Source organism: Typopeltis vanoorti, chromosome 25, assembly GCF_054136105.1.
Source record: "Typopeltis vanoorti isolate ZY-2024b chromosome 25, IOZ_Tvanoo_1.0, whole genome shotgun sequence".
NCBI classification, from domain to species: Eukaryota; Metazoa; Arthropoda; class Arachnida; order Uropygi; family Thelyphonidae; genus Typopeltis; species Typopeltis vanoorti.
The window spans coordinates 33,093,236-33,165,324 of record NC_143573.1 but is presented as its reverse complement, the minus strand read 5'-3'; the positions used below and the strand labels follow the sequence as shown (position 1 = coordinate 33,165,324).

Sequence of the window (72,089 nt, the reverse complement as noted above, 5' to 3'; positions counted from 1 at the left end):
CAAGACAAAGAGGAAGACTGAGAAGAAGGTGGAGAGATGAACTGGAACAAACTGCAGGAGTGAGATGGATGGGAGAAGCAGAAAACCGAGTGATCCGGAAAATCATGGGGGAGACCTTCGTCCAGCAGTGGACAGAACCAGAAGGTTGAAGAAGAAGAAATATATATATATATATATATATATGTGTGCCAAGGTTGGTCGATTGGTAAAGTCTCTGCTACTAATGGTTCACGCAAAAAGTTAAACAAGTTTGAGTGCCATTAGTAGTTGGAAGGGATTCAATCATTCAATGCTGTTGGCACACTCTCCCTTGATGAGTCTATGGACTCCCTGGAGGTGTCACATAATAATAATATCATGAGTGTGCATATTCAGAGTGTGATAGGTGTGTTGCCTCACAACCAGGAAATGCATGAAAAAATAATTTATCAGCAGTTATTTATTTTAAATAAATAGTCATGAGCTACTACAAATATCAAGACATTCACAGTGTGACTGAAAATCTGATAAGGCGAGCGTTACTGTTGAAGCACACATTGATCACATAGCAAGTAAGAAAAATATGGTTCGGTATGTGGAGTCTGTCATGAGGCCCTGATAGGTATTTTTAATGAGTAGAGGTGAGCACAAAGTAAGTAGCACCCAGGCAGGTGCAAGGGCTGTCGGTCCTTAGCACAGATAGCTAAGTTTTACTTAGTATATTACCATCAGCTTAGAAGAGAAATGTGCATTCCTTGTGCTTTCCTGTTAGATAACTTTTTTTTAAAAATTTACATTTATTTTACAGGCATACCCTGACTTACAACAACACTTCGACTTAAGATGCTTTGAACTTACGATGCTTTTCAATTACCATCATACCTTGAACTTGCTTCACAGTTATGAAACTTCATGCTACTGCTTGCATCGTGTTCCATCACTGGCATCACTCTCAGTTGACCTACAAACACGTTTTGCTTTGCATCTGTGATTAAGTGAATATTATTAAACTCTTTTTGTTGTGATTAAAATTTAAAATAACATAATAATGACCAATAAAGGTGTAAGAAAAGTTGCAAGACTATTACTTTAAATACAAAGATCAAAATTATTAAACTTAGTGAGGATGCTGTTTTAAACAGTGAGATAGGCTATAGGCTAGACAGTGTGCACTATTGTCATTACTGTGATTAAAAACAAAAAGAAAATTCTAGACAAAGTGAAAAATGCAACTACAGTGAACACTGCTCTGATTAGGAACATATATGAGTTTAAGACTTTTAAACTGTTCATATACAGTTAAGTGCAGTATATGCTTTCATAAGTGAAAAAAAATGCATTGCTTCAGGTTGCAACAATTTTCAAGTTATGACAGTGGTCTGGAACCTATCCTGTTGTTGTAAATGCGAGGTATGCCTGTATCCTTCTCAACAATGGAAAATGATGTTGAAGATATTTTGTCTACATCTTTTCAAACTGAAAATGAGGCTGTGAAATTGTTTTTCAGAGAGATTAGTGCACAGAATAAATTAAATGATTGGAATCAGGTGTGCTGATTCCAATCATTTAATAGCAGTACAACAAAAACACGAGGGATCTCAGTCACATGTTCAATAATTTTTTTTTCTCTAAAAATATTTGGTAAACAAAGATTAGATACATTAATTAGCCAAAGCAAAGTTGAGGTAAGCTGATATAATGAGCAAGTAAAATAGAACAGAAAAGTGTTGAATTTCATAACTGCTGTTGTGTGCTCTTGCCAAACAAGAGCTTCCTCTGCAAGGTCATGATGTGTCTTGTAATTCAATAAACAGCTGTAATTATGTTGAATTTCTAAATATGCTTAGAAATTATGATTTTGTTTATAATACTCATTTGAATAGTAACTGTGCTGCAAGTTATTTCTCCATCCATACAAAATGATATCATCCAAGCTACTACTTATACTGTTAAAGCCATACTTAAAAAAAAAAGAGGTGAACTTGGCAACTTTTGTTGCTGTTATTCTTGATGAAACCTCTAATATAATGTCAAAGTTGCAGCTTTCAACAGTTTTGCGTTTTATTTATGAAAGCAAATACACAAAAGATTTGTTGGGTTTACTGATGGTAGTACATAGAACATCTGATTGTGTATTCTATCATGCTGTGAATATAGCTGAATAGTTACAAATTCAAGACAAATTCAAGATATAAGTCTGACTAATTGGCAGACTTATGATGGGGCAACTGTAATGAGTGAGCACATAAATTGTTTGTAATGAAATTGCAAACAATCTCAATGTCCTTTGGCTCTGTTTACATACTGCTTTGTTCAAATTTTGAATTTAGTACTGCAACAAGGTCTTTCTAATATCAAAGAGTGCAGACTATTTTTCCAAACTTTCAATGAGACAAGCAAGTGTGAGAATGAACAAAAGATGCAGAATTCAGTTCCATGTAAAAAATCAGAATGGGACAGTTAATACACTGTAGATAGCCAATCAGAGATAGCTGGCCCAAGACTAACAGTGGACTTATAGAAAATTTATAATGATGGGACACTGATGTAGTTGTAAACGAACAAGGATTTTTTAGTTTTTTTTTTTTTTAGATTTTCAAAGATGTATGCATCTTTATATTTTTTTTCAAAATGGTTTGGTTACACAATGTACTACAAAGTAAACCATATAATCATAGGTCTTTTACTGTGCACACAGCTTTTCTAGGTATGTTACAATTTTTTCCTCCCAGCTTTCTCTGTTTCTTTCTGATTTCTTTTTCTGCTGCCACTTCACTCTATTCCATATAAAAGAAGCACACAAGAAATCTTGTGCCAAAAACAATTTAACAGTGCATATCAAGTATAAAAAGTATCAAGTATATCATGTAGATTTTTCAAAAAGTTTTGGCAGTGCACCATATAACACTGTATATACTAAAAAAAAACATTAATCAATCAGGTACAACCAGAAATCATTAAGATGAATGATTCTGAATAAAAATGTTACATCCACTTAAATCAAAATGTAGTCTATTTCATAAAAGGAGAATAACTGATTTGAGATACAAATGTTCAACACTACAATGATCACTATATACATTTCACTGCACAATTCCTATAATACATGAAGACTAGAGAAATAAACACAATATATATATATTAACTTGGAGCATAAAAAAAAAGTGAATCAACTTCTTGCACGTTAAATAGTAAACAACAGCCACTTTATGTGTTAAATCACAAACAATGGGCACTTTATAGTATATTCATGACGTATATAATAAATACTACCATGATATTGCAATTAATAATATGTATGGAGCATTAACCAAACAACTGCAAGTTCACTTTTGTTATATACACTATCATACCAAAAGTAATACAGCATGCTGATATAAACAAAATATGTCTTCCCCAACAAATTAATAATATGATGTTCACAGTTTTGGCAGTAATGACTACTTCAATGCACTAAGGAAGACTTTAATTCTGGTAGAAAGGTGGTGGTGGTATTGTACTCTGCTCCATTAAGTATTAGTGAAGTCACTGAAGAAGAGTACAGCCTTCTTCGGCATTCCAGTTCATCCGAAAAATGTTCCCTCTTGTTCAGATAGGTACTCTGTTGGCCACTGATATTATTCTTTTAGAACCATGTATTTTCAAACATTGCTTTATTACACAGAATAAAACTTACTACATTGGAAGATGTAGTAAGTTGCATCCAAACAGATATAATTTCATGCATTAACCAGTGGAATTAATCTCCTGCTTCGAAAAGCAACCTCATATCATTACATTGCCATTCAGGAATCTGCCTTATCTCAACACGCCCATCAATCTGAAAGAGTATACAGCGTGATCTGTTATGCAGGACTGATTTCACTACTCCATGATTAAGGTTCCATGTGCCTTAGCCCATGCAAATCAAAAATGTATATTTGCTATTCTGAACTAAGACTATTCTGAGCTTAGACTCTCCCGTGTATGTAGCTCTTTGTATGTGTCATGGAAGTACATGCGTTTGCTTGTAGCCTTTTCAAGGAATGTTGGTTGCTTTCAGTCTGCTTTCCTCAGAATGACATCCAATTATTATCTCCTCTGAAGCACTGCTAACTTTATCTATGCTCTTATCATGCCACATATTCTACATACAAGAACAAAATGAAACAAATCTCTGATAAAATTTGTATACTGTATTGTAACCATTTTCCTGCACCTGAAGGAAGAATGTTTCACGACTTTTGGTATGCAGGAAATATAACAGTATATTTCCTGCATGTTATATAATTCAAGGTTGAAATAAGGTAATTCTTTCAAATAAAGATGAATGATTTGAATGGCAAACTAAGTTGGCCAGAAGGTTATCTAAATTTATCTGTGGCTGGTTATATCCACCGTGTTCTGAAAAGCCATTCTTTAGATATGGCATCATACATAAACAATTGTATGTGTTGCACAGCATACCTCAGGCATTTGTTTCATGCAGCTGTTCTGCTGACAGCACTGTAAAAGGTTGTAATAAAAGCAGTTTCTTAATGTGTTTTAAATTCGAGTGTGAATCATTGATCAACACAACACCAAGCAAATTACAATGATCCTTACAAATCTGAAAAAAACTTCAAAAATTTAAATTGACAAGGATAAATAATAAATTACAGAGTATTTTGAAACATTTTGAAAGTCAGCTATTTTATGTGCTTAACTATTGATGCATTTACAGGTGCACATATGCTTTTTTTGACAATAATCAGTGGTATCATATACATATTATCTGATATTTCTTTTTCTTTTAAATAACTTTTTCTAAATGTAAATATATTCATTAAACTATTATCCTTACACATTTGGTATAGTGAGAGATAATCATGATCAAGCACTTTATTTTATAATATACACTAAAAATACTTAAATATCCATAGTCATGAATGCATTATGTGTCACTTAATACCAGTGATGCACTTGAATTTTTTTATAATGAAAAATAATTTTTTATACTGTTTTAGTTATAAATATAATGTTGATATTGTTTGATAATTATTAAATAAAAATCATTATACATTAACATCATATCTGAATCTAGCAGCAAAAGTGTCAAACTTTAAGGTGCTAAATATGTATGGATTTATTCCGAATGTGAGAAAAAGAAGGACTTAGACAAAGTTAGCTTCATATGCTTTGTAAGAAATCAGTTATACTATTCATACTTGAGAAGGATACTTTCAATTGAAAGGTGACACTTCGTTATAAGCAATTTTTATATAAACATGTCAACTTCTTGAGAGATTACAGCACTAAATTTTTATTACAGAAAGTGAGGAGCAGAAATCTTACAAGGATAACATGAATAAGAGAAAACATTCACATGAGATAAATTCTTATTTTTTTTAGATAATGCTTTGTTTCTTAGGAGAAAATGGTAAAGGTTTGTAGATTTGAGACATTCCTGAGAAAAACTATTATAATATCGATTTATAATATAAAATCCTTGTGGGAAGAGAAGAAAGACTGGATCACTCCCATAAAGAGTTTTGTAACTGACAGTTGCTTATTAGGTATGTTTGAAGTTTCTGGGCTCACTGTATTTTATGTATGAGTTTCATTTCATTAAAAAACCATTAACGAAAAAAAAAAAAAAAAATATATATATATATATATATACTGGGTGATTATAAAATAATGTCAAGTGTTCAGAGCCCTCTAGCGAGTAATGTATTGGGCGAAACACACCAATATTCGGTAGACGTACACAGTGTAACATGGGGATTCGATTTAACAAAAAAAAATAGTACCAAAAGTCGCCAACAGGGGAAATTTTGGCGCTGTTTACTGAGTAAAATGCATTAATTTGCATTATCACATTTCTTGTAAGCAATCATGCAATAAAAGGAAAGCCTGTGAGATTTCTTATCATTCGTAGACGATCTGCTTTTCGATGCCTCTTACCTTACGTGAGCGTGCTTTGTTAGTCAAACTCTATTATCAGCGGAACAATAATGCCGAAAATTACAAAGACTGCTTGTCTTTGTAATTTTCGGCGTATGAAAAATTTACGAAAAGGACCGATTAGTGTGACAAACTTACGAAAACTGATTTGGTAATTTGAAACTACTGGAACTCTAGCAGTGCAGGTAGGCAGGGGACGCAAACCAATCAATCACCAACAAGTTGAACAAGTTGCAACTGCTATTGTGGAACAGGAGATGACGAATGTGCAGGGTACCAGCAGTGCATGAGCAATATCTCAGCAAACGGATATTGCATACACAATGGTGTGGAAAATCCTACATTAGATGTTGAAGTTTTACCCCTATAAAATCAGTCATGTTCAAGAATTGTACCCTGGTGATGTGACCACACGAATCGATCTTTGAGACTCTTAGTGTGCATGGAAGTGGATGATGCATGGCTGTGGCAGATTTTATGGAGTGACAAAGTGCACTTTTATTTGAACGGCAATATTAACACATGCAACTGCCACATTTGGACTGCAACTAATCCGCATGTGTGTCTGCAGATGCCTATCCACTTGCCCAAAGTCAGTGTGGTGCAGATTTATAGCATCTTTTATCATCGGTCCATACTTTTACGAGGAAAATCGCCAAAATGGACCAGTGACCTGTTCCATCAATGCTAACAGGTATGCCAATATGCTACAGAACTTTATGGTTCCACAACTGCAGCAAAGAGGATGTCTCGATTCGACCATCTTCATGCAGGATGGTGCACCACTCCACATCAGACTTCAGGTATAGCGTATTTTGCGACAACATTTCTCTGACAGAAGAATCATTAGTCGTGCTTCCCACTCAACAAAATGTCATGCACCATATGCAGCTCCTGGAACATCAGAATGGTGGTCATATTGAACCTCATTTGTAATTAACAATAAACGTCATGAAATTGATGTGTGCTGTCTCTCATTTGCCATTTAGTCATTCATTAGTCACACCTACTAAAATTAATTTGGCAGCGCCAAAATTTCCCCCTATTGGCGACTTTTGATACTATTTTTTTTCGTTAAATCGAATCCCCATGTTCCACTGTGTATGTCTACTGAATATTGGTGTGTTTCGTCCAATACATTATTCGCTAAAGGGCTCTGAACACTTGACGTTATTTTATAATCACCCGGAATATATATTTCAGAGTTTCGAAATATATATTTCGGAACTGTACAAACAATTTGCTGAGAACAACAACAGAATCACTAAGAAATTTACGCCTTTTCCTCTGTTCTCTCCATCTTCTAATTCCTTGGCTATATGGTCTTCCAAAAATTCACAAGGAGAATATCCAGCTTTGTCCTACAGTCGAAAGTATTGATTCTCCGATGTATAAGCTTTCTAAATATCTCGCTTCTTCTCTAAAATGTTTCACCGGGATATCTACATCCTTTATGAAAAACTCCACAGATTTTGTATCCAAGCTCAAAGATATTACAATTAAAGACACAGATATCATGGCCAGCTTTGACGTGGTTTCATTATTTACAAATGTTCCCACTGAAGAAGTACTTTTCCTTTTAAATGACAAAGTATCTAAGAAGATCATGGCCTTATTGACACACTATGTCAACTTCAGTTGCTTCAAATTCGAAGACACAATTTACAAGCAAAATTCAGGCCTAGCTTTTGGGAAACCATTTGTCTCCAAGTTCTAGCTAACATTTACCTGGAAGATTTCAAAGAAAAGGACATTTCATCCTTTCCTTTAAAACCTAAAGTGTGGAAAGCTACGTTGACAACATCTTTTTAATTTGGGAACTTGGCCTTGATACCCTCTGGAACTTTCAAGAACACCTAAATAATATACATCCTAACATTAAGTATACAGCTGAATTGGAGGATAAAGGCTTTCTTTCTTTCTTAGATGTAAAACTGTACCATTTAAATTAAAAATTCAAAATCACTATTTTTAGGAAACCGACCCATACAGTCAGATATCTCCATGCTGATTCTCAGCATTACCCTCCACAGAAATTCGGCATCATATCAACTCTTGGACACCAGGCTCACTGACTTCTTTTGGATGAACAGGATCTTAGCAACGAACTTAATCTACTTCAAAGTACATTTCAGTGAAATGGCTATTCAAAGAAAATTATCAACAAACTCCTTTTCAATCCTTCCCCACGTCATAATGAAGATACTACAGTTTCTAATGGCAGCATTTCTATTCCTTACATCTGCTCTCCAAAATTAGCAAAAATCGTAAGAAAATTTAACATTCGGACCTTCTTCACAACACTGCCTAAGCTACGTTCCCTTCTCAGTTGACCAAAGACTACTCATAATGGTCTCAAATATCCCGGCATTTATCAAATTTTCTGCAAATGTGGCAAACCCTACTTTGGACAGACAGAAAAATCAATCAAACTCCGTATTGAAGAACACCAAAGCGACATCAACTACAAGAGAACTCGAGCCAGCACCTTATCTAGCCATGTCCTGTTTTCAGCAAATTCGAATGAGGAGGGCCTCCCACATCCAGTACTCTGAGAAAAGTCTAAGAATCTTCACCGTTGTTATGACGAGATAGGAAGAAAAATTTTAGAGAGTCAAAAGAAATAATCCTAAACCCTGTTCATATGAATAGTAATTTAAGCAACAACTTATCAGACTGACACAGCTCTGCTATCCTATATTGGCGTGCACGAGATCATGAATGTAAACATGTGCCTAATAATACAGTTGGAGACTGTTCTTCTTTTTAAACTCATCTAGGCTTTAGCCCCTACAGTGTCTTTGCTGAGTTTTTTAATACTATTCAGATCCAGTTTCTTTACAGTTTTTTACTGGAATTCTTATATGTTTTTTAGCACCTGAAGAAGTCTATGTTAGACAAAACTAGTTGTGCAATTAAAACCTTTTATGTTAATCTCAGTCTTTAGTCATTTAATACTTTTAACACACACACACACATATATACATATATGCATTTTTTTCCTTTTTTTATACTTTCCATAAAGCTTTTGTTCATCCTTGTTTGATTTCTGTCCACATTTCTTTAATTACAACTTCAGTTGATCTTAAAGAATTTCATATAGAAATCCCTAAGTAGTGGAAAACTTGCTAATATTAAGGGAGAAGGAATATTATAAATTTTACATACATCATGGATGTGTAATTGTCCATATGCAAAGACAGAGAACTGGCAGAATAAGGCAAATGCAAAAAAAAGTCAGAAGGACTTGAAATTCTTCAGTTTTTCACCTGTAGAGAAATTAAAAGTTATTAATTGTATAATGGCAAAACACACTTAAATTCTTTTAGAATCACAATTATGTTTCTATCTTTTCACTATTAAGATTAAGGCAAATTTCTCATCTTATTATGGAGATAGCTACTGTGTTAAAGAAATAACTAAAATAAAATAATTTCTTTCTTTGAGTTCCAGTATAAAATTTCATGTACTTTTGTTTATGTTTTTATATCAACCACACACACATACGATGAGCTCAAGATCTATAACACAAAACAGTGCACTAAATGAGCAGAGCAAGCAATATAACAGAAGAAAAGAATCTGTTAATGCATTTTAAAGATTTGGAAGTTGTATGTATTAGGAAAAATGGTATGGAGAAGATTGTTCTACAGGACAGAATATTAAATTATTATTATTATTATTATATCCAGTGGAGAGCGGATATGCTAACCGCTCGACCAACCAGGCCAGCTTTGGCAAATTGTATACCTAAGGTAAGGAGGGTTAATCAGATAGGAGTTAGATGGATAAGTAATATCATTAAGCATAAGTTGCAGAAATAAGGAGAAATGTGACCAGTATGATAAGAAAGGCAAAATCAGATTATGAGAAGAAACTCTAGTCAAGCAGGCCAAAGGAAGTTCCAAACAGTTCTTTCGGTTTGTGACAAGTAAGAGGAAGAATGACTATGGAAGAATAACCATAATGAGGGCTGATGGTCATGAGGTGACAGAAGCAGATAAAACAGTTGAGTTGCAGAGTGACCATCTTGCAAGGGTATAACATCCAAATGAGGTTAATGTCGGGACATGTGACAGACTTATGTGGACAAATTGGAGGTTCTTAGGATATTGTGGAATCTCAATATAAATACAGCTGTGGGATTAGATGGAATATCAGCACACATTCTGCAGGAACTGACAATGCCCCCTGACCATGCTCTTTAAGTCTTAGTTCTGGTAGAGTTCCAAGGGAGTGAAAAGAAGGCAAAATGATTTCCTTGCATAAGGGAGGTAAGACTGCAGATTATAGACCAATCAGTATCTCAGGAGTGGTGGTAAAAGTACTGGAAAAATTGGTCAAAAGCAAATTTCAAGAATGGGTAGATAAGAATGTGATACTCTATGAGGGGCAACTTGGCTTTGTGAAGGGTTGGTCATGCCTTAGTAATTTACTAACTTTTTATAACAGAGTGATAGCTGAGTAGGATAAAGAAAATGGCTACACAATGATTCTGTTGGATCTTGCAAAGCATTTGAAGGAATACCACAAAGAATTCTGTTATGCAAATTAGAACAAATGGGGATGGATATGACACTGGTTATGTGAGTAACAGGGTGGTTGCTAGACAGATATCAAAAAGTGGTATACAGAGGAGCAGAGTCCAGGTGACTGGTGGTATGCCACAAGGTTCAGTGCTAGGATCATTACTGTTGATTTGTACATAAATGATATAGGAAATAACCTGAAAGGAAATATTCAGTTATTTGCTGCTGATGCAAAATTGGGGGAGTAATTCTGACAGCTTGTTTAAATCAGGAGGATTTAAATAAGCTGTCAATATGGGCAAAAGATAATGGATATCAGTTTTATGTGGAGAAATGTAAAGTTGTGCATTTTGAGATAAATTACAAGCTATGTACCACATTGATACGACTATAAGAAAGAAAGAATTCTCCTTAAAAGAACTTCACTACTTATCGAAAGAGCACCTCTGATTGAACAAGCTGGCTTCAGACCATGAAGAAGATGCTGTGACCAGGTCCTAGCCCTGACAACACAGATTGAAACAGGCTTCCAGAAAAAACTTAAATCTGGAGTCACTTTCAGTGACTTTATATTAGCTTATTACACAGTCTGAATCAGAGGTCTCCTCCTAAAACTAGGCAATATTGGTACAAAAAAAACTTTCCAGCTTTTCGAATCCATTCTCTTTAACAGAAAGATCAAGGTCCATATTGCTGGAAAAAAAGAGCAGGCCCAAATTCCCCCCACAACGGTCTCCCATAGGGCTTTGTGTTAATCCCTATACTCTTCAACATCTAGATGTCTGACATATCACATACCAGCTCAAGCAAATACATCTACGCCGATGACCTAGTGATCCTACACCAGTCTACCTCCTTTGCCAACCTGGAAACAACCTTGAACACAGAACCAAAACCAATAGTACATCGCCAACCTGTCCAACAAAATTAAAATGAGAAATAATATCATTTCAAGGCTTGCTGGAACAACCTGGGTTGTTGAGCAGAAGTCCTAAGGTTGTCTGCACTAGCCCTCACATTCTCTGCAGCAGAATACTGTGCCTCCATTTGGGAAAGAAGTGTACACACACACACACATCATAGATATCCAGCTAAAATCTATCATGTATACAATTATTGGAACACTGAGAAGCACCCCTCTCCCCTGGCAGCCTGTTCTATCCAACATTGTTCCACTAAATATACAGAGAAGACAAGCCTCGATTAAAGAATTACCTGTTCCTGCACCAGACTCTCAAAAATTCACCTATTCTTTCCCTAAAATCAAGAAACCCCTTCTAGTCCATGGACGAACTATCTTCAGATGCCTGACACGTAGAGAGAACACAGGTCCAACAATCTCCAAATAAATGGCTTCCTGGTTGAAGATCCCCATGCTCCACAGCCAGATTTTGTTCTTCCCAGGAAGATTTGGTCATCTGTCAACAGGATCAGAACTGGGGAAGATGTGGCTACACAAATGGAACCTGTCAGACCACCCTTATTGTGACTATTTCCCCATAGTACAGAAGATCACTCATATTGTGAACGACTGCCCAAGACACCAATTTCATGGTAACCTCCAAGACATCCACGAGGTGATGGATGAGGCCCTGGATTAGCTTTCTGGACTAGACATTAACCTATAACTGCATTGTATTCTTTTTGCCATAACAATAAATAAATGGAACTGTACTCCAGAAAATAAATGAAGCCAGAGATTTTGGAGTGGTGGTAGACAGAGTTGAAGTTTAGAGGACATATTGGTAAAGTTGCTAGGGAAGCTCATAAGATTACTTGGCTATTGATGAACACACTAACAAGTGGAGGTTGTTATTCCTTTTTGTAAGGACTCGATTCATCCACATCTGAACCCCTGTACTCAGATCTGGTCTCCTGGGTTTGTTGAGGGTAAGGAAGTTGAGAGGGTTCAGAGGTGGGTAGGTGACCAAGATGGTGTGGTCTGTGGAACATGTATAGATTGAGGATGTGTAGACTGCAGAATTTGGTTGACAGGCAAAAAAAGAGGGGGATATGACAGAAACATTTAAGTCACTTAAAGGTTTATAGGATTGATCCAGCTGAAATGATTCAGCACATGGCTAGAGGGGTTATCCTTGGAAGTTGAGTAAAAGTGAATTTTTTGTTAAGAGAGTTGTGAATGAATGGAATGGGTTGCCAGAGTCAGTTGTTAGCACTTTATCTTTTGATAGGTTCAAGGAGAGGTATTACTGATTATGTGGATAGTTTGGGTCTCCCACAATGAGTCTTAGGACTTCATGGAGGCAGCCATACAATAATAACAATAATAATTAGGCAGTGTTTTGTGCTGGCTGTGGGGAAAAAGAGGCAGTACTTGCTAGTGTTGTGGTGAGAGGAATTCCTTCTGTATCAGTGGTGATAAAGCAGATGTCGGATTGTCTCTAATCCCCATCTTCCAGATTTGCTTGTGCTGGATTCTTTCCTGGTTTTGGGATAGCAATAACAATTGACTTATTATTATTATTATTACTGACACCTCCAGGGAGTCCAAAGACTCATCGAGGGAGGGCACCTACTCTTCAGCTCTCTGTCTCCACCACTGAAATCCACCAACTACACCCAACACTATCTACCGCCCACCACCACTACTAGTATTTTTCACAGACAATCACAAACATCCATGCCCACAAGAGGATTCAAGCTTGCAGCCTTCTGGCTGGAGAGCGGATACGCTAGTCACTCGGCCAACTTGGACTTATGCCAAGAATCAATCCAGAAACTCTTCCTCTGCAAGTATTCTGTTGTATATCAAGAAAAGGAAATCTATAGAAGATGATGGAAGATGTTTTATCATTTCATAATGGATGTCATCAGGACCTACTGCACCAGGGTGAGACAGTAAAATAACTAATTTTAGTTCCTCCTTAACAAATGGCCAACTGTATGGATTAAGTCCATTGGTAGAAAAATATAACTCTTTCTCTTCTTGCTCTTTCAATATAAAAAATTCATGAGGATATGAAGTAGTAGTTGCTGAGATTCTTGCAATTTTTTTCCCCCAAAGTAACTACAATAGCTTTGGGATCTCTACCTTTCATTTTCTAGATTTTATACCATACAATTTTTGCCCTGGATTATTTGTTAATTGATGTTAATAGGTAAGTTGGATCCAAGATTATTTTTGAATCTTACATCTCACATAACATACTTTGGCCTAAGCATGCTTAAAGGCTATTAAGTTTCACATGGTGTAGTATCTATGAAATATTCCACACTGTGTAGATCTTTTTTGCTGGCTGTATGGCATTCTGGTTTACACTAAGGCTTTGGATAGAGTGGAAATCAAGATGACATTTTTGGAATTGAGGCTCTTGCTGCCTGGACAATGCAATCTGTTACATACTTTACATGCTTCAATGACAGACATTTGATTGACTCACTATCAGCATTAAATTCTGCAAGATGGGAAAAAGTATTCCAACCAGCCTGGTCCATTTTCCATATATGCATCCGTGTAGGAGAATGCACATATGAAAAATGATGGTTTGTGTGGGATGTCAAAGACATCTTCACTCCTGAAGATGTCTTTGACATCCCAACACAAACAGTGGAAAAATGGCAAGAGAATGGATTGTAAGGTCGAATGAGAATATGAGTAGAATGAAGAATATGTAAGAAAGTATTGAGTAGTATTCAAAAGAGATAGAGGTCATTATTGACAAGGATTCATTCAATGATATGACCTCACCCAAATGTGTTAGCACTAATCATAGTGTTGCCCATTAAAGTCATCCATATGAAGTATTGGTTCAGACAGTTGCAAGATAAAGTTATCAAAATTGATTTCATATAACTCAGCACATGATGGTAATTAAATAGATCATCCTGTAATAAGAAATCTCACTGATAAGTGAATCATTATTGCTTCCAGAGCTATATTAAGCTGGGCAGGATGGAAAGGAGTATGAGCTACCAGTCTACCATAAAATCACTAGGATTTTATGGTAGACAGAAACAGAAAAATCTGTTTCTGCAGTAAATTTTGATATCATCGATATTCTGGCAAAATTTACGACAGTTAACGTTTTTGAGAAGTTAAGGGCTTAACTTTGTTAGGTTTATATTTATCAACCGATTTTTTGGAAGTATGAACAGTCAGTGTCCATCTCTTCCTTTGATAAAATATTCAACACATCAGATGTGTCATGGTCAGTTGGCAAGTTTAATTTGCTTTCGGTAGATATCAAAGTATCCATTATTTCTGTGTGTGTGTGTGTGGGGGGGTATCTTTAAGTGATATCCTTGCCATAATTTTTTCAACAAGTAGGGTTTCATGGAATGGAACCATTTTTGGAGTTGTTTCTGGAGTGAGACTGTAGCTCATGCAATTTGTGTGCTAAAACTCACAATTGTAAAGTTTAGATATGGTGAAACTGTCAAATGGTAGTGTTTGAAATGCTGTTGACATTTTCTTTCCTGCCACTTTCTCACCATAAGAGGATTTCAGAACAGGTGTAGCGGTCGCTAACCTCCTTTTTTCATCTTGATATGATATATTTTGTTCTGTTTTAATTTTTTGTATTTCTTTTTCATTTTTCCACTTTTGACATGCATGTGAGTAAGCTGGATGATCTCCCTGACAGCTGACACATTTAGCTTTCCTTGCAGAGTAAGATTTGTTATGATGCTCTTTACTACCACATCAGTGCAGGTGGTAGAGACATATCAGGCAATTTGGGCATGGCTGTATTTCTGACATTTAAAGCATCTTAGCAGATTAGGGATGTAAGTCTAACAGGACAGTTGAGATACTCTGCTTTTACAGATGTTGGAAGCTTAGGTGTATCAGAAGTAAGGATGATGCTCCTGGTCAGAACCAGGTGATCATCCCTAAGTATGAGGATGTGCCTCACACTTGTTGCGTCCTGATCTTTAAGCTCTGAATATATATCCTCATCATCAGGAACATAGTAAAGATTTAACTATAACACAGTAAAAAAAGACTCAGGAGATGTAGAGCAAAAAATGCGACAAGAAAAGCAAAGAGAAAATAAGAATGAAAAGGCCGTACCATCACTGGAATATCCCCTCCACCACACACACAGATGCCTCACAAGGAGGGGTGCAATTCAGATATGTATAATGCATATGTTATGTATGTGTTATAGAGAAGGATCACTACTCAGAATGCCTGCTACCTTTATGGAGGTCTCATCAATGGAAGCCAGACCCCCAGAAGAGATACTACTGGTATAAGGCTTTGATCAGGTCCCATATGGACTTCCATGTGTAGATTTGGTCATCTGGTTTTCAGGAAGATGAGAATATATTACAGAGGATCCAGAGAAGGTTCACTAAGTCAGTTTGAGGTCTAGTGAATGTAGGCAGACTGGGGGAAGGGGTAATATAACTTGTAGAGCCTTGTGAATAGAAGAAAATGAAATAAGATTGTGCCATATAGGTTAGTGAGAGGTTGTTACCAGATTAATATGGAGTAGACCTTTCACAGAGTAGAGAGAGAGAGAGAGAGAGGGGAAGAACAAGAAGCCATCCATGGAAGCTGCATAAGGAGGGTGTGAGTAGGAGGGTGGGAAGCAGCAGATTCTTTGCACAGAGAGTAGTTGATGACTGGAGTGCATTGTCTGAAAATGTGGTAAGTGCAGAAACTGTGAATGGGTTTAAAGTATGGTTAGATGATCTCTTTGCATGAGGATGTGGATCCCCTGCTATGAGTCTTTCTGACTCCATGAAGGTTTGATAATAATAATAATAATTAAATAGGAAAGAAACTCCTTTTTTCATGTGTAACTCAAAAGAAGCATGTATTATTGTCCTCCCCCCCCTCTATCTTAGCTTCTTTCTTTCTTTTTTTTTTTTACACTTTCTCTTTCTTTCATTCTCATTCTTTTGACATGTAAAAAACTTTTGACACCACATTCCTTTATAGATGATTTTATTTAGTATCACATTCCAATTTTCAAAATACCATATTCACTTTCAGTTTTTATAATGTTTTGTATAACCCTGCTTATACATCACTTCCTATAATGCCATGAATTATTTTCATTAAAAAAATAAATTAATTATCAATCATTTTAATAATTTAATGACAAAATCAAAAGTGTTTCATAAGGTTCTTGGTATAAGCATCTGTTTGCATACTTGGCAAGAAATAGATATTTTACCCTACTTTTACACAATAAGAGTGTGTTCTTTCTGAAATAGGAAATATATGTCTGCTTATTTATATTATATTTCTTATTAAAGGAGAAAGGGATATAGAAGAACAATGCTTCTTATTTTATTATTTTTATAATTAATTACATACCAAATGATCGAACTGTTTTCCCTAGTCTTTTCACATGATCTTTTTCTTTTTCATTTTGGTATTCTTCAGCTCTTTTTTCAAAGAAACCTTTTAGAAAGAAAATATTATGGAACTAAGAGTTTACAAGAAATGAACTTTTGGTAAAGATTACAACTTAATAAGAAAACAGTTAATACAAGTGTTACGTTAAAAATTATAAACAAAACAATAACTAAGGTTTTGAGAACAACAATTCAAATAATTTACACAGAATTTATAAAATGAAACAAAACTTCATAAAGAAAAGAAATTTGATTTGATTTCTTTTTTTATTGCACAAAGACATCGAAGGTTATACTGCACCAGGAAAAAGGACAGGTCACAGCAGTACATATGGTAACTGGTTAGTAGGACAATCACAAACATCCATGCCCTTGGCAAGATTCAAACCTGCAGCCTCTTGGCTGGAAAGCAGATACACTAACCACTCAGCCAACCAGGCTGGCTAAAAGAGAAGAATGCAATATTGTTATAGTTACACAGGCTCCTCCAGGGAAGACCTCTTCAAGGTCACATAATGCCCAATACATACCTTTCGTTAAAAACATTTTCCAAAGATGTGCTCAAAACAACAATCAGTAGTTCCATTCCATGCACTCATCATAAGATGAGAAGAACCTGGACCTCGTATGCTTCCTAAACACGCCCTTAGTTTCCATGAATGAGTTCAAGTTCTCTTTCCATTCAAGGATTCAAACCCAAATTAGATTTTAATATGTAATTAATTCATCATTATCATAACACTAAATACGGGTATAGACCATACTGTCTGTTCCGGTCTCATTATTCATCCAATATCGTTTTTTGAGGTCTACCTTTCCTTCTTTTTCCAATTGACTTATATTTTAGTATTTGTTTAGGATGTCGGGTGTTGGCCATTCGGTTTACATGTTCAATCCATTTTTGTTTACAATTGTTTAGTTTTTCTTCTATTGATTTTGTTTTTAGTTCTTTTAAAATGTCTTCATTCCTTTTTTTGATCTAATAAATGTGTATTTTGCAGTTTTTCTCATAAATTTCATTTCATTTGTTTTTATTCTTTGTTTATCTTGTTTATTGCCATTGTTCACTGCCATATAATAATGTGGGCTTTGCTAAAGTATTGTATATTTTCAAGCGTGTTTCTTTTTGTACTATATTTGGGTTGAGTGTTCTATTTATCAGGCCTATAATCTGTAAAAATTTTGAAGTTTTTAATTTTATGTCTTTTTCTCCTTCACATGATATTTCACATCCAAGATAACTGAAAACATTTATCTGTTCTATTATTTTATTATTAATAACTATTTTGCTTCTAACTGGAGTTTGTCCACAAAATGCCATTGTTTTAATTTTATCTGTTCTACTATAATGTTTAAATTATATATTGCTCTTTGTAAATTGTCTTTCTTATCTGATATTATTACCCGATCATCTGCAAATAATAGCATATTTATTTTGTTATTCAGAGAAATTTCTATACCTTGATTGTTTACAGTGTTCCACTGTATTAATATTTCATTAATGTAAATATTGAAAAGTGTTGGAGACAGAGGGCATCCCTGTCTTACTCCTTGGTTTATAGATTGTTTTTCAGACAACTTTTCATTTATTTTTATTTCATTATCTTTATATATATTCAATATTGCATGTAGTAAAATATGTAATTATTACTGTAATATAATACCTTATAAATAGTATTAGAAAATAGGAAATTTAAAAGTATTTAATTTGGATGTTCAACATCCCTTATAAAATTATCAAGAAGTGACTGAACAGTGATCTTTCTTTATTCTTTTTACAAATTTCTTGATAACAGGCTAAAGAATCATCTATTTATCTTTGGATTTTTGAGGAATTATTTGAAAAGAGAAAAGTATGCTATGACATGAAAGAGTTAATGAAAGTAGCAAAAGAACAGAGTAAGAGAATTAAGATAGTGAATCTGTCGATGTGGTATGACAGAGTTGAGCTGAGAAGGAGGGCCATAATAGCAAATGATTCAATGCATAGGTAATGCAGGAGGAATGGTGAGGAATTTGTGGATGTGTAGAGTGAGTTTGATGGATGGAAGGACTTATGCATGAAGAATAGTCTGCATCTGAATAGATTTGGTGTTCAGAGTATGGAAAAAATGTTGAATGAATTTTATATACATATATATATATATACACAGCTAATTCTCTTTTTGCACAGCATTTTTTTTTACAAAATTTTGAAATAAAACGATTTAGAAAACAAAAGCAATTCTATTTTTACACAGTATATTTTGATTTAACACGGTTCAAATGCTGCTTATTTTTAAAATTTCTGTTTGAATTCAATTCTGTTAAAAAGGGTATTTCCATTATAATTATCATTTCCTAGAACAGTACACATGTACTTAAAATTGAATTTTGGGAATCTCCTCGATGTTTTAAATATCAAGGATTATTCTATGCTACAGAATGTAAACAATTTTGGCAACAATAAAAAAAATAAATTTTTGTGATTATGATTCTCTGAAGTTAAGCCGACAGATGATCTGTTATATTCACTTGCCATTGGTTCCTGGGAGCAGAAGGTTGCTGTACTGATTCCTCGCAGTTGGTCCGTTAGGGGAGGCCAGCCTATATAAAGCTGCTTGGGAGGAGGAGTTAAGCTGTTTGCTATACAATCATTTCTTGTTTACAATTCGAAATATTTACATGTCTTGTGTTTTGTTCATGCAATAGAGTTATACTGGTATGTATTAAGTTTTGAAGTTTCGTACGTGTATTAATTATTGATTATTTTCAGATATTTTCGTGACATTACCCCATTAATCACAATGTCAGATAAATCAGTTAGAAGAAGAAAAGAAAAGCTATTTCTTTAGAAACTAAGATCCACATTTTAGATCGTTTAGCAGCTGGAGAAGGTTCAACATCCTTAGGGAAATATTTTGGACTGAATGAAGCTACCGTGAGAACGATTAAGAAAAATGAAGAGGCCATTAGAAAATCTGTTCTTTATAGAACAAAATTAGGTGCTAAGTCGTCATTGTATACAAGACGCATTATAAAAGTGAAGATGGAAAAGGCTCTAATGATGTGGATAGAAGATTGCTCACAAAAAGGAATACCTTTAGATGGAAATGTCATCAAACAGAAAGCATTACGTTGTACAAACAGATTCAGGAAAAGGAGCCAACAACATCAAACAACAATTGTGATTTTTCTGCAAGCACAGGTTGGCTTACAAAATTTCTCAAAAGATACATTCTTCATAATGCAAAAATAAAAGAGAAGCCACATCTGAAGATGAGCCGGAAGCTAGGGGATTTTTTTCAAAATTGTCCAAAATTATTGAAAATGGTGGCTACACTCCTGATCAAGTTTGGAATGCAGATGAGACTGGCCTTTTTTGGAAAAAATGCCAAGCAGAACTTATATAGCGAAATCACAAAAAAGTGAGGGTGGCTTTAAAGCAGCTAAGGATAGTGACTATGACTATTATTTTGCAGCAATGCTTCAAATTATATATTAAAACCATTACTCATTAATCGATTCCTAAGACCATGAGCAATGAAATATGTGGAATTTAACATGTTACCAGTGCTCTGGAAAGCAAACAAAAAAGGCTGGGTTACAAAAGAAATTTTTTAATGAATGGTTCCATCAATGTTTTGTTCCAGAAGTTAAATGCTATTTGATGGAAAAAAATCTGGACTATAAAGTATTATTGTTATTCTTGTAGAAAGGCTTACACGCTGGTAAAACATGATAACTAAATACTTAAGGAATTGACAGTGTACCCTAGAAATATAAATTAAATCAACTTTAATATATACTTTCCGATATTTCAGCAACATCACGTTGCCATCAAGAACACCTAATATAGCCCGATAGGGCTATATTAGGTGTTCTTAGCCTTTGGGCTGAAGTTCTGATATATGTTTCCCAAATTTGGGGCACTCTCATGCATCCAAATTTGTTGAGGTTTGGCATGTTCCTAAGGGCTGAGGCTGATTCCATGAATAGTCTTTCATATTTGAACTTGCTGCAGTGTATTACTGTGGCTTTCTTCCACCTTATTCTGTGGTGAGTATCCAGAGCATGGTCTGCGAGCCCAGAGTGGCTGTACTGGTGAAATCGGATGTAGTCTTTGTGTTCTGAGATTCTGATATTTGCTGTCCTGCCCATTTGGCCAAAGTAGGACAATTTACAGCTGCAAGGGACCTGGTATACACCGGGTAGGTCTAGGGGAAGTGGTTGGTCTTTAGTGGAGCAGATAAGGGATGCCAATTTTCTATATGGTCTGTAACAAGAGGTCAAGTCATGTTTTTTTAAGATTTTTTGATTTTTTCCGAGGTGCCTTGGATGTAGGGAATGGTGATGGATTTAGAGTAATCATTTTTGTGAAGGGGGAGGTGGGTTGTGGATAACTGGTTTTAGTATTTTTTGGATTTTTTTTTTTGGGGGGGGGTAGCCATTGGCTGAGAAAGTGTTAAGGATGTGATTTAGTTCAGTAGTTAGGGCTTGGTCATTTCAACAGATTAGTTTTGCCCTGTTGAATAGTGTCTTAATAACTCCATATTGTTGTGAGGGGGGGGGGATTGTTGGTGAATGTATCTGCCTATATGGGTGGGTTTTCTATAAACTAAGAAAACCAAGGTTCCATCAGGTTGACGGGTGACTATTGTGTCTAGGAAGGGGAGGCTATTGTTTTTCTCTTTTTTCAGGGTGAACTTGATTCTAAGGTGTTGGTTGTTTAAGTGTGTTAAGAAGGAGAGGAGTGTATCCGGGCCATGTGGCCAAATAGCGAACACATCATCAATGTAGCGAAGCCATATGGTAGGTTTTTGTGGGGCAGAGTTTAAGGCTTTCTCTTCAAAAGTCTCCATAAAGAAGTTGGCCAAGGGTGGGGAAAGTGGTGAACCCATGGCTGTCCCCTCAATCTGTTTGTAGATTTTTTCCTGCCAAACGAAATAGCCTGAGTTCATTGTGAAGTGAAATAGGGCTGAGATATCGGGAGGAAATTTAGCTTAGATTAGCTCTAAGGTTTTTTTGAGGGGGACATTTGTGAATAAGGAGGAGATGTCAAAACTGACCATTATGTTATTATGTTGGAGTGCAAGGTTTTCTATACTGGCTTTGAAGTGGGCTGAGTTTTTTTTATGTGTGATGGTGTGTTGCCAGTATAGTGTGAGAGCACTTTGGCTAAATATTTAGCTAATTTGTAAGTGGGGGAATCAATGCCATCCACTATGGGCCGTAATGGCACATTTTCTTTATGTATTTTTGGGAGCCCATATATACGGGGGGGGAGGTCTAGAGTTATATGGTTTTAGTCTGTTAGTAATCTCCACAGGGGGATTACTAACAGACTAAAATAATCTCCAAGAGGTGACCTTAAGGAGCCTAATGGACTCCCAAAAACACATAAAGTGCCTTTACGTCCATGTACCATTACATGACTTTTATATATATATGACTACTACTATTAACCCGGGGTTGGGATATGTTCATTTTTAATATAAACTGACTAAAAACCCGAGAATTATAACAAATTGAGATTTATTTGAAAACGCAAATTTGCGTTTTCAAATAAATCTCAATTTGTTATAATTCTCGGGTTTTTAGTCAGTTTATATTAAAAATGAATATATATATATATATATATATATATATATATATGTATGTATATTTTAAAAAGTAATATTAACTTCTACTCCCAGTTTCAATGATGACATTATACAATCCATTTCATTTGACAAGTCCATGTAATATACAAATTATTCAAACTTCAAGATTGTCCATAACTGTCAGTTGTCTTCACCTCACTGAAGAATGGCATTTCTTCAGTGAGGTGAGGGAACTTCAGGAAATTTAGTGATACCATAATACTATCCAGTCTTATTTCTTGCGAAAAAGATCACTTTCTTACCCCTTATCTTTGATAATATATAGATGTGCTGGCAAGATAAGAATTCTTTTCTGGGACTGACTGACAACACTAACATTTTTGGCATAATCACATCCATAGTCTCCTTTTTCTCCCCAACCTTTTTTTTTGTGCTCTGTGGAAGACAACTCCTATTCATACAAGTCTTAACACTAGACAAATGCCAAATTCACCCAATCTGAGAATATTTTCCCCACATTTGGAGTGCTGCATCAGAATTTCCCTAAAAATGCTTGATGACATTTTAAAGAGGATAGTTTATTTAAATCTCTCTCTCTCTCACAGACTCAATTCAATAACTTTCTTAATGACTTTTTACCAACATTTTCATGGGCATTGATCCACTGAACTGCCAGCATCATTCCTCTACATCTTACATTCCTATAAAGGATGTAAGAACATGAGAAGCTGTTTGTCAACATCCATATGCAGTTCAGCTTCAAATTTACTGAAGGAATTATTAATTCTCCTCTTTCATTCCTATCTGTTTTGTTCTTTGGAATGGTTTTCTCCCACACTATATATATATATTTTTTTTTCAAAGATTACAACATCAGTAATTCAAGAAACACATCAATGGGTTCCCTATTTCTTCTTCATGCTTACACACTGGTTTTATGACCTCTTGTTGTGCAGACTGATATTAAAAAATAAAAAAATAAAAATAATAAAGTAGTATACTCGACATTTCAGCTTCCATATTAAGACTGCCTTCAGGTGCATACACACAATAATGGATTAAATCTGATCAATCTGCAATATAGATATTTTGGAATAGGGAGAATAATCACATCATTACATATTACAAATCTTCAATCATCTATTATATTCATTTTTTCTATCCATGTGAAGGTTATTCTAAAGTTCTGGCCAGATAATTTTACTGAAATTTAGTATTTGGAATCTACAAAATTTTGTTAAGCCATTTCAATTTGTGTTCAACTGAACTGGTTGCAGGAAGACAGGTTGGGATGAAATATGTTGAAATTATATCTTGCAAAAAATGTGTATACTGGCTGGACGAAATTTAAAAAAAAAAAAAAAAAAAAAAAAATCCAAGGTTTAGAATATACATAAGATGTCGGCGAGGTTCTATTTTGGTTCTAAAAGAATAATCTTATTAACAAAATATGGTATTCACGATCTCTAATAAAATTTGTGAAGTTGTTGATTTCAATTTGGTTTCAATGAGGAATGTTTGAAGTGGCAAAATTAGACAAAACAAAATTACATGCCTGTAGCACATAAGCCCAAAACTGGTTAATGTTTCATAAGCACACAATACTTTTTGATACATTCCTAGGATTTTTATTAAGTACCGCTATTTGACCAAGCTTTTAGAATAATAAATTGTCACAAACATCATGACAGTTCTTGGAAAAACAATGGAATTGTGGACTTGAACATTCAACTGAACTATTCCACACTATATGATATGTAAACAGTTAAAAAAGCTTGTTAGTGCAATGTGCATTTGGACCTAATGCGCATGGTACAGTAATTTTCATCGTTAAACTAGTCCCAAGATCAAGAGTGTTTTAGATTATTATTTTTTAATAATTCAGCCCCATTTTTACTGGCAAAATGATTTGAAAATTGGACATCTTTTATTGATAGAATGATCCAAAACGATGATCATTCTTCCTTAGCATAACATGATGGATTCAAATTTTGTATATAGGACCATTTTTGTAAAATGAAATATTTTGTTTTGGCTAATTTTGCAGAAAGAACATATGTCAATTGATCTTTGAAGCTGGAGACTTCTGCACAAGTTTTACTATTTTCCTTCTCATCCCTGATGGTTTCAAATGGAAAATCTCACAGTTAAAAGTTTTGTACTATGCTTCATCTCAATGACAGGGATATTTTATACTAGCAATATCACAAACATCTGCTTCTCTCATGATAAAACATTGTCCATTTTTTTAAATACTATTCAAATATTTATGCTTCCATCATATAACAATCCAAACGGAAGGAATTTCTCACTCTTAAAAAAAATTTGTCCTTCCACTATCAAATGGAAGTTTTCTGTGTAATGGTTTACAATAAATGAATAACAATGAGACAATTCAAATACACATAGGTGAGTGCTGTTCACAGACACAAAAATAGTCTGTGTGAAAATGAAATTGCTTCACATGTTAAAAATTAGAACAAGCTGAATTATGTCAGGTACAACCCTCTCCATAGTAAAACAATAAATGTACAAAACATGACTTATCAGTGTTGCATAATCTTAGATGCTGAGGTTCAGTGTCTATTTTTTTAATCACTATATCGAATTATATTACAACAATTGAAAGTCAGTGAAGGAATGGTTTGCTGAAGTATAATATTCTACTCTTTGAAATAAATGTATGAGGGAGAGAGAGAGAACTTCAAATTCATGTGAACCATATGAATTTGAAAAAAAAAAAAAGTCTGAGTTAGATTGATTATTAATTTTTAAAATTTTAATAAACTTTGCTCTGTATAAATCACTTACCTAGCTTTCCTGGTTGTTTTCTTGATAATTTTTCTTTAATAAAACATTCAAACATGTGAGTTTCTGAAAACCATTCTAAAAATAGCTGGATACTATAGGATGGTGCACATTTGAGGAATGCTTCTTTCTGAAAAACAAAAAACAAAAATATAATTTTAAGAAATTAATTTCTTTTCAAAGAGATTTTTAAAGTTTGACATTCTGTCTTGCAAAATGTACTTTAAATAATTTATTCATGTCAATAAATGCTGAAGTATTGCAAACAAAAGTTTACAATACTTTAGCACTTTTTTATTAATTATATTATCATCATTATTATACTTATTCATAAATGAACTGCTGAACTGCCAAAGTAACTGTAACAATATTTTTCCTCTATATTTTATTTCTGTATATTACCTTATATTTAAATTGCCTTTTCAATATTAATAATGCTTAAAAAAAAAGTTCTAGTATTTACAATTGTGTGCTGCATTGGCCTTCAAAGCAGCACACACAGCCTTTGAATGATTGATTCAATACTGGGTAAGAAATATAAATCATTCTTATATTAGACTATGCCTTGTATTTATTTGGTGATGTGATTATAATTTTAAAAATACTTTAGTTTTTTCAGTAAAATACCAATTTTCATATATGACAATTTGCACAAGAGGTTGCAAAATGATTTTTACATCAAGTGCTGGTATGGGTATGGTAAACAGAAATCTGATTTTGTTTAGAACTCTGGCTATCATCAAAGGTAAATGGAAGTGAAATAAAATTATTCTTGGCAAAGTATAAGACAGGACTGTGCAAGGGTGGTTCCATAAGTTTCTGGCCTGACTAACTTTTAAAGGTGATAGAAAGAAAACAAGTGTGTCACTTTTCAACATAATCTCCCTTTACTTCAACACACTTTACACATCTTTGAATTTTTGAACATTTTTATATCCTTGAAAAAACAGTCTGTACTTTTGTCTGCAAAAGCCTAAAACTGCATCTTTCATCCCATTGTCATCTGCAAATTTTGTTCCTCGAAGGTCTTTCTTCAGTTTCAAAAACAGGTAGTAGTGAATGCTAGATCTGGGCTGTAAGATGGGCATTCAATCTCCTGGAAGCCACAATCCTTCATTGCAGCCTTCGCAACAATAGCCATATGGACTGGAGCATTGTCGTGAAGCAGGCAAACATGACTTGGCATTCCTCGTCTCTTCCTTTATGGTGTCATGCAGTCTGCACAGGAGTGAAGCATAATATTCTGCATTCATTTTGGTATTCCTTTCCTTGAAGTCAATCAAGAGAATTCCCCAGCAATCCCAAAAAATTGTTGCCATGATCTTCTTGGTGGACTGAGGGACTTTGGCTTTTCTCGGAGGTGCTTTGCCTGGTTTGCGCACCACTCCATGGATTCCCTTTTGGAAAGAGGATCATAATAAAGGAACATGGTTTCATCCCTGGTGACAATGGCAAAGCACTTCTCTCTTGGCAAAGCTTTAAAAACGTGGGAACAGGTCACATAATGCTCCTTATGAATTGAAGAGAGAAGTTGCCATACCCATCTTGTACTGACTTTTGTCAATGTGAAGCTTCTTGTGAATGATGCAAAAGATGGTTGTTATAAAAAACCCAACCTTGCTGAGATTTCTTTGAGCTTCAGCATCTGTCATTGAGCAGTTTCTCCTCAACAATAGAGACATTTTCCTCAGTTGTCATTTCCACATGCTGATCATCATGAGGATCATCTTTGATGCTCTCTCTTCCTAAGCAAAACTGTTTAGCCCATTCCTTCACAGTGGAATATGAAGGAGAAGCTTCCCTATAAACACTATCCAATCACTGTTTGATAGCACTTGGAGAAAGTCCTTCTTTGGTGAAAAACGTTTACCACAATATGGTACTCAATTTTAACATTACAGCCACTTAGCATGTCGCATGCTAGTCAAACAAGTGCCTTCAACCGAATGAAGCAGTAGAGCTGAAACTGGTACACTACATTCCCCATAGATGGTGCTATCTATCACACAGGGCATTTTACAATTGGCACGAATTTTGTATGTCAAGCCAGAAACTTTTGGAATCTACCTTATATTTGGGTAGTACTGAAGTTAAGAGTTGTTCTCACCTCTAAAGTAAAGAATGGTAAGGAGATCAGAGTTTAATGCATTGGTTATGGAAAGACTTGAAGCTTGGAATGACTGTACACTACAAAATATCAAATGAAGAAGTGGAAGGGAGTGCATTTTCATTAGTGAGAGGTCATTTATCTACAGGAAGAAAAATGAGAAAGTACAGTGTTCTGGGATATATGGACATAGTGAGGAAATCCAAGATGAAACACCAAGTGTTTAGCTTATATAATACACTCTAATTGATAATAACTTGGAGTATGGACTCCATCTCGTTCCTCACTGGGTTTTGGGAGTGAAGCCTACTGCTAGAAGAAGTGGAATGGTCACAGATTCCCTTTCCACAAATATTTAGTAGGGCAATCACAAACATCCATGTCCCTGGTGGGAATTGAACTTGCAGCTTCTTGGCTGGAGAGCAGATACACTAACTACTTGGTCTACCAGGCCAGCATTCCATAATTCCATAAAGATTAAAATTTTTTAACTATGTCTATAAAGGGGCCACCAAGTAATCAGCAGCAATCATCAATATGGGCTTTGCCATTCCAGATTTACAGTAGATCTTCCTCATGTTATCCATCTCTGGACACAAGACATACAAAGATTTGGTGCAATTCCACTTAACATTTTGAATTACTAGCCATTCTGGCACCAAAGGTAGATAGTTTCTTTAGATTCTCAAAAAATTTCTTATCTTTCTCTGCTCAAATCACTCTTTATCTCAAGTCTACCCATATATGGGATGGCACACCAAAAAGCTGAACTAAAAATTCATGCTCTTCTGAGGAAGGCATATTTCTGTTAACTGAGGAGCGCTTTCTCACACTCTAACCTAACTACATGGATATTTGTTCCTGCCCCATTATCGTTATTACATGACACCTCCAAGGAGTCCAAAGACTCATCAAGAGAGGGCAATCTACTGTACAATTCTCTATCTCCACCATTTAATCAACCAACTACACAGAATCGCTGATACTATCATCATCTACACAAATGCTATCTACTGCCCACCACCACCGGCACTAGTATTTTTTGTTTGTAAATTGCATGTGTACTCATGGACGATTTGTGTGTGTGTGTGTGTGTGTGTGTGTGTGTGTGTGTGTGTGTGGAATGATAAACCCAAGTTTCTGGGAGGAAAAACCCTGCTAGACCATTGAAACTAGTTTATACATTAAAGATGCAAAGAGTGAAAATTTTTATAAATAAGTGTATTTTTTATGTAAGTAAACCATTTGCTCAAATAATTTATCATAGTAACTCTGCAGAAAATTTTACTTTTGAAAAGAATCATACTGAGCTGGAGCTCCTTGCCAGATGTTGTGAACCAGGAATTTTGCAATTTTTCAGAAACTTAAGAATTGATTGGGAGAATTTTCTCAAAGGACACAAGCAGTCACATCCCTTTGTATACAGGATTTATGAATTTATACCCAACTAGAACATAGTATGGCTAAAGGACATGCTGGAAATTGAAAACTCAGTGATAATGCACCAAATGAATAATTAGGTGTATTCGGTGCACATTCCAAGGAAATGAAACTAACAGTGTCACTTATCCTTTCAAAATATGTCAAGCATGGAGGCAAATAATGAATGTCATTGTGCATATACAGGGTGTTCGGGATAAATTTGACAGTTTCGTAAGGAAAAAGAAAATCTTCTTTGTATCTATTAAATTTAATGAATTGACAAAAAAACATTACAGGCAGAGTTAATTACAATACTATCAACAAGATTTACTCAAAATAACCACCATTAGCATCGATCACAGCTTCAATTCTGCTTCGGAACCTCGAACAAGCTGATGCTACAGTCTCCCTGGGAAGGGCCGCAAAAACTGTTTTAATTTTATCCATTAACTGGGCTTTTGTATTACTGGAAGTGCGATTGGTGTCTTTTTCAACTGCGCCCCATACAAAATAATCCATGGGGTTAAGGTCTGGGGAGTTTGGAGGCCAAACATTTGGACTGGTGAAGTCGTAGAAATTTTCAGACAACCATTTTTGACTTTTCCCAGAGGTGTGGCAAGGGGCCGAATCCTGCTGCCATACATACATTGGCTACGCTTGTTATCCAGGGCTTGACTACAGTTAGCAACTCCACGAACAAAGCCCGAATTCCAATGCCAGGGTTCTTCAACACCTGTTCCTGCAGATTTGCGAGGAATTCTGCTGTACGAACGCAATCAGATCATCTGCTAGGGATCTTTCTTCTTGCTACATCCTCGTAGTCACCATTGCAAGTCTCTAGTTCATGCCTGATTGTTTTTACTGTATTCAGGGAGCATTGGGCAGCAGTCGTAATATCCTTATTTTGATGGCGGGCACGAATCATCCTGATACAAGTTATTCTCTTCCATGATTCAGGTGGGTTCCAGCTATCCATCCTTTCTGACATCTTGTATATGAATGAAGAAGGGTCCAAACTTTTAAATGAAGAGAAGTGTGTGTTAATACATGTAACTTACGGAAAAATATAATTAATTATAAATATGTCAAATTTATCCCGAACACCCTGTATGTGCAAGTCAATGTGATAATAGGACAAAAGCATGACCTAATGACTTTGAGCATGGTATGATAGTGAGTGAAAGATGCCCAGTCATATTATTTAATATCCCTCAATGCTAATTCAGATGTGTTTCCCCCTTTAACATACCTTAAAATAATTAACTTTTCAAGTCCATTTCAAACATGTATTACTTATGTAAAAAGAAATGCACTTCGATAAAATTTACCATCATTATTTTGTAGGCATTTTTAGCATATATAGGTCTTTTTTTAATGTTGGAGAAACAGCATAATCATAAATGACAGAAGGATAAACAATCTAGATAAAGTTTCATGGATTACAGGGGAGTTGTGTAATACTATTAACAGACATTGCCAGCTCACGCTCTTAACCCCCTGTATCTTTGTTACTTACTCTTGATAGGAATTTAGTTATAATTAGTAACACATGTTGTTTACTGTAACTGTAGTGCCACATCTGCTTTGTCATCAGATTTATGCTTTTTTTTTTTTTTTAATTTCTCGATTATTTGCTGGTGTGGTTGATCAAGTGGATAGCATCTCTACTTCCCAACTGATAGGTCATGCATTTAAATCCCACTATGGGCATGCATGCTTGTGAAAGGTGCAAGATGAATTTTATTGCCCAGTAAGAGAGAGCATCACCCTATTTATTGGAGGCATGATATGGCTTGAAAAAATATTCCATGTCTGGTCTCTAGAGCAGGATTTCCATCATATTTAATCCTCACCACATCAACAGTACTAAATGTATGATAGGTTTAAAACCTTTCGTTGGTGGGATTCACGAAACACTGATCCATGTATTATTATTATTATTATTATAATACAGATATCTCCACATGGAGTCAGAAGACTCAACATAGGACATCCATTATTCAAACAATACCTGTCATACCTCTGCTTAAACTCATTTAATGACAAAGCACTCATAACTAACCCTGCCAACCCATTTCACCAATTCATCACCTTCCAAGCAAAATATCTAGTCCTAATGTCTTTGTTAACCACACACTTACAAAATTTCCAGGGGTGATTCCCTCATTCTCTCCCCTCCTGCACTGTACTGAAAAACGTCATTGGTATCAATCCTATAAATCTCCTTTAATAACTTATATGCTTCTATCATATCACCTCTCTTATGTGTATCAGCTAGTTTTTGAAGTCTTGCCTCTGGCTCCTCTCCACCACTTCCACACACACACACACACACACACACACACACACACACACACACACACACACACACACACACACACACACACACACAGTAGTGTAGAAGTGGCCTTATTAAAGCCTAATATTTTAATAAAAACCTTATAAAAGGGTTTCTTTTGGCTTCAGCTAGGTTTTTTTCTCATAATTAGCTTTGGTCACCCTTCTTGCCTATGCTTTATACTGCTCATGGGCATGCTGATCACCTTTTTCTTTATAATCCCCCACAGGAGTTGTGTGCAACTCCTGCTTAACGAAGTTATTCAGGAGTTGTGTGAAACTCCTGCTTAATGAAGTTATTCATCCATCTAACTCCTACCTGATTTATCATTCTGACTCTTGCTATACATTCTGCTACTGCTTTCTTCAAACACCCATATGCTTGAAAAGCCATTATGGGAAGTGATCAAGGGGTGTGGTGTCTGCTGGGCTAGTGAGAGGTGGTCAAGGGATTAACATTTCTCTTCTCCAAATTCTTATGCAATGCCACTGCTCAAAGCTGACTCATCATCTTGTCATAATCACCTGTTTGTAATTAAACAGGTATATATCCCTTCTTAACAGAAAATTCTGCATGTCTGACAATCAGGTCAAGATTACATGATCACTCTCCCTAAGCAGAGGCAGAGTAGCTAGATTAGTTACTATTAAGTTCTCTGAAGCTATGACCAGATCCAGCACTCTTGAACCTTGTGTCCTCTCCATTATATTCAGGTAATTATCTCTCAGTAGCTGTATAAATTCCATTTCCTTTTCTCCATGTGACCATTCCTCCTCTCAAACCATATCCCCATAGTTGAAATTCCCCATTTACTTGACCTGCACTCGTCATGCTAATTTGCCAATGCATGTCAGCCACATTCTTCCTTATACCCCCTGGATTATAGCAGCAACCATTTATATATTTAATCCTGTTGGCTCCTATCTCACACCAGATACCCTCAAATAAACTGCCCACTGCATCCCTGTCCTTCTACTCTTTTATGGCTTCAATTTCTCTGCTATCATTAGCAAAACCCTTCTCTTCACCCCGTTTCTTCTGTCCTCTCTGAAGATACTATATTCTTTTTTCATTTTGTTCCTATGACTATATCGCTTTCTGTCGATCAAGTCTATAACTTTTGGTCAAGTTGAGCTAACCAATGCCAAAAAATCCTCACCTTTATTTCAAATGTAGCACCCCAGGTTGTTAACTAAAGTTAACAACACAGGGTGCTACATTTGGTATCATGTGGTCCTCACCTACTTACTGATCTCTAAGTTGCCTCCAGACAACCTAGAGGTATGATTTATGAAAAGATTTATTCTGGTTATGACCAAAATAAATCTTTTTAGAAAACAACTTTATTTTTTGTTGGAAGCTTTTCCACTTGGTTATACTATAAATTAAAGATGCCAAGAAATTATATTATTGGTTTAATCCTTTATCCACCAGTGAGTTAAATGATTCTTCAGGTCACTCACTGTTGGGTAATCTGAGAGATCGCATGCGTTTTTGGAGAAGTATACCCGCACTCAAACATACCTCAATAAAGGTCGAAACCGGTCTGGGTAGTGACCCTTCCCATAATGCATAGCATTATACATGTCCAAAAGGATATGTGCTTTGCATTGTGGGATACTAAGGCAAGTGATGTGACGTCATTAGCTTCTATATACAAATTGCCCAGTCCTGAAATTACTTCAGGTGCAAACTTTGTTTGCTTACACTTGAATAAAGGATTAAACCAAGAATATAATTTCTTAGCATATTTAATTTATAATTCATTTTTTAATTATCATTTATCAGTGAAAATTTACATTTCATTAATAATAAAGGGAAATTTGAACAATTAACAAATTAGCATTTGGATTGATGAGGGAGAGAAAAAAAAACAAAGGAATTTTGCTATTTAAGATAATGTTGTGTAACAGAAAGCTTACATTACAGCCTGCATAACTCATGGCACTTTGATTCCAAATTGTTTATACAAAAGATTGGTGTCTAGAGAAAAGGCACTTTCTCAAACATTTCTTTGAGACATAGATATCCTTGACTGAATCATGTCAGTAATATTTTCTGAAATCATTTTGGCTAAAAAGGGTTCAATTTAAATAAAACTGTGAGATTTACTGATATGAAAATAAGTCAAGGCTAGTACAATAGTCAATGTAGACTGAAATATTCTTGGAAGCCATTCAATATAGTTCACCTACTTTTTTTTTTTTTTTTTTTTTTTTTTTTTTTTTTTTTACCACAAAGGAAAACAAATTTAAATAAATCCATGAAATAATTAATAGAATAATTTCTATTAAAATTATTATCATTCAAGTAAATTATAAAACTAATACAAAAACTTTCTGTAATATTACTCATTTTTAATGTATGATGTTTTTATTTCTGATAATCGCAAATGACTTTATGCGCAGGTTATGCAGACTGTGTGGTGTGGAGTTTGTGGACATGTGGAGTGAGTTTGATGGGCGAAAGGATTTGTACAAGATGGATGGCTTACATTTGAATGGATTTGGTGTGCAAAGACTGGAAAAAGTGTTGCTGAGTGAAGTGAAAGTGGATGTGCAAAATCAGGGAAACTAGAACTATTAAGGAGGGGGAGGAAGTGGATATGCAGACATCAGTGAGGCAGTTGAGTGTAAGAATGTATATAATGAGCCCTAGCCAGTACGAAGTATAGGAAAGCAGAATGGGATAATTAGTATAATGCATTAAAGTAGGGGTGAGACAAATGGACCACTGCATTTCATGAATACTAATGCCAGGAGTATATTAGGAACAAGAAAGAAGAATTTCTAGCCTTGGTTGGCTCTTCCTGGGCACAGATTATTGGCATTAGTAAAACATTGCTGACAGAAGATGATATAGTTAGTGGGACAGAATGTGCAGGGTATAGTGTGTTCAGGAGGGACAGTGAGAATAAAATGGGGAGTGGGGGGAGTGTTATTGATGATAGCTGATGAATGGTAGCCAAGAAGAATACAAGTTTGTATTGCAGGATAGTGAAAAGAGCTCATTTGAGGCTATTTGGTGTGAGATTGAGACTAATGGAACAAAATGTACAGTTGGTTGTTGCTATAGACCAGGTGATGGAATAGATGATGGAGAGATGCATAGATAATTTGATGAAATGAGTGGAAGGAGGGTAATTATTATGGGGGATTTCAACAAGGTAACATTGATTGGAAGGAGGAGAGGACACATGTGAGGAAGGAACTGGATTTTATTCAGTTACTTAAGGGATAACTATCTGAGACAGCATGTAATGGAAAATACTAGGGGTTCCAGAGTGCTTGACCTAGTAATAGCATCTAAGAATTTGACTGTAATGAATATGACCATGTTGCCACCTATTGGTGAGAGAGTGATCATAGGGTCTTGACCTGGGAGGTGGCAAAATGTGTGAAATTTTCGATTAAGACAGGGTACATGTGGAATTACCGTGCTGGCAAGTATGACAAGCTTAGGAGATTGCTTTGTTCAGTGCCATGGCATGTAAAACTGCAAGGGCTGGATGTTGATAGGGCATGGGAAGTGGTCAAGGAGTATTTGCAGGAGGTTATGGCTGACTATATACACTTAGAGTCCGAATAGTAATCAAGTAGGGGTTAAATGGATGAATAACACCGTTAAACTTGAGTTGCAAAAAAAGAAACAATTGTGGAAGGAATTTAAGGAGAAAGGTGACCTGCAGGCACATGACCGGTATAAAGCGCAGGCCAGAAAGGTAACGAGTGTGGTAAGAAAAGCAAAAGCGGATTACGAAAGGAAATTAGCCACACAAGCTAAAGAGAATCCCAAATAGTTCTTTCTATATGCTACAAGTCAAAGAAAAACTGTACACGGCAGAATGATTTTAAGGAATGCCGATGGTAGGGTGGTTACTAAATCAGTCGATATAGTGGAATTACTGAGTGAGCATTTACAAGAGTATATCATCCAGGTGGTGACATTGAAGGAATGAAGGAACCATTAGTTTATAGGGGAATTGTGGTGAATGAAGTGGAGGTGAATAGTCTACTACAGAACCTTAATGTGAATACATCTGTGGGATTGGATGGTATACCAGCATGGGTCTTACGTGAAGCGGCTAAAGAATTATCAGTGCCCTTGACCATATTGTTTAATCTGAGTCTCAGGTCTGGTTTAGTCCTGAAGGGGTGGAAAGACGGGAAAATAGTTCCACTGCATAAAGGAGGATCCAAGACTACTGTTGCAAATTACTGACCGATCAGCATATCAGGAGTCATTGTCAAGGGAAAAATACAGGAATAGATTGATGAAAATGAGATACTGTATGGGGGACAGCATGGTTTTGTGAAGAGTAGATCATGCCTCAGTAACTTGCTCAGGTTTTATAACACAGTGACGGCTGAACTAGATAAGGTAATGGGTATACAGTGATACTGCTGGACCTGGCTAAGGCCTTTGACAGGTGTAAAGATTTTTGTCACAAAGACTTGCGAATTCTCTTTAAAACTGTGTACTTTGGCGAGGAGGCGCTGCAGTCGTGACAGAAGCAGACGACGCTTAGGACTTGATTAGCAAAGTTTCCGCTGTGTGTGGTATCCATTTTTTTTTAAATGTGCCCGAAGTGAAAGAATAAGTACAACATTAGTGTTTGAAGGCAAATTATAATGTTTTTGTAGTTTCAAGAATCTTGTAAAGCAAGTTTGTGTCAAGTTTTTCAGAAATAAATAACATCACTAGAGTTACATCAGTGAAATGCGTATGAATGTGTTCTAAAAGTATACGTATAAGCGAGCATTCATTCTGCGTAATGATCAAGACTTTCACCAGCTTTACCACTCATCACAAGTCCGAATTTTACTGGCGCAGTCGATAGGACCTACAAGGTGAGAGCAATTCGTTATGTAAATGCATGCTCCCATGTTTTAGAGTTCTATTTTGATTATTTGGGCGAAAGTCTGTTTTAATACAAAAAAAAAAAAAAAAAAATAGTGTTCGTAGTTTGTTCCATCCTGGAACAGTAGTAGTTTTGATTTCTCGCCAGAGAAAGAATACGTCAGTATTCAAATTTTTTTCCATCCTGGAACAGTAGTACAACAGTTTGGATAAATGAAAAACACGCCAGTGTTCAAGCTATATTTTCGTCCCAGATAGTTCAGAATAGTTGTTTTTTTTTTTTTCATTTTAAATTTATTTTGTTCTGCAGTTACCGATTTGTCCTGTTTTGCATGTTAGTTCCATCTTGGAACAGTCAGAACTTGTGATTTCTCGCCAGAGAAAGAACACGACAGTGTTATCATAGTTAATTTTTGCATACTGTTTTGATAGTTCTGTTTCGAGATTTCAGTTATTATATAGTAGAGGTGTAAAATCGGAACTTTTTTTTTGTTTTGTTTTTATATATCCACATATATATATATATATATATATATTTGTGTATTTGAAAGTGTAGTAAATTGTGTAGTTGAAGTTTTTATCTGATAATATTGTAAGATTTATCTATGTTTACAAATGATATGTTGAATTTAATTATGAGTCCCATAATCGCCAAATGTATACATCTCTTTTTGGGCTTTTAAAAAAAAAAAAAAAAAAAAGTGCAATTGATTCTTTTTTTTAGGGTGATTTTTTTTTTATCAGTAAAGAGAGTTATTGTTTAGCACCATGACTTATTTAACCAAAGGTAGAAAGGAAGATTTACGTAAATTGGCTGAAGAATTGGGAGAGAAGCCAACTGTTGAAATGAAAGTGATAGATCTTAAAATGATTATTACGGGAAGTAAATTTTATGAAGAAGAATTTGTTAAAGGGATGTTGGAGACGATTATTAGTACCAGACTCGAGGAAGAACTGATGAAGAAAGAATTAGAAGCTCAACGGCGGAAGGAAGAACTAGAAGCCCAATGCCGGAAAGATGAATTGGGGGCCCAACAGAAAAGAGAACAAATGGAGTTCGAGTTGAAGAAACTGGAAATTGAAGCGCGTGTTCAACCAACCTCAACTCCAGTATCCAGTGACAATAAACCATATTGTCTTGAACTAATTAAGCTAATGCCTAGGTTTAGATTACAAGAGGATGACATTGTGATATACCTATCCCTGTTTGAAAGACAAGCTAAGAGAACAAAAATAGATGTTAAAGACTGGATATCATGTCTCTTGACTTTGTTACCATTTGAGATTGTCCAATTAATTGGTAGAGAGTCAGAAGAAAATTGCGAAGATTATGAATATATTAAAACAATTCTACTAAAGAGATTTAGACTGAATCCTGAAAGTTTCAGAAAAAAGTTTGTGATGCACCAAAAGGTTGCTGAAAAATCTTGGAGGGATTTCTGTTATGAAATAACTAATTATTTCGAAGAGTGGATTGGTGGCCTTGATATCAAGGATTTTGAAGGGTTAAAAGATCTAATTATTACGGATCAACTGAAGAAGAAAGTACCACATGAAGTGAGAGAACATCTCTTAGACGACTGGACAAAATTCGTTTCTCCAACCAAGTTAGCTGACAGATTGGACGAATACGACAGTGTTCGTAGTACATCAAGGAAGCCCATCGGAGCTATTCCGAAGGACAAGGTTACTGAAAAGTTTAGACCTTATACTCCACCTGCTGAGCGAACATTCAAAAATAAGTTATCTCCCTCTCAAAGTCCACCGAGATGGTACCAGCCGTGGCGAAATGATGATTCATACAAGCCTCACTACAAACCAACTTGTTTTACTTGTAGAAGGGAAGGTCATATTGCCAAGTTTTGTATGAAAAATAGTCAATCAAAAGGTACTCCTACTACAGCACACAGTAACCTAGTTCAAACGTCTACCACTGGGAATGACGATAAATCAGGTGTGTTGACTGCCAAAATTTCCATTCCAGTATCCAAATCAGTGGACATTGATCGAAATGTAGATGATTTGAAGGTGGTCAAAATCAAATGTGGAAGTAGGGTTTTAAATGGAATAATAGATACGGGAGCGCAAATATCGGTAGTGCGCGAAGATTTAGTGGCAGATACGCCCCATGATGGAGAAAGTAAGATAGAAATATCTTCTGCTTTCGGAGAAAATGAAATAACACCCTTAAGGATTTTTGAAATGAAAATTGATGATAATTTACATGGTAATGTTCCAGTCACATGTGCTGTCTCAAGAAAACTGGTTACCGATCTGCTACTGAGCTCCTCTGCCTATGAAATACTGGTCGAAAGCGTCGAGCTACATGAGAGTAGTCATCATTGGGAGACACCGGTTCTGAAATCAAAAGATTTAAGCGATAAACGGTCAGAAGATGATGAAGATGAAGACATGCCTTCGAAAATAACCAGTACAGCATTGGCAGTAAGTACGATAGAGTCCCCACCAGGTGAAGAAAATGAGTGTATACCAGAAAAAACAAAATTCGAATTCGGCAAACTTCAAAAGGATGATGAGACGCTTCGAAGGTGTTTTGAATGGGCAAAAAGACAGAAAAATTCCTATGCGTTTGACAATGGGGTTCTGCTTCATAATGAACATATTTGTGGCGAGAATATTAGACAAGTAGTGCTACCGCGTGTGAAACGAGAGAATGTCTTAAAGATGGCACATGAAATCCCTCTTGCTGGCCATCTCGGCGAAAAGAAAACCCGTCAGCGAATCAAGTACTCATTCTTTTGGCCTACCATTAAACAAGACGTGAAAAAATATTGCGAAAGCTGCAAGGAATGTCAAATGAGAAGGACTGCTACATATAGAGATAGAATCCCCATACGACCTATCGTCAGACCAGAAGCTCCGTTTGAGGTATGGAGCGTGGATTGTATCGGACCGTTAGAACCCCCATCGGGAAGAGGACATCGATTCATAATATGTGCTGTTGATTTATGCACTAGATGGGCCGAAGCCATACCTGTCAAGGAAATAAGTGCTAAAACTACATGTAACGTTCTAATGAGGATATTTACTCAGACTGGATTTCCTAAAATGGTCTGTACCGACCAAGGCACGAATTTCACATCTAAAGTCACTCAAGCTTTTGAAGATCTGCTAGGCATAGCTCCACGTTTTTCCACTCCAGGACATCCTGAGAGTATGGGCGCTGTTGAACGTTGGAACAGAACTTTAAAAGAGATGATGAATAAGAATATACAGGAACATGGAAGAAACTGGGATTTACATCTTCCCTATCTTCTATTCGCATACCGAGAAGTACCACATAGCACTACTGGGTTATCACCTTTCCAGTTGGTATATGGAAGATTACCTCCAGGCCCCTTATCTTTGTTAAAAGAAATTTGGACTGGTGGACGAGTCATCCCAACTGCTGCCTCTCGCTCGGTTGAAAATTATTTACAAGAGCTTCTTGAAAATCTAAGAAAAGCTCATGAAATTGCATCCGAGAATGCCAAAGGGTCTCAAGAACAATACTCCTCCAGATATAATCTTCGTTCCAAAGAAAAATCCTTCATGGTTGGTGAAAAGGTTTTAGTATTGTTACCTTCATCCTCTCATAAGCTTCTAAATACTTGGACAGGACCTGCTACAGTCGTCCAACTTACTAGACCACATTCTGCGAAGGTTGAGATGAAGGATGGAAGTATCAGGGAGCTCCACATAAATAAGCTTCGACCATATATTCAAAGAATTAATCATGTCGGTCTAGTTTTCGAACTAGATGAAGATTTCGGAACACTCCACTATGCACCTGCTGACAAGATGAATAAATCAGTTGAAGATATTAGGAAACACCTTGAGGATATGAAAGCTCTCTTGACGGAAGAACAAAAACAAGAACTTTTTGACATCCTCCGGAAATATGCAGATGTTTTTAGTTCCAAACCTGGTCATGCCAAAGTTGATGGACACTCCAAAGTTACAGAGAACTGTTCCCCTAAGAGACTCAAACCCTATAGGGTGCCAATCACTCTACAAAAGGAAGTAGATCGACAAGTCAAAGAACTGTTAGATATGGGTCTTATTGAGCCAAGTGTCAGTGAATGGGCTCATCCCGTTGTTTGTGTGGCTAAGAAAAATGGAAGTGTCAGACTATGCATTGACTTTAGATTGCTGAATAGTTTTACTATTCCAGATGCTTATCCAATGAAAATAGCTAGAGATTTATTATTTGAGGTAGGACAAGCAAGATTTATCACTGTAGTTGACCTCACCAAGGGATATTGGCAAATCCCTATGGAAAAGGAAGCAAAGCCCTTCACCGCATTTGTGACGCATTCTGGTCACTATCAATGGAATGTCTTACCGTTTGGAATGAAGAACGCTGGAAGCACATTCCAGAAATCATTAGATAAAGCACTAGCTCCTCATAAGGCATACTGCCGATCTTATATCGACGATTTGGCTATATTTTCTAAAACATGGTCTGAACATCTCACCCACATAGATGAAGTCTTCAAAACATTAAGAGAGGTGGGTTTAACAGTAAACCTAGAAAAATGCGAATTCGGGAAAAATCAAGTGAAGTTCCTAGGTCATTTGATTGGATCCGGTCAACATTCTCCAGACCCAGAGAAGGTCGAGGTTATAAAAGGTTTAGCGACACCAGCAACAAAGAAGGAAGTAAGAAGTCTACTTGGACTGGCTAGCTACTACCGTGACTACATACCACAATTCTCCCAAATTGTATTACCACTGACAAATCTGACTAAGAAAAGTGTCCCAAACAACATTCCTTGGACTACTGATGCTGATGAAGCTTTTACGAAACTCAAGGAAGAGCTTATAAAAATGCCTTCTTTGCATACTCCAGATCTCGACAAGCCGTTCCAGTTGTATACGGATGCATCAGCAACAGCAATTGGCGCATGTTTAGCTCAAAACAACGAACAAGGAAAAGAATTGCCCATTGCTTTCTTCAGTAAGAAACTAAATTCCTGTCAAATGAAATGGTCAACCATTGAAAGGGAAGCTTTTTGCGTCTTGGAGGCATTGAAAAAGTTTGACACATGGGTATTTGGTGCTGAAATACAGGTAATTTCAGATCATAACCCTCTGACCTATCTAACTAAAAGTGCCCCTCATGGTGCCAAGTTGTCCCGATGGGCTTTAGCCCTACAACGTTATAATCTGACTGTTACATATAGAAAGGGTAGTCGTCACGGTAACGCTGATGCCCTTTCCAGATTAAAAACTGATATAATTAATTAATGCTATTGGCTTGTTTCTTAATAATGATTATATATTTTCTTGATGTTTAGTTAATGATAATTATATAGTTTTTTTTTGTGTGTGTGGGAGCTGCATCGCACCATAAAGCTCTCACCTCATTTCTTGTATTTTAGAGTCAATTACTCGCCTGAGTTTTTTTTTTTAGATGCAACATCGACACTCCTGTGACGGATGTGCTTCCCCCAAAGGGAGCTGTAAAGATTTTTGTCACAAAGACTTGCGAATTCTCTTTAAAACTGTGTACTTTGGCGAGGAGGCGCTGCAGTCGTGACAGAAGCAGACGACGCTTAGGACTTGATTAGCAAAGTTTCCGCTGTGTGTGGTATCCATTTTTTTTTAAATGTGCCCGAAGTGAAAGAATAAGTACAACATTAGTGTTTGAAGGCAAATTATAATGTTTTTGTAGTTTCAAGAATCTTGTAAAGCAAGTTTGTGTCAAGTTTTTCAGAAATAAATAACATCACTAGAGTTACATCAGTGAAATGCGTATGAATGTGTTCTAAAAGTATACGTATAAGCGAGCATTCATTCTGCGTAATGATCAAGACTTTCACCAGCTTTACCACTCATCACAAGTCCGAATTTTACTACAGGATACCACATGGAATTCTAATCCGTAAACTGCAACTTATGGGAATGGATATAGAGTTGGTGAGATGGATAGGAGGGTGGTTGATGGAGAGATACCACAGAGTAGAGTCCAAAAGATGGCCTGTGACTAGTGGTATGCCGCAGGGTTCTGTTCTTGGACCACTACTGTTTAATTTGTTCATTAACGATATAGGGAAGGAACTGAGAGTAACAGTTCATTTGTTCGCTGATGATGCAAAGTTGGGTAGGGCAATAGTGAATGCAGAAGATGTCAAAATTTCGCATGATGATTTGGATAGATTGGAGGTCTGGGCTAAGGAGAATGAATGTCAATTTAATGTGGCAAAATGTAAGGTTATGCATTTTGGGGTGAAAAGATTAGCAGCAGTATATCACATTGGTGGAACTGTACTCCAGTAGATTGATGAGGCCAGGTACTTGGGAGTGTTGGTGGATAGGGAGTTGAAGTCTAGGGGGCACATTGCAAAAGTGGCTAAATCAGCTCATCAAATCACTTGGTTGCTGAAGAATACTTTGACGAGCAGAGATAAGCAAGTTATTGTTCCTCTGTATCGAGTCTTGATAAGACCCCATCTCGACTACTGTTCCCAGATCTGGTCACCTAGGCTTCTTGTTGATGGGGAGAAGGTTGAGTGGATCCAGAGGTGAGTGACCAAGATGATAGCAGGTCTATGGAATGAACCTTATGAAAACAGGTTGAAGATTTGTGGGTTGCAGAAATTGGTTGATAGGCGGAAAAGGGAAGATATGATTGAGACATTCAAATTGCTAAAGGGATTCTATAGGGTTAATTCAGAGGATATTTTTGAGATCAGGACTGGTGGTGGGAGAACTAGGGGACACCTATGGAAGCTGGGCAAGAGTGTGGTTAGCAGGGGTGTTAGAGCTGGATTTTTTACTTTTAGAGTGGTGAATGAGTGGAATAAGTTGCCAGAGTCTGTTGTGGGTGCTATGACAGTGAATGAGTTCAAGACAAAGTGTGATAGATATTGTGTGAATGTCGAATAGTTGTGATGGACATGATGTTTAGGGCCTCCCTCTATGAGTCTAAATACTCCTTGGTGTTGCCCGTAATAATAATAAGTACAGAAAATAATATTTTTAGCATTTGCAATATGTTACTCTTTCATACCTGAAAAGTTGGAGGAGAGTTCTGGTGAAAAGCAATGTAACTGTTGTAGTGGCCAACAGTTTCTACAAACATGCGTATAAAAGCTTCTGATATCATCACACAGCGGAACATTTCAGTTGGATCTGGAAAGATAAAACATAGCTTGCATTTCTTGAAATAACTTAAAAGGAATATTAAAGCTTGAAATACTGGGGAAACTGTACTGCTTTGAACATAATAAGCTAAACAATAATCATGTCCTTATTTTCTAATAAACTTCACATCCTTATTTCTTTTTTAAATTTGACTTTATATACACCTACCAGCATTTTCCATCCTACATACTAATCTGTGGATGCTGCCTAGAGAGAGAGAGAGACATGAGCAACAAAGGAGTTAGATGGGGTAGCATGAGATGGTGTCAGAGTTCAGGATGGGTAAAACAGTTCTACTTTTTTTTATTTTTTATTTTTATTTTTAAGAAAATGAATATGTTATCAACTTATTTCCAAAACTTAGGGTAGATATACCAAGTGATAGACTCAACAGCTTGATTGTCATCTCTTGCATTTTTTGATTAAAAAAAAAAATAGCAAACCAAACAAGTAGGTATAATGAAAGGACCTATGAGCTAATTCAATCGTTTTTAACCTATACTCTGTTTTTAAGTAAGTTTTAAGTAATCGGACACCAGAATGACATGAGCTGAATACACGTGAAGAAAGAACAGTATAAATAAAATAGCAAATACCAGGGTTATTAGAAGATTTAAGGAGTTTACAGGATTTTTTGAAGAGGTCTAATTATTGAATGCCACATTGGTAATTTCTTGTTGTTGTACACTACAAAATTAAAGTAAATTTTTCGAACAGCTCTTGAGCTAGTTACCAATAGTTAAGAAGCAATTAGTAAGGGCAATAAAACAGTGGATATGAACTGCAAAAACAGCTATTCAATGAGAATGTCTTCAGATTAGGGTTGCAGATGTTAACAGAACTGTCCATAAATGTGTTCAATCTTCACTAGACAATTTTATTTTTCATGATAGATATACAATATATGAAGTTCAAAAGAAAGTATGGGTATGGGACTATTTCTTGTAGCTGAACTAGGGTTGTCAAGATGCAGAAAACTATCAATACCATATTAAATTTTGATGCTATTTTGGGCAACTTCATATCTATACTATGGCAATTTAGTTGAGTGGGTTCTCAAAAGTCACGCATAACAATGGTTCATCCCATACAGCTAAGCCTGTAATCTTGCTGCAAAGAAAACAAAATTTGTATTCAGAGTGCAAGGAAGCTTTATTTATCTGCCTCCAAAATACAGGTTATATTCTTCTAACTTTAAGCAGCTGAAATCTTGATTTCATTTTTGTTCATAATTTAATATATTTCTCTGCGATAGTTTTTCTCCCTAAGAAGAACTTACTTTAATAGCAAAAAATTAATTATAATTGAAAATCATAATTTGTTAATGCAAGTGTAACTGCTTTGCAAAATAAAGGGTTCTGTAAATATTGGCAAAATCCAAATAATTTGGAAGTGTTTTTTGAAAATGAAAATGGTGGATTAAGTGGTGGAGATGGAGAGTAAGTGCCCTTCCTCGATGAGGGCACCTACTCTACAACGTCTTTGGACTCCTTGGAGGTTTCACATATTATTATTATTATATTATTATTAGGTGTCATGTAATAATAATAATAATAATTATTACATGACACCTCCAAAGAGTCCAAAGACTCATCAAGGAGAGGGGGGGCACCTACTCTACAACTCTCCACCTCTCAATCCACCAACTATAGCGAATTGTATCATCTATACCAAAGCCATCTACAGCCCACCATCACCACTAGCATTTTCATCGACAATAACAAACATTCATGCCCACGGTGGGATTCGAACCTGCATTTTTTGGCTGGAGAGCAGATATGTTAACCACTCGGCAAACCAGGCCAGCATATTATAATATTAGTATTATTATAATTATTATAATAATAAAAGTTTTGGCAAATGGTCTGATAGTAAGTTTCTAATCATTCTGAAATCTAGCATAAGGAAAAAGCATATATAAGTTAAAGATGCCAAGAAATAATATTCTTGGTTTCATCCTTTATAAGTATAAGCAAACAAAGTTTGTTTGTGAAGTGACTTCACGACTGGTCCACTTGTATATAGAGGCTAATGACTTCATATCAATTGCCTTAGTATCTCATAATGCAAGGCACATATCCTTACAGACATGTATAATTCTATGCATTATGGGAAGGGCCACTAGAATTTTAGTAATAAGGTGTAACACCTTTTGACTACTTGTATATGGGAAATATATTACTTCTGAATTGCTTCAACCTTGGTATCTCTTCTGGGTCTGTATCCCACTTAAAATGGATAGTGGTCCTTCCCATAATGCATAGCATTATACATGTCTGCAAGGGTATGTGCCTTGCATTATAGGATATTAAGGCAACTGATGTGAAGTCACTTGGAAACTTTGTTTGTTTACACTTGGATAAAGGATGAAACCAAGAATATAATTTCTTGGCATTTCTAACTTATAGTATAACCAAGTGAAAAAAATTATACTTATATAGTTTTCGTTTGGTTATACTTATAGTATAAAAGAGTAGAAGGTAAGAGAGGAAGAACCAGAGGTCATCCCTGGAAGTTATGTAAAAGTGTGGTGAAGAGGGATGTGAGGAGTAGATTTTTTACATGGAGAATTGTCAGTGAATCTAATGCATTATCAGAATGTGTTGTTAATGCAAGGAGTGTTAAGGATTTTAAGATGCTATATGATTAATATGTTGTCAGTTGAATGAACCTCCCATAATGAGTCTACCGACTCCATGAAGGGTATAATAATAACGATGATAATAATAAGCATATAGTTTGCTCATAGTTTTATGAGAGCAATAATGGCTATTGATTATGCCAGATTCATTGGATTTAGGCCCCAACTTCTGAGATGCATACATGATCCTGAAGAAGCAATTATTGAGTTTTATAAGTCTATCTAAAACATAGTGTACAGTTTTTGAGTTGTCTTCAGATAGTGAGTTTTTGTACTAAATGGTATAATTTTTCAATTTAGGAGTCAGCTGAGTCCAGAAATGAGATGGATTGTGAAAAGGCACTGATACTACCAAGCAAGTCTTAGCAGTTCAGAGGGGAAGCTAGTTTGAATCAAAGGCTAAATGTTCTGCAAAACATGCATTTAAATTCCACAGAACCCACTTTTAGAAAGTGGGAAAACAATCCAAATATGACTTAAACAATTTGTTACACAACTTTCAGCTGATAAGATAAGAAAGGAAATGAATGACCTCTGATCTGAGTTAAACAGGGAGCTCGATACAAAATTTAAGTGTATAGCCAAGAACTGAAAATCTTCCTTTAGTTTGCAAGAAAATAGAAAATAAAACAAACAAAAAACATGCCATTTGAAAGGAAACTTCTACATCATTACTGATACAATGAAGTAGATCACATTTCCAGAAACTGCCTTGATATCTTACAAAGTTTCCAAAATTAACAATAGCAACTGAACACTGTTTTTAAAAAGAAAGAAAATCAATTTTTTTTCTGAAAATCTGATCCAAGCATTTGAAGCTTCTATATGATTACACTTATACTGGTATTTTTTGGAAAGGAGATGGCACTGTAGATGATAAAACGTTTTAGTATTAATATTATCTGTTTTTATTTCCAATATTTACCTGGTTTCATGTTATTATGTTTGTGTAAGAAAATCTGTATAAATGAGAAATTTCAAGAATCTGAAAATTGTCCAACTGAGTCATGCAGACTATAGAGAATAGGAGAATATAGAGAAATATACAGAGAAAGGAGAATATACAAAAAAGCATGGAAGTACAGTTTGACCACAGATGAGAGAACCCTCGAAATAAGAGATATCATTTGCCTTCTTCTGCACATGGCAGAAGAAGGCAAATCCATTCTGATAATAGGATAATCAATCTGTTTCAGGGGATGAGTGTTTATTATTACATGTTGGAAAATTAGCTCTTCTTGTATGAACATTCTAGTTTTTAAAGTGATAACTATTTTGTTTGTATAACAGTTGGAAAATAAAATTTTATTTATAAAGCAGTGATTTTGCATGTTGGTGATAAATTTGTACATCCCTTATTCTTTTCTCCCCTTCAACATGAATCAACTCTTCTTAGCACTCTGCCAGCTATGGTTCTCTCAACCTTGGGTAGACTATAACTTATCACGTTTGTACACAAATGCAAGAAGTATAAGGAACAAAGAGTTTGCATTTGTAGCCTTAGGTGATTCACATTAGTGAGAACTGGCTTTCAGAAGAACATATACTAACTGGTATTGAGTGTAAAGGGTACAGTATTTTTAGGAAGAACACACAAGATAGGAGGACACAAATGATATTGAATGATTTGAGCCCAGTTAGGAATAGAAAGCTATGACTGCAATATTGGTAAACAATTTTTCATGTACAAGTGAGTTTGAAGAGATATGGTGTGAGGTGGAGTCTATCAAGAAAACACATGGTGAAGCATTGCTACAGATCTAGTGGATCAGCTGCTAGTGATGAAGAATGCACTGTCAAATAAACCCAATGGTACTAAATGGCTAAATCATCATGGATGACTTTGTCTAAATATTGATTGAGTAGCAGTGAAATCTCATGAAAAGAATGAAGCTGAATTTATTCAGTTGTTGCAACACAATGTCTGTAAGCAGCATATGACAGAAGGAACCTTAGGTCAAAGAGTATTAGACCTGATTATAGTGTCAGAGAGAGTTTCAGTAAATGACATGACAGTTTCACCTCCAGTTGGTGACCGTGATCATGGTGTACTGATCTGGGAAGTGGCTAAATGTATGGATAATCCATTTATAAAAGATTATATGCTGTACTTCAAAGCGAGAAATTATAAGCAGCTGAGGAGAATACTAGGTTCGATGCCATGGCATTGGTAGCTGGCATGGGAAGGATATCAGCAGTGCATGGGAAATATCACATACATCAGTGATCAAATGTTGGAAAGTTTTGAAATTGCTTGAAGATGAAAATAATAATTCATATCTCCAAGAAATTACATTATTTTCATGTAATTCTTATTTCCTATATTTCTCCAAAGTCAAACTGGAAATATCAGGGAACACACAGGTAAAAAATAGATTCACAAACACCTGCTGAAAAAAAATTTCCTAATTTTGATACCTTCAATGTGGAAATGCTCATCATCAGACCAGCAGCACATTGAACAAGAATGTGTTCAATCAAGCATGGCACAATTTAGGACTTGGAGGCTTGATGTATTTAATACATACAAGAAGAGTTCCCAGATTATTTATAAGATCTTAGTTGAATACAGTATAAATGTACAATACATTTACAACTTTTAGTGAGTGGAATTATCACAAATTATAAATATATATATAAAAAAATTTCTATTATGGAGAATTTTTTTTAATGGAGAAGTGGTTAAAGATCCATCCACAAAACAGACGTGATTAACATATGTATTAAATTTTTTTAGCATTTTATTACAAATTTGTACTAACTCATTTCAAATTTTTAATTATATCTGTGACCCTATAAGATAAATAACAAAAGGATGGATGAACTATGAAAGGATATAGTAAAATTTCACAAGGTTTTATTTTATACAAAGAGAAAAATGATGAAATGAAATTTCTTTGAGGAAGGGGAAAGAATCACTGATGGTGAGTGAGAAGGAGGTATATGAAGAATTGAATAAGCTCGATGTCAATAAAGTCATGGGACTTGATGGTATATATTGAAGGAATGTTTTAGGATGTTAACAACAGTTTTAACTTACCTTTTTAACATGGATCTTAGATTTTCCCAAGTTCCAAAGGAATGGAAAGAGGGCAAAACTATTCAGTTTCATAAAGGAAGTGGTAAGACTAAGCCTTCGAATTATAGGCCAACCTGCTTGTCTCGAGTTGTGGTCAAGGTGTTACAGAAGGTAGTGAAGATCAGGATTCAGAACTGGGTGGACAGTAACAGAATTCTCTTTCATGAATAGTATGGGTTTGATAAAGGAAGATCATGTTTTAGCAATCTGCTTACTTATTATAACAAGGTGACAAATATGTCGGACAAGGGGGATGCATATACAGTAGTATATTTAGATTTTGCAAAGGACTTTGATAGACTGCCACATGACAAGGTAGTAATTAAGTTGGAACAGATGGGGTTGGATGGTAGATTAATGCACTGGATTGGAGATTGGATGTCTAGGTATCAGCCAGATTGTGTATGGAGGAGCAATAGCCCAGAAGAATAAAGTCACTAGTGGTGTGCCTTAACAGGACTGTTTTGGGGCTACTGTGTTTAATTTGTATATGAATGACATTGGAAGGGCTGAAATGGTGATATATAGTTGTCTGCAGATGATGCAAAGTTGTGAGAAGTAGAGCAGATTTTGTAGCCTTCAAGAGGACTTGAATAGACAGTAGGAATGGGCAAGTGTATGGGGATATCAGCTTAACATAGCAAAGATAAAGGTTTAAAATTTGGAAAGCAAAGATGGTATGCAGAATAGGAGATGAGGATATCTTAGAGGAGATGCAGGAGATGAAAGATTTGGGGATGATGGTGGATAAGTATGTGCAATTTCGGGGACATTTTGAGAAAATTGTGAGAACAATACAGTGAATTATTGTGCACAGATTTGGCTGCCTGGTTTTCAAAAGAGATATGTTGTTGGGAAGGGTTCAGAGATGATGATTAAGATGATTCTTGGTAAGGGGTAATTACCCCTTACCAAGAGACAATCCATGGAAACTTTATAAGGAGGGTGTAAGCAATGGGGAAAGGAGAAGATTTTTTTTTTTGCATGAAGAGTGGTGGGTGATTGGAATGAATTGCCTGGAAGTGTAGTGGGTGCAGAGATAGTGAATGCATTTAAGTCAAGGTATGATGAACTATGCACGTGTGTGTGAGAGTGGGATCTCCCGTGATGAGTCTCCTGACAACATGGAGGTCTGATGATGATAATAATAATATCAGGTAACCAAAAAAGTTTGTGCAGTTTTCGGTTCCGCTGCAATGACTTGTATTATTTTGTAGTGGTTTGCAGAGTGCAATTTTTTATATGCATCATAAGGCACAGATACACATTAATCAACAAGTCCAATATACATCAGTTGAACCTGGTGTATATTGGACTTGTTTGCTTTAAGAATTTAAACTCGGTTTGAAGACTTCAGAAGCATCCTATAAGATATTTGTGGCATTTGGAAAAGATGCAGTTGCAGAACATACTGCACAGAAATGGTTTAAAAAATTTGTTTCTGGTGATGAATCACTTGAAGATGCACCACGTTCAGAAAGACCCTCCATTATTGATAATGAAGAATTACGTGCCACTGTTGAAAATATTTCTACAATAACATGTCAAGAACTTTCACAAATGTTTAACATTAGTGGTGAAACAATTCGTTTACACTTGCATTAACTGGGAAAAATCACTTCAAAGGCACTGCTTCATCCCCAGAAGACTATGCTTTGTGTGTGGATAGGAGCTAGTATTGTCCACTACGAGTTTCTCACTGCAGGCTAAGCAGTTACGGCCAAGATCTACTTAATGCAACACTCAAGCGTGTGCAGGATGTCTTACTTCAGAAACAGCTAGGAATAGTTAATTCGAAGAAAGTGCTCCTGACATTTCTCCAAGTGATTATGCCTTTTTTTGACACCAGACAATCACATGTGAAATAGACAGTTCTGCAATAAAACAGAGATGGAAGCAGAGGTTGCTAGGTTTATTATGTCTTAAGACAAAACATTTCATAAAAGTGGAATTTAAAAACTCGTATCTTGTTGGGAAAGAATTGTAGATAGTGAGGATGCTTATTTTATGAAATTTCTGCAGTTGTTTAATTTTTATTATGAAAAACCACACAAACGTTTTACTTTTTCTACAGATCATCATTCTTCTAGCCATTCTTAGCATCATATCCTATGGCACTACAATAGTGCCAATTGAGATGACAATCAGGATTTCCATGCCTCTTTTCCATGGTCTAATTACTGCTTCCACTCTCCTGATACAAGCACTTGCTATGATCTAATAATTAAATTCTTGCTGGGATGAGTATCTTTATTCTCCACCCCACTCAAAATCACCAGCCCTTATCAAAGCTATGTTTTCCAACAAATGTGTCAAAGCACTACAAGTAAAAATGCAGCATACATTCAAATCTACAAACTCCAGTCGACCACTCAGCTTACACTACAGCCTATAACAAGTGCAGAAATCACCAGCAAATCTAAAGCAAACTTTGTAAGGGCCAAATGTACTAAACTTACCACATGTTCATATGCAGTTAAGCCTTCTGATCACTTGCCAAGACTGTAGGACAAAACTTCTATTCTACTATGTTTCCACTCCCCACTCTCTTCATCCTGATGGAACCATGCAACTTCTCAAAGATATAGATAGAGATCTCTTGCCATCAGTCTTTTTCTCCAACTCTTGTTTAGACAAGGCAAATCTCCTCTTACTATTCAATAAACTTCTTTCAGTATGCTTCGCTTAAATTTTTTTTTTTTTTTTAATCAGAAACAACAGGAAAATAATTAATACCCTTAATAGCCTTGATGCTAATAAGTCCACTTACCCAGATATTTTCTCTCTCCAGCTGCACTAAGAGTTTGTACTCCAGGATGTAAAAATATGTTAAATTTTAAATATGTTATCAAATCTTCAATTATATCTTGTCTTTTGTGCCTTTGTAAAACCTATAGTTATCTCGTTTAAAGCTTATCTTCTTAACCTTTATTATATTTCTGACTTATGGCTGCAAATAATAAAGCTCATGTGTGCAAAACTTACAGAACAATGAAATCACCTCAGGCTGGAGCCAATTTCTTTGTCTGACCTACTAGTGTTTATTCTCAACTGAATTTAGAAAATTTATTTAGTTTCTAGCTGTGCCACCAAATTCGTGGGTGGGAATTGAATCTCCCTCCGAAGAATAACACACAGTAAACCTCACAGAACTTTTCTCTCTTAATTCTAAGTAAATCTAGCAGCTTAAACTTTCTGTTATGCAGTCGTGACAATATCTACTTTAAGGCACACAGATTCAAATTAATGAGTAGTGCATTGGAAATAGAAATCAGGTAGGTTATTTAAATATGAAAACAATTTATTTATCATCAAAGAAATGTACAAAAGGTCAATACTAAATTCCAAGTAAATTAGCTTCTATGCTTCAATTAACAACTCATAACTACGTTTACATTTAGTTCCCTCAACATAAACAATTCTAGTAAGACCATGTGTCTATATTTTTACCCTTGGTAACACTTAGCTATATTCAGATCATTCTCACATAAATATTTGCAGGCTTAGGTAATAGCCACAATCTTAAACACACAATGTTTCGCCTTAGATTTAAATTAGGCTTTCTCTCACATATAACAAAACAATTCAAACATCAGCATATGGCCTAAAGTCCTCAAGTATCATATAAAACAATTCCCTTAAATAAAACACTGTCACAATCTTGTCTCTAGCTAAAACAATGGAAAGATCTTACTTTGTACAGATGTCTGGTATTTTCTGAATGATCCCTGAAATCACTTCCTTCTATTACCGTCCGACTTTAACACTGCACTTGGGTACCTTCTTCGGGATTTGTAAGATCTCCTCTGAACATCAGGAATTTGGCAGCATGAAAATCTGGTGACAACTTAACTTAGTTGTCTCTCTCTTCTAGCATCTACCATCTGGAATGCAGGTCTCTGATGGCGATTATGAATCATCTTCCACAATGCTTAGCAAAACACCGTTACTAGAGAGTATATCGCGCCTCGGTAGCTCCTCGACCCTCGCTGAGCTCGTCGCCTCTCATTTGACTACAAGAACTCAACTCCGGAACCGACTCTAGAACGTCCCCATATCGACGAAGCAACCCTCTATTCATCTGGTTCCGATTACCTTGGGTTTGCTTACGTTGTAGTCCCCTGAGTATTATGATGTACTGCACCTGTCATCATTTTCGGTTGTTGCATTAAGGTGGGAAACTCCCTTGCAATGTTGACCTTTGTGATGGGAGTTGCCCTAGGTCATAACTAAATACGATAATCCGTCTGGAATTATCGTTGTCTGGGACACAAATTAATTTACACTTATTTTCCTTTGTTCTTCTACAATAACTTTTGGCAGTTACAATATCCAGTAATTCACAAAATAATATTTCTAATTTATTAAACATAAAAAATTTTACTATTATTTCACAAGTATTTTTAGTGGAATTTCGTTTACCAGTAAAATCGGTATATAAGGTGTTTTTGTATAAAATTCCTTACTACAACATATTATTACAAGGAGAAACTTCCATCCCATATTGTCTTTATAAGATGTACTACTCATCTGGCATCTAACCAACAGCAAATAATTATACTGAAAGTAAACTTTTAGTATAATTATTTAAATAATGGCTCGCATGTAAGAGAAAACTAATAATAATAATTATTATTACGGGCGACTCCAAGGAGTCCTTAGACTCATCGAGGGAGGCCCTAAACACCATGTCCATCACAACTATTCGACATTCACACAGTATCTATCACACTTTGCCTTGAACTCATTCACTGTCATAGCACCCACAACAGACTCTGGCAGCTTATTCCACTCATTCACCACTCTAAAAGTAAAAAACCCAGCTCTAACATCCTTACTAACCACACTCTTGCCCAGCTTCCATGGACGTCCCCTAGTCCTCCCACCACCAGTCCTGTTCTGAAAAATATCCTCTGAATTAATCCTATAGAAACTCTTCAGCAATTTGAATGTCTCAATCATATCTCCCCTTTTCCGCCTATCAACCAATTTCTGCAACCCACAAATCTTCAACCTGTTTTCATAAGGTTCATTCCATAGACCTGCTATCATCTTGGTCACTCGTCTCTGGATCTTCTCAACCTCCTCCCCATCAAGAAGAAGCCTAGGTGACCAGATCTGGGCATAGTAGTCGAGATGGGGTCTTATCAAGGCTCGATACAGAGGAACAATAACTTGCTTATCTCTGCTCGTCAAAGTATTCTTCAGCAACCAAGTGATTTGATGAGCTGATTTAGCCACTTTTGCAATGTGCCCCCTAGACTTCAACTCCCTATCCACCAACACTCCCAAGTACCTGGCCTCATCAATCTACTGGAGTACAGTTCCACCAATGTGATATACTGCTGCTAATCTTTTCACCTCAAAATGCATAACCTTACATTTTGCCACATTAAATTGACATCCATTCTCCTTAGCCCAGACCTCCAAGCTATCCAAAATCATCCTGCAAAATTTTGACATTTTCTGCATTCACTATTACCCTACCTAACTGTGCATCATCAGCGAACAAATGAACCATTCCTCTCAGATCCTTCCCTATATCATTAATGAACAAATTAAACAGCAGTGGTCAAAGAACAGACCCCTTCGGCACACCACTAGTCACAGGCCGTCTTTTGGACTCTACTCCTGAGTAAACTACTCTCTGATATCTCTCCATCAGCCACCCTCCTATCCATCACACCAACCGTATATACATTCCCATATGTTGCAGTTTACGGATTAGAATTCCATGTGGTATCCTGTCAAAGGCCTTAGCCAGGTCCAGCAGTATCACTGTAAACCCATTACCCTTATCCAGTTCAGCTGTCACTATGTTATAAAACCTGAGCAAGTTATTGAGGCATGATCTACCTTTTCACAAAACCATGCTGTCCCCCAACAGTATCTCATTTTCATCAATCCATTCCTGTATTTTTCCCTTGACTACTTTCTCCAAGACCTTGACAATGACTCCTGATATGCTGATCAGTCGGTAATTTGCAACAATAGTCTTGGATCCTCCTTTACGCAGTGGAACTATTTTCCCCTCTTTCCACCCCTTCGGGACTAAATCAGACCCGAGACTCAGATTAAACAATATGGTCAAGGGCGCTGATAATTCTTTAGCTGCTTTACGTAAGACCCATGCTGGTACTGGTATACCATCCAATCCCACAGATGCGTTCACATTAAGGTTCTGTAATAGACTATTCACCTCCACTTCATTCATCCCAATTCCCATATAAACTAATGGTTCTTCATTTTTTCAATGTCACCACCTGGATGATATACTCTTGCAAAGTGCTTGCTCAGTAATTCCACTATATCGACTGATTCAGTAACCACCCGACCATCGGCATTCCTTAAAATCATTCTGCTGTGTACAGTTTTTCTTTTACTTGTAGCATATAGAAAGAACTGTTTGGGATTCTCTTTAGCTTGCGTGGCTAATTTCCTTTCGTAATCCGCTTTTGCTGTTTTTACCACACTCGTTACCCTTCCGGCCTGCGCTTTATACCATTCCTATGACTGCAGGTCACCTTTCTCTTTAAATTCCCTCCACAGTTGTTTCTTTTTTTGCAGCTCAAGCTTAATGGTGTTATTCATCCATTTAACCCCTACTTGTTTTACTATTTGGACTCTAGGTATACAGTCAGCCATAACCTCCTGCAAATGCTCCTTGACCACTTTCCATGCCCTATCAACATCCAGCCCTTAGTTTTACATGCCATGGCAGTGAACCAATCAATTTCCTAAGCTTGTCATACATGCCAGCATGGTAATTCCACATGTACCCTGTCTTAATCGAAAATTTCACACATTTAGCCACCTCCCAGGTCAAGACCCTATGATCACTCTCACCAATAGGTGGCAACATGGTCATATTCATTACAGTCAAATTCTCAGATGCTATTACTAGGTCAAGCACTCTCGAACCCCTAGTATTTTCCATTGCATGCTGTCTCAGATAGTTATCCCTTAGTAACTGAATAAAATCCAGTTCCTTCCTCACGTGTCCTCTCCTCCTTCCAATCAATATTACCATAGTTGAAATCTCCCATAATAATTACCCTCCTTCCACTCATTTCTTCTATTTGCTTAAGCATACTATCTCCACCATCTATTCCATCACCTGGTCTATAGCAGCACCCAACTGTACATTTTGTTCTGTTAGTCTCAATCTCACACCAAATAGCCTCAAATGAGCTCTTTTCACTATCCTGCAATACAACTTCTATTTTAATTAAAAGAAACACACGTATTAACCACAGTGAAAATTATTTAATTGTAAATATTTCATCCTAAGTATCTTAGGACATCATCAGTACAGTAGTTTAAACAATAATAGGAATAACATACAGTTAGGGCGCTTGATTACAATAGAATCTCATTAAACGTGCGTAACGTGTTACAGAAGTAAAAACTAATAATAATTATTTAACGGAATTTTGTATGACAATTTCCCATACTTCAGGAATAGTAAGAATGTCGTTGCGGTTTAAATTTGGTCTGTGTAGTAGGGCTTCAGAACTTTCTTTGTATAAACGTTCGTGTTTATATAAAGATCTATGTAAAACTTTAGACTTTTCCCAATGGATCCTATGATTTGCATTTTCAATTCCGTGTTGAGAGAGGCCAGATTTCCTTGGTTTAAAAATACGAATGTGGTCTTGATGTTCCGAGATGTGTTTCTGAAGAGACCTACCTGTGTGTCCAAATGAATTGAAAATCCAAGCCATAGGATCCATTGGGAAAAGTCTAAACTTTTCATAGATCTTTATATAAACATGAACGTTTATACAAAGAAAGTTCTGAAGCCCTACTACACATTCCAAATTTAAACCGCAACGACGTTCTTACTATTCTTAAAGTATGGGAAATTGTCATACAAAATTGTGTTAAATAATTATTATTAGTTTTTTTTTTTTACTTCTGTAACACGTTATGCACGTTTAATGAGATTCTATTGTAATCATGCGCCCTAACTGTATGTTATTCCTATTATTGTTTGAACTACTGTACTGATGATGTCCTAAGATACTTAGGATGAAATATTTACAATTAAATAATTTTCCCTGTGGTTAATACGTGTGTTTCTTTTAATTATGATCTCACCACAGGTTTCGTTATTTAAAAAAAAAAAAAAAAAAAAAAAAAAAAAAAAAAAAAACTATTTTCCTTGGCTGCAATTCATCAGCTATCATCATTAATAACACTCCCCCCCCCATTTTATTCTCTCTGTCCATCCTGAACACACTATACCCTACACATTCTATCCCACTAACTATATCATCTTCTGTCAGCCATGTTTCACTAATGCCAATAACCTGTGGCCAGGAAGAGCCCCAACCAAGGCCAAAAATTCTTCCTTCTTGTTCCTATTACTCCTGGCATTAGAATACATGAAATGCAGAGGTCCATTTGTCCCACCCCTATCTTGATGCATTATACTAACTATCCCATTCTGATTTCTTGTCCTTCATACTGGCTCAGGCACATTATATACATTCTTACACTCAACTGCCTCACTGCATATCCACTTCCTCCCCTCCTTAATAGTTCTAGTTTCCCTGATTTTGCACATCCACTCTCACTTGACTCAGCAACATTATTTCCAGTCTTTGCACACCATATCCATTCAAATGTAAGCCATCTATCTTGTACAAATCCTTTTGCCCATCATATAAGGAGTAATAAATTATAATTTATTACTCCTTATATTTTTCTCAATATGTCATGAGCTTCATTCAGGGAGAAGAAACAACTGATAACAACACTTAAATTCTGATTACAAGAAAGAGTCATACATCACGTGTATAATGTCACATCTCAGTTGTAGCTATACAGTAGGAGGATACACTATTATAGTTCAGAGTGATTATAGATGTGTAATTAATTAATAAAAAACTATAAACAATTAACAGCAATTACTTCCCAAAACTTAGAGATAGGCATACAATCTGTCTGATTATTAGGAAGGTGGTGTAGGACTTCACGATTCCAAAAATAGATGATAAAATTCGAACCTATGTCTAGCGATGGCAAGAAGCAAGATCTAAAACCTTCAGATTCCAAAAATCTTGATGTTCTTGGATTTTAATAGTAGCAGAATGGCCAGTCTGTTGTAAGTAACAAAGATGACAACAACAAGGTATTTGATAAGCATCAGGCAAAGATAGAAGTGCCAATTTATCCTTGATAGGTGGTAAGAAAGATGATAACGTCTAGGCTGGTTTGAGGATGGTATACAAATTATATCCGTGAAGGATCCTGGCTATTTGTTCAGCTGTTCTCTTGAGGTAGGGTGTGCCGATCCTTTTAATAGGGGAGGGACTCAGAAAAACAAATTGTGAGTACTTGGTGTACAAGGCTTTTGATAATACCTTTTTTTTTGTGAATGATGATGTTGTGAAGCTGTGTGAATATATCTGCCTGTAAAGGATGGCTTTCTGTAAACAGAAAATTCAATATTACCAACATAGTTACGATGTAGTAAATTATTCAAAAAGGGAACACTGTTGTTAGATTCACTTTCAATAGTGAACTTGATGCAAGTATATAAGGAGTTAATTTTATCCATTAGGATGGATAAAAGCTTGCTTTTATCCAGCCTAATGTCTCCAATCCTATTATTCACATAGTTTTGTCGATACACTCAATTCTCAGTCATTCACAAAAACCTTGTGGTGCTCACGATTCAAGATCTATTATGGCCAATGCCTTACAGACTGAGTTTCTAGCCATTCTCAAGTGCTAAAGATAATTAGTAAATTTAAATGCCATTAAAATAAAATCCTGCCTTATTTCCAGGAAAGAAAGGCCATGCCCCACACTACCTCACTTATGAAAACTTTTCACTCACCAAACAAGAGTTCTCTTTCTTCTTGGGGCAACTTTCACATCAAGCCTATCCCGATAATCTTTTTCATTCTAAACACTACTTCTCTTCTGCTCAGCTCCTAACACTGTAAATATCAAATCACAACCTTTGAATACTGCACTCATATCTGGGGTGGTGTTCCAAAAACTTACCTTAGAATGTTAGAATGTATCTAAAAGAATATCTGTTTCTCAATGACTCCATCCAATCATTTTCCCATAGAAGCTCTCTTTATGCATTATGTGTTTTCTATTGATACTGCTATGGGCATCCTCATTCCTTCACTTTCTTCTAATCATGCAATATGCACATGGCTAACTGTTGGTCAACATCCATATGCATTTAGCTCTAAACTCACCAAGCCAACTTTGCATCCTCTTTCTTCATTCCCTACCTCTTTCCATTGGAACAGTTTTTCCCATCCTGGTTTTCTCAATGTATACAAACATCAACTCTTCAAGAAACACATTCACAGATCTCTTTGTTCTCTCTCTCTCTAATCATCTGCCTACATACGGTACTCTTGTAAGAGTGCCGTATAAGGGCAGAAAGAATAACAGCCAACTTAGGTATAAATATGTGTATGCACTGTTGGTCCCAAGGCAGCTATCAAATGTCTAATTAGGAAATCACAGCATGATTTATCATTGTCATAAAAGTAATTTATTTGTTAATTTGCATTAGCAATTTCAACTAGTGCAATGAGAGCAGGATTGAGTGTCACAAAAGAGCACAAGGATAATCTATTATTGTAGGAGTGCATGCGATGTAATCACCAGTAATCCCCCCCCCCAGACACACTTTTTTTAAACAAATGTGACCCACAAACAGGTCGTAAACCTATTAAATTTATTACTCTGGGTTGAATAAGGACTAAATAATTGAAAAATCTGGCTCCAGAGTTCACCCACAGATTTTAACTACTCAATTTCAGGCCTTCAATAAGCTAGGCCATAGTCTAACAGTGCATGATGAAATTCATCCATCACCTAAACACATACCATGTTGGAACTTAAATCCATACCCTATTGATTAGAGAGTAGAAATTTTACTCCACTAAGCCAGAAAACATCACTATTAGCTCCAAAAACTCAATTAATAATCTAGATAGCATGAATTTTTGCTATCTAGAATATTATTGATATATAGCATAGATTAAATTTGTATCAATACCTTCCATGGTCAACTTCCAATGATTAATAGGTTAGGACAATCCACTTTCACAAGAAGATATAATAATTCCCAACCATACAGTTAATCAGAAACCTACTATCATAAAAACTAAAGGTCATTGAGCTAATATAAATGCTCTACAAATACTTTATTGCAGAACATATGGTATTCTCACTGCCCGATGACCTTGCTTATTGGAGACCTGAAGTGGCTTGAAAATGTTCAATGTTTGGTCATTACAGCAGGGTTTATAGATTATTCACCTTCAGATTGCTCAAGATACTAAAGCAAGATAGGTCTATAGCCATTTGTGGGTGGGATTCACACAAAAGATAAAATAATCTTATTTCTGAAGAAAAGGAAAGCTTTATGACTGATATTTTTCCTTTAATGGTGGAATTGTTTCTATAAGCAACAGGATATTAACAAATTAAACTTCTATAAGACAGATCAGAAAATGCTCACTGCATTACTATTCCTTATGTGAAAAGTATCTCAGAGAAGACTGCCTGAGTTTTTAAAGCTAGCTTTCTTTGATTTAATAAGGACAAGATTAACCTACAGGATTCCTTGTGTAACTTAAATTATTGTATACAAATGTCAGAAATTCAAGGAGAATACATTATTCCATCAACACAAAAAAGTCAAGAATTGTAGACCATGCCTTGGCTATGAACCATATGATAAAATGGAAACAAACTTATTACATTCTAGATACTTCAAGTCTCAATGTCTGTGTAAAGAATTTTGTATGACTTTCCTACATCATTCAAATTTAGTAGTGTTAATGGTTGGCCAAATTACTGTAATTTAAGCATATTATGTGCAGTAGATTGTAACATAGCTTGTTGCTTTGTATATACTCCAGATGATGACTTTGATATGAAGGTTGAAACGTCAGGTGATTGTTTTGGTTTATATTAAAGTGAAGTTTTACCATAACATGGTAGTTATTTCCATAATTTTTTAATAATAAATACTACCCACATCAATCTCAATCTTTACTGAGCTGTTATCAGTGAGAATTAGATAGATGGAACTAATGAGAACTAACACAAACAGCAAAGTTATGGTTCCACACACCAGTAGAAATAGTATACTCAAAATATTTTGAATTAAAAACACTTGTTCTTTTATTCTTCATCTTCTCACTAGGAAGGAAGGCAAATTGTACTTTGTGACAAGAAATTATGTTTTTGTTTCTATCCAAACAAGTGTAATCAATTATTATATATTTTATTACATCCTCCATGGAGTCGGCAGACTCATCGTGGGAGGTTCATTCAGCTGACAATATATTTATCATATAGAATTTTTAAAATCCTTAATGTGAATGGAATGCATTACCACATTCTGGTAATGCATTCCACTCACTGACAATTTTCCATGTAAAAAATCTACTCCTCATATCCCTCTTCACCACACCTTTATATAACTTCCAGAGATGACTTCTGGTTCTTCCCCTCTCACTTTCTATTCTTTTTTAATCCCCTCTGGATTAATCTGATAAAATTCTCTCACTAACTTAAATGTCTCTATCATATCTCCTCTTTTCCTCCTATCCACCAAACTGCAATTCACATCTCTTCAACATCTCTCCATAGCCATCATTCGAAAGTCCTGACATTGCCTTAGTCACTTGCCTCTGAACCCTTTCCAATGTCTCTGCATCACAATGAAAACCAGGTGACCAGATTTGAGCACAATAGTCCAAGTGTGGTCTGATCATTGCTTTATACAGTGGCACAACCATTTCCCTATCCCTATATTTTAGAGTACTTCTTATCATAGCAGCACTATGATGTGCAGCCTTTACAACACTAGCAATATGCCCTCTAAACTTCAGTCAACCATCACTCTCAAATCTCTAATCTCATCCACTTCCTGCAGTACAGCACCATCGATGTAGTAAACAGCTTTATATTTCTGCACTCCAAAATGCAATACCTTGCACTTATTGATATTAAAACTACAGCCCAACTCCTTTGTCCAAGTAAAAAGTCTTTTCAAATCTTCCTGAAGGCAATTAACATCAGCAGTGCTACTTATAATTCTTCCCAACTTTGCATCATCAGCAAACAACTGAAGATCCCCAGTCAGTCCACATGATATACCATTTACAAACAAGCTAAACAGCAGGGGGTCCAAGAACAGACCCCTGGGGCACACCACTGGTTACCCTTTTTTTTTTGAGCTACTGCTCCATCATACACAACCTGCTGGTATCGTTCAGAGAGACAATCTCTGATCTATCTTACCAACATACCATCTATTTACATCTTCTGCAGCTTGTACACCAACTTATCATCTGGTAATCTATCAAACGCTTTTTACAAAGTCCAAGAATATCACTATATATGATTCTCCCTTATCTAACACACTTGTTACCTTATCATAAAATGCAAGTAAACTGCTAAAACAGGACCTACCCTTTACAAATCCATGCTGATCATCATAAAGAATGCTATGTCCATCAACCCAATCCTGTATTCTATTCCTCACCAGTCTCTCCAACACCTTAACCACAACCGCAGTTATGTACAATGGCCTATAGTTGGAGACTTCTGTCCTAGAACCATGACTGTGGAGTGGTTCTAGGACAGTATGGTACTAGGAGTGGTTCTAAGACAGAAGGCAAAATAGTATGGTACTATTTTGCCTTCTTTCCACTCCTAGAAACCCTACCCAATACAAGATTTTCATTAAATAACCATGTCAAGGTCATAGCCAAATGTGGTGCACATTCCTTAGGAATACGTGGTGATATGTCATTCATTCTCACAGCCTTATTTACATCTAACCCAACCAACATCTGATTCTTTCACTTCCAATTCTCCTAATACTTGTATATATTACATGACATCATTTACACCAGTATGATATACACCGATAAAGTGCTCATTCAATAATTCCACTATATCCTTTGCTGATGTTATTCTGCTGCCATGACTATCAACTACTGTTAACCTGCCATAATTATTCTTCCTCTTGCTTGCCATATAGTGGAAAAATTCCCTTGAATTAACCTTGGCCTGACCAGTCAATCTCCTCTCATACTGCACCTTTTCTTTCTTTACCATGCTCGTCACCTTCCTAGCCTGCACTTTATACTCTTCACAGATCCGATCACCACCAACTCTTGTACATCCTTCATAACATTTTCTTTTCCAGCACAGTTTGCTTGATTTCACTGGTCATCCATTTCACCCCTACTCTATTTACTCGCTTAACATGTTCGCCGCCAACTATGAGCATACTCGTAGTTGGTATATGAGCCTCACAACCCAACTACGAATATACTCGTATGACACTTACCGACGGTGAGATTACTCGTACTCACCTTGAAGAAGTGAAAGTGCTTGGCTTGCGGAGTGTAGCAGCAAAAGTGTGTATACTCGTAGTTGGTATATGAGCCTCACAAGCCAACTACGAATATACTCATATGTCGATTACCGCTGGCAACGAGATTACTCATACTGACCTTGAAGAAGTGAAATTGCTTGGGTGCGGTAACAAATTATACCACTTCCACATATATCCATTTCTGGCAGTAACCTTTTCTTGTTTCATCACTTCCCAAACAAGTAGTGACAGAAAAGTGGTGGTAAATATTCAACAAAAATACAAGCAGAAGTACACATCAATACTTGAGGTACAAAAATCTATCAAAAGCCTGAAATGTGGAAAGCAGCTGAAGTAGATGATATTTGACCAGAAATGCTCAAACATGGAGGCATAAAAATTTTACAGTGGCTACTCTGCATAATTCAGAAAGCTTGATTAGAAGGTCAAATTTCAGATGATTAGAGCAGAGTGCTCATAATATTCATCTATATAAGAAAGAAAAAAAAAAGAAAGAAATAAAACTGACTGTGAGAATTAGTGAAATTTCTATATAAAGCGTTCCAGGTAAGATTTATGCATGCATAGTTGATAAAAGATTAAAAAAAAAAAAAATCGTGGAAGAGAAACTTGGAGAAGAACTAGCTGGATCCAGACCAAAATAGAAGTTATGATCATATTTTCATGTTTCGACAAATTTTTGAGAAATTGGTGAGAATATAACAAGGATATGGACTTAAGTTTTGTAGATCCGGAGGGTGTGGGGGGGGGAGAGGAGGATATGAACCATATCTTCAAGTGAAGACTGATTCATAATAATTTCAATTTATGACCTACAGGAAGTCAGCAATTTAAGGTGACAAAACATGACAGGGCTGTAATATTTGTACAAAAAATTTGTTAAAGATTGTGCATTCATTTGAGATGATCAGACAATTATCACAAAATGATCTGCCAGTGTTATACAGAAAGCAAGTATGATTTAAATATAATTCCTTAAACTAACCTGTCATGTTTTTGGCTAAATTCAGTACCATTCTAACTGCTTTCTGAACTGTAGGAGGTAAGATTGAATCTTCATCTCCCACTTCTTGAATAAGAGATCCATGGTCCATATTTACTATAATTAAACTCTATGGAAAGGAGAAACACATTTAAGAAGTCAGTCTATGTATTTTTGTTTCTTATAAAATCACTTTATAAAAGCACAAGATCACTTTATAAAAAGTACAAAATCACTCAACAAAAATAAGGATTCAAATAAGATGATAACAGACATTACACTACTTTCATGGCAGGATGTGACTTTTCTATTCAGAACATAAAATGAAAACTATTTAATTCATTCTTTATTTAATAAAACAGATGTTTTCCACTTGACTTTTTTTTTCCTTTGTGAAAGACTTGCTGTATTTATTTTAACCTCTCTACCAGCCGTGGTGAATGAAATAGTGAGACCAAATTGCACTTCTTATCCATGTCATTCAATAGGTATTACAGAATTGTATCCAGATTTTGCTGGACGTTTATAGATGTCATGGGCAGTTGGGGTGTTAATAAAAAAATGAACTGAAATGAATTTCTTTTTTTCTTTTTTTTTTAACAGAGAGGTCAACATTATTATTATTGTTGTTGTTTAAGAGATAATTGTGCTACACGAGGTTTTATTTTTAAATGAACACAAAAAGCACAAGGAATAAGTAATATTATTTATTTAAGTATATATATATATATATATATATATATATACACGACATATGAAACTCAATGGCTTTTCAGAAAGGACCACACAACAGCTTTCATAATTCCTATAATATTAGCTCAAATAACAAGGAAACAGTACGTTGAGTTCTAATCCCATATATTTTTGGCATCTCCAAACCCATTCCCAGAATTCTTAAGAAATACAATTTAGTGGTTACTTTTCTTCTGATCACCAAATTATCAACATGGTTTTCATCTTCAAAAGATTAATGGTCTTCTCGAGCTCTCCCTGGTGTCTACCAAGTTCTTTGTGACTCTGTCATCTTTATTACTTTAGACAAAGTGGATGCTCTGTAGAAAATAGAATACAAGAATACCAATCTTATATTAGCAACATTAAATCTGAGAAATCTCGCTTGGCACAGTGTGGAACGGATACAGACACAATATCCTATGGTCTGAAATGAGCTTACTTTATCGATGTTGGTATTAATTTTAATGTTTGTTTAAAGAAAGCACTTAAGCCTTATTTCACTATCCAAACTTAAATCAGAACAACTGCTTCTCTCTACCTAAGATATGAGAAAGTCTTATTCTAATCAGACATCAATATATTTTTTTTTAAATAGCTAATGAATAATTAATATCACAATATTTCCTCAGTTATACCACTGCAGTGTTTTATGTACAACATCGCATGGCTCTTACTTTTTAAAATTTTTAATCCATTGTTCATGTTCTACTTTGTAGTTAACTACAGCTGCCACTGATGATGGCCTGTAATATTCAGGTTAAAATACATGGCCTTAAATAAATAATATTACTTATTCCTTATGTTTTTTGTTATTATTATACATACAATCCACAGTATCATAAGACTTGCTGCAGGATGCTCACACTAATCTTTATTCATACCATGCCTGTCATATTTCTCTTTAAACTCAATGGCAAAGCAAACATGTTCATCTTTTGGTAACTCATTCCACTTAATGAACACTTTCCATCAGATGCAGCTTAATGCTGCATCTGATGGAAAGTGTTCATCCAGCTGTCATAGATCTTTTATTATCACATCCATATTAAGAGAGACCTCCAGGGAGGCCACACACTACACTCACCAGCTATCATACTTATTCTTGAATTCACTCATACTGCTTCAACACACAACATCCAATGGCAATCCATTCCAATTATGCACCACCATACAAGAGAAAAATCTAGCCCTCACCCTTTCTTAGCAGTATTTATTCTCAGCTTGCAAGGATGTCCTCTTGTCTTTTCCTTACCCTCCATACAATGAAAAATTCCATCAACTGAAATCCTGTATGACACTTTCAGAAGTATGTAAGTCTCAATCATATCAACCCTTTTCTCCTGTTTGCTAGTGTCTGCAGTCCAGTCTACAAATTCTTCATAATCAGTATTCCACAATCCTGATATCATTTTTAACGCTCACCTTTGCACTCTCTCCACTGTATCAGAATCACAATGGAAGCCACTAGAATTGCACACAATAGTCCAAGTAAGGTCTTATCAAGGCCTTGTGAAGAGGCAATAGTTGTGTGTGTGTGTGTGTGTGTATATATATATATATATATATAGAAAGTGTATACTGATCATCGGTGAATAAAAGAAAATTCTTAGAAAACAAAAAGAAATATAAATAAAACATAAATAAATGCACATAACAAGTACAACAAATTACAAAATCACCTGATGAACATTATTAGTACACTGGATTAGCTCCTCCCTATAGGTATTTACTCAACTACCAATGTACACAGCTGCTGTTTATTATCAGTTATTTATTTTTGCAAACAAATCTCTTTCCATCTTGTTGTAATTTTATTCTCCTCTTTCCCATCATAAATGCAAACATTCATAGCTAGAGTTTATAGGATTACATGTCATTCACTCCACCCTAGCAACTTATAGGATACAAACATATAATATCACAAATGCAAATTATTAATAATTCATTTGACAATAATGAAAGCATTTCTATTCATGCCTGTTCTTTCTCGCCCTTATATTTGCCACTCTCAAATGGCTCCTTACTGTCAATTCATATATTTACATATTTTAGAAATTAAAATGGGGGTGCTTAAGAGTCAAAGCTGTATAACTGAGAGGAGACCTCTACATAGCTTTTTAAAGGAATGCAGAGAACCGACCAGGGATTCTGACCTAATGTCCAATCCTCACCTTCTCACAGTGCACCCTGTTCGGTATCTACCTGGATACTGAACGGATGAGGCTGGGCTGGCAATTTGGGATTAAGCTGACCAAATTGTATTCTTATTGGCTTAAACCAAAATACAAAATGATGGTACAACATGACAAAATTTCATGGAGGCTTGCGCATTCGCCTGTTTAAACAAGACCACCGTTGTTTTCACCAGGGAACCAGGGTGAACAGCGAAAAGTCAGCTACTGAAAAAAATCTGAAAACACACCCCGACTCAACATCACCAGAATTAATGATCAGTACTATCAACATAAGAAGCCTGAATGGCAAAGAAATGGAGCTAACTGAGGAATTAGATAAGTACCAGCTTGACATAATAGGGGTGACTGAAACAAAAAAGACAAAAACTGGTGAGATCTTTCTGAGCAATAAATACAAAATGCTATATTCAGGCAATGACAATCAAGAAAAAGAAGGGGTAGCCATTTTAGTATTCAACACTAAATACAAGGCCAATCTTCTTCAATGGCAGCCAGTCTCAAGTAGAGTGATGTGGCCAAATATGAGAAAGAAACTTGACAACGAGACTTACTTGTGCATATGGTCCCACAGAAGGTTCTACTAAGGTAGAAATGGAGGAAATTTTTGAGGCTTTAGAGAAAGCAACTGACACAATGAAAAAGGAAAAGTTGGTCCTTGTTTGGGATCTAGATAGCAGAGAAGGAAATGATTGTCAGACATACAAAAATATTTTGGGAAAATTTGGAGAAAACAGCAGAGCTAATAATAATGGCAAATACTTGTTGGATTTCTGCTTCAGGACATGGACTGGTTATTACTAACACCATGTTCCAACATAAAAATGTGCACAAATTCACATGGAGAGAAGAGGCAAGGAATAAGAAAAGTCTCATTGACTATGTTATTGTTGATAGTGATGTTTTCTCCCTGGTGCAGGACACCACAGTGTCCAGAGGATTTGAAATTGGAAGTGATCACTATTTAGTCTTGAGTAGGATAAAATTGAATTTGATATTGAAAAAAATAACATGTAAGAAAGTTTTAAAGCGAATAAAAGTTGAGCAGCTCTCAAATGTGAACTGTAGACTAAAATACAGAAAGATTATTGAAGAAAAAAATGAAAGAGTTTGGAGAACAGGAACCAAACCTTGGAGATTCAGTGGGAAGCCTTGAAGAAAACTCTGATTGATTCAGCCAGAGAGGCATGTGGTGAGGTTATCTGCGAGGATAGAAAAATCAGAACTCCATGGTGGACATAGGAAGTTAAAGAGGCAGTGAAGGAAAAGAAGAAAGCATATCAAAAGTTCCTGGCAAATAAGTCCGCTTATGCTCTTCGAGAATACAGAGACAAATGTAAGAAAGCTAAACACTGTGTAAAACTGGCTAAACAAAAGTCATGGGAGGACTTTGGCAAGAACATAGAAAATAAATATCAAGAAGGTGGAAAAATATCTGGAGGTCGTTGAAGAAGCTTAGAAATGGAGGAAAGAGTGCTGTAAAAGGACTTAGAGATGATCAAGGTGACATGAAAACGGGAGAAAAAGATATCCTTGAAGTATGGAGTAATTACTTTGAAAAATTGCTAAATGAAACAAGCAGTGATAACACAGTGGTAAAAAACACTGACCAGGCATGCAGTCAGGAATATTCATACTTGAAGTAGAAAAAACTATTAAAGGCTTGAAAAGTGGAAAGGCAGCAGGAGTAGATGATATTCGACCAGAAATGCTAAAGTATGGTGGTATAAAAATCTTACAATGGCTGCACTGCATAGTTCAGAAGTCCTGGACAGAGGGACGAATTCCCAATGATTGGAGTAGAGCTCCCATAGTACCCATATATAAAAAGGGAAATAAAACTGAATGTGAGAATTACAGAGGTATTTCCCTACTGAGTGTTCCTGGCAAGATTTATGCAAGTATACGCGAGAAACGGTTGAGAAGAATTGTGGAAGAAAAGCTTGGTGAAGAACAAGTTGGATTCAGGCCAAATAGAGACTGGCAGGATCAGATCTTCACTTGACGACAAATAGTTGAAAACTCATGGGAATATAACAAAGATTTGTATTTAAGTTTTGTCGATCTGGAAAAGGCATATGACAAGGTGCCAAGAGAGAAGCTATTTAATACGCTACAGTTATATGGTGTTAATGGGGCATTATATCAAGCAATACTTAGTCTTTATTTGAGTTGTAAGTCAGCAGTTAGAATTGAAGGAAGTACAGGAAGCTGGTTTAATGTTAAATCTGGTGTCAGACAAGGATGTACATTATCCTCTCTATTATTCATTATCTATATGGATCACATTATGAAGGAAAGTGGTATTAAACCTGATATAAAAATTGGAGATGTTAATGTCAGCTCTTTGCTTTATGCAGATGATGTTATACTTCTAAAGTCTGCAAGATTCTCTGACTAAATTGAATAACTGTTGTAATAGATTGGTGTGAAGGTCAACAATAAAAAGAAAAAGACAATGAAAATAGGCAGAATCATTGAAAATGTCAACTGCGTTGTGAATGGAGAACCTGTGGAACAAGTAAAACATTTCAGCTACTTAGGCACAATTTTTAGTGAAGATGGTAAATTAAATATTGAAATAGACAACAGAATCAACAAATGTGGTATGGTAGGAAGTCAATTGAATAAATTCATATGGAATAAGAGAGAAATTAGTCGGAATACTAAATTAGCTGTATACAAGACAGTGTTCAAACCAGTTTTAACTTATGGATCTGAGAGCTGGGTCAGAAGTAAAACACTTGACCAAAGACTAGAGACTGCAGATATGAGAGTCCTGAGAAAGATTAGAGGCGTGAACAGATGGCATCAATGGCAATATCATATTAAACACGAGGTTAGAAAACAACTTGACATTGTCAACATTCAGGAATGCATTAGCAGAGCTAATCTCAGGTGGTATGGTCACTTAAATAGAATGGATGAGGAAAGATTACAAAACAAGTGTTCTCTGCCAGGTTGGCAGGAAAATGACCCAGAGGAAAGCCAAGGTATAGGTGGATTGATACTGTACAAAGTGCCTTAGACAATAGAAACATAAGATCTGATAATGTTGGAGTCTTGACAAGTAACAGACTGATTTGGAGAAAAATTGTAGATAGGAAGTTAGTAATGTTGTAAATTTTTCATGTAGTACTATCATATACTGTACACCCCTTGAGAGTAGATGCAGGAATTTGATGATGATGAGTAATTAAAATATACCAACCAAATATAGCATTCATTAATAATTGTTTTCTAATATATCTTAACAAACACATTCATTTCCCCCTCTAGACACATTTGGTTACAGTCAAAGAAAACTTGTCATGATGTCGTGTGTCTGCTGATATAAAAAGAAAAAATTGTGACAGGATGAGGTGCATTCTCTTGACCCACCAGATGGTGAAGGTGGGGCAGGAATTTTTTGAATATCTAGGTGTGATTGTGTTAATCATCCTACTTGCTCACTTCTGTAATGAGTCAAGTATTTTTTAGAAAATCCAAATCCAAATATTAAAGCAGTATTTAATGGTTGGCCAGATTTGTGATTTAATAGATGAAAAGAAGTCAAGTGACACCTAATTTTTTTGCTGAGGAAATAGCTATCTATAATATGTTTATACTGAGAGAGAGAGAAATGTGAAGTTAAAGTAATTCCAGGGTAAGAAATCTCATCTTCTAGAGATATTGGGGCTAACATTGCAGAAGTTGATACTCTGTACTCCTGTGTCAAATGAGACACAGGAGTGCAAAGTACTGTCATTAGCAAAACTGTATATTGGATTTGGAATTAAATACACTAGCGACCCTTCCAATTACACTGTGAATGTTTCACTGTGAAAGTTCGAGTGCATGACAAAGTTGAACAGTTCAGCTTGTCTGGAAGAAACTCATCTGGTATCAGTTGGAGAGTGTGAGCCAGAGGTACACTAGTCAATAAGGGCTGGATATAAAAACTAATCATGAGGTTTGTAAGCTAAAAAAGTTTTTTTATTTTTGTCAAAAAATCTGATGAATTCTTCATGGAGGTTTGTGTGTGGCCAATACAGGAGCTAGGAATTTGACTAAGTGACAGGTGGGGAAGTCTATGCAGTCCACTATGGGTTTGAGTAGAACTCCTTCCTTATTTTATTGTAATTACCCACGAGTTGGCATCTGGCATGTGACTTAGCTCTGTAAATAGGATTAACATTCTTTGTTGTAGATTCACTTGTGATAATGCTGATGCACTGATGATGACCAGTTAGTTTCTGATTGAAATATTTGAAGTAATAAAATTACTATATTCTAATAAATGTTATCATGCCACTACAGACAGCATCAATAAGATAACAGATGATCAGTAAATTCTCAATTATTAAAAAAAAAAAAAATACAATAATATAATAATCAGGAATTTGCATAAAATGATAGTAATATTTTTTGTAATATTAATGTATCATTTCTGTCAATTCCTGACAATCTGTTGTCCTACTACTGACTAGAGTGGTGATTTTTGAAACTGATTCTTTTATTGTAATTATATTTTGCATTCCATTGTTGTTATTGTACTGAGGATGACTATGATACTTGGCAAAAAATTTATTTCACATACGCTTAAGTTTTCATCTCTAATTTTCTAAATATAAATAGCCTATTTCAATCCATTCCCAAGAATGGCAACTAAACCCTATAATCAAACTGCTGTCAATCAACAAGGGATCTGTTTACATATGTCATCCATCTCTAGGCAAATATCATGGAAAAGTCTGATGTATCTCAGGTGACATCTCCAAGGCCCCTTTGATTGAGTATGCCAAAAAATCTTATTAAGCACTATCATTTGGTCTGCTCCAAGACTTTTTCAATTGGTTTGCCAGCTTTATCTCCGGATTCACACTACATGTGATGGTGGATTGCTTTTTATTCACTAGCTATGCAGGTACTGCTGAGGTTCCACAAGGCTCTGTTCTCTCACCCACCCTCTTTTTTCTGTATATCAATGTCTGCTTATCTAATACACCATTTTGCTGATGTTGTACTCCTCCTCCTTTTCATTTGACAAG

General features: G+C 35.8%; 1 protein-coding gene across 1 annotated transcript; it reads right to left on the bottom strand.

Annotated features, from left to right (window-relative positions):
- Positions 1-16,714: 16,714 nt before the first annotated feature.
- Positions 16,715-64,244, bottom strand: LOC150092640 (DENN domain-containing protein 2C-like). Its single transcript, XM_090414247.1, has 4 exons — positions 64,136-64,244; positions 42,896-43,017; positions 25,157-25,283; positions 16,715-16,809 (listed from the first exon to the last, which is right to left on the bottom strand). The coding sequence occupies exons 1-4, from the start codon at positions 64,242-64,244 to the stop codon at positions 16,715-16,717; spliced, it is 453 nt and encodes a 150-aa protein (XP_090270373.1).
- Between the last annotated feature and the right edge of the window lie 7,845 nt (positions 64,245-72,089).

Bases quoted from the DNA above. Each gene is read 5' to 3' on its own strand.
- LOC150092640 (XM_090414247.1), bottom strand. From the start codon at position 64,244: ATGGACCATGGATCTCTTATTCAAGAAGTGGGAGATGAAGATTCAATC. The intron at 43,018-64,135 runs GTTAGTTTAAGG...TTATCTTTCCAG, and splicing joins TTTAGCCAAAAACATGACAG to ATCCAACTGAAATGTTCCGC. The intron at 16,810-25,156 runs GTAAGTGATTTA...TCTTTCTAAAAG, and splicing joins AAAACAACCAGGAAAGCTAG to GTTTCTTTGAAAAAAGAGCT.